Source organism: Pristiophorus japonicus, unplaced genomic scaffold (assembly GCF_044704955.1).
Source record: "Pristiophorus japonicus isolate sPriJap1 unplaced genomic scaffold, sPriJap1.hap1 HAP1_SCAFFOLD_214, whole genome shotgun sequence".
NCBI lineage: Eukaryota > Metazoa > Chordata > Chondrichthyes > Pristiophoridae > Pristiophorus > Pristiophorus japonicus.
The window spans coordinates 1,088,342-1,160,430 of NW_027251843.1; the positions used below are offsets into that span (position 1 = coordinate 1,088,342).

A 72,089-nucleotide genomic window follows, 5' to 3' on the forward strand; every position below is an offset into this window, starting at 1 on the left:
GTGGAGTGGCAGAGAGGTTTAGGGAGCAGGGAGTTAGGGCCCAGGCAGCTGAAGGCACGGCCCCCAATGGAGGGGGAAGGGAAGGGGGGATGGATAAGAAGCCTGAGCCAGATACAGCGGCCCCTGAACACAACAACAACTTGCATTAATATAGCGAGTGTTGTGACAATGACAGACAGTGAGAATATAACCCTGATAATGTAACACAGTATTTGCAGCACTTGACACTGTGGGGAAAGCTTGCAATTTTAAATCCATGAGCTGTACATAAGCGAGAGCAGGACCTGTTGTGGCCGGTGCGGAGATCACCACTTACAGAAGGTAGTTACTGCAGGGAATTCAGGGCCACAGTCACCTCCTGGACTAGTTTCCATCGCCTGGGGGGGAGCAGGGGCGGTCGGAGAGGAGTTTCCCAGATTTATTTCCCCCAAAGGGTTTTTGACCTGGTTTTTCGCCTCTCCCAGGAGATCAGGTAGTTTTGGGTGGGGTGGAGAGTCTATACTGTGATACACAAGGTATCACAATTGTGTGGGACGGGCTGGATGGACACAGGGTCTTTACCTGTCCGTCACTGTCCGCGGGTTTGGGTTTCAAAGATGTTGAGCTGAATTGGTAAGAAAGACTTGCATTTAAATAGCGCCTTTCACCACCTCAGGATGTCCCAAAGTGCTTTACAGCCAATGAAGTATTTTTGAAGTGTAGTCACTGCGGTAATGGAGGAGACACGACAGACAGTTTGTGCACAGCAAGCTCCCACATGTGACTATGACCAGATAATGGACCCAAATTGCATATTGTCCCGGATGGTGCAGTAACTTTTCCCACGCCGAAGTCCCGCCCCGGAAGCGAAATTGGGGTCACGGCCCCTGACAGGAAGTGGAGCGCAATGTGGGACACTGCACTTTCCCTGGGGGTGGGCTCGGGGGGGCGAGTGTTGGGCTGCACCATCGCAGCACTGACCCCGCCACATTGGCACAGAAAGGCCCGACCGGTAATTCGGCAAAAACAAATGGCGACGCGCACATCGCAGTAAGCTTCACCTCGCCAGCGAAGTGCGGACCGGTTCGTGACCCTCAGGACTGGCGCGGACATGGCTCACGAGACGCTCTCCGTTGCGTGTTTCTGCTAAATCCCGCACAATCTCGCGGGAGCTGGTAGCCGCCCCCACCTCCCCGGGGAAAACACTGTCACATTCCCTTGGCGGCCCCTGGAGGCACTAATGGTAGGTGCACAGCAGGGCAATTTCGTCCCCAGTCTGATTTTGTGATGTTGATTGAGGGATAAATATTGGCCAGGACTCCCCTGCTCTTCTTCAAATCGTGGCATGGGATCGTTAACACCCACCTGAGAGGGCAGGCGAGGCCTCGGTTTAATCTCTCACCTGAAAGACGGCTCCTCCAACAGTGCGTCACTACCTCAGTACTGCACTGGGACTGTCAGTCTAGATTTCTGAGCTTAGTCTCTGGAGTGGGACTTGAACCTACAACTTTTGGACTCAGAGGCGAGTGTGCTGCCCATTGAGCCACAGCTGACTGAGCTGAAAACTTAAGACCATTAATGGCCCATCGACGGTGTTTGCCCTCAGTGGGGTGAACGAATCCACAAATTATGGCCAGAATGATGGAGGCCAGGCTATTATTTGTTTTTTTAATAGTTTTAAGTTTATTTTTGCTCAATTAGTTCTCAGTCTATTAAATAGAGGCATGGCAGGGCAGTTCTGTCCCGTGGAGTGCACATCCTGTGCCATGTGGGAAGTCCTGGATGCTTCTCGTGGCCTGGACGACCACATGTGCAGGAAGTGTCACCAGCTACAGCAACTCGAGCTCCGCGTTTCGGAGATTGAGCGGCGGCTGGAGTCACTGCGGTGCGTCCGCGAGGCTGAGAACTTCGTGGATAGCACGTTTCTAGAGGTGGTCACCCCGCAGCTTAAGAGTGTGCAGGCAGAGAGGGAATGGGTGACCACCAGACAGAAGAGGAGGTCCAGGCAGGTAGTGCAGGAATCCCCTGAGTCCATCTCGCTCTCCAACCAGTATTGTGTTCTGAGTACTGGTGGGGGCGATGGTTCCTCTAGGAAGTGCAGCCAGAGCCAAGTCCACGGCACCACGGGTGGCTCAGCTGCACAGGGGGGAGGAAGAAGAGTGGAAGAGCAATAGTGGTAGGGGATTGGATAGTTAGGGGAACAGACAGGCATTTCTGCGGCCGCAGACGTGACTCCAGGATGGTATGTTGCCTGCCTGGTGCCAGGGTCAAGGATGTCACTGAGTGGCTGCAGTACATTCTGAGGGGGGAGGGTGAACAGCCAGAGGTTGTGGTCCATATCTGTACCAATGACACAGGTAGAAAGAGGGATGAGATTTTACAGGGGGAGAGTAGGGAGCAAGGAGAGAGATAAAAAAGCAAGACATCAAAAGGTAGTAATCTCCGTATTACTGCCAGTGCCACGTGCTAGTTGTTATATATGTGGACTTGTATTTACTATGGACAGCCACCAAAGGGCTCATCCCCTGGAGTCCCAAGAAATCCCATAATCCCTTGGGAGTACAGGTATTTAAGGAGGCTTCACAGGATGCGGGGGCACTCTGGAGACCTGCAAAAAAGACTAACGTCACACTTTATTTTGAACTCACAATAGTGACTACAGAAATAGGAGGGTAGAGCAGATGACTACGTGGCTAGAGAGATGTTGCAGGAGAGAGGGCTTTAGTTTCCTGAGGCATTGGGACCATTTCTGGGGCAGGTGGGACCTGTACAAGCCGGATGGGTTGCACCTCAACAGAGCCGGGACGAATATCGTTGTGGGGGGATTTGCTATTGCCTTTGGGGAGGGTTTAAACTTGCTTGCCAGGGGATGGGAACCTGAGAATGGATTCAGTGGGAAGAGAAGCAAAGCTGGAATTGGAAAGCAGAAAAATAGAAAGTGATTTTGGAAGACAGAGGAAACAAAGCCTATAAAATAGACAACAAGGCTTTTTGGCAGTGCTAAATGGTGTATACTTCAATGCATGGAGTATAGGGAATAAGGCAGATGAGCTGAGAGCACAGATAGACACTTGACAGTACGATATTATAGCTATTACTGAGACATGGCTCAAAGAAGGGCAGGTATGGCAGCTCAACATTCCTGGTTACAGGGTTTTCAGACAGGATAGAGAGGGGGATAAAAAAGGAGGGGGTCGCTGTTCTGAAACAATTGAAAGAAACAATTACAGCTGTGAGGAGGGATGATATGTCGGAAGGATCATCAAATGAGGCCATATAGGTCAAATTGAAGAACGAAAAAGGGGTAATCACACTGCTGGTACGATAGACCCCCAAACAGTCAGAGGGAGAGAGAAGATCAAATATGTGGGCCCATTTCTGACAAGTGCAAAAACTATAGGGCAGTTATAGTAGGGGATTTCAACTACCCTAATATTAACTGGGATAAAATTAGTGTGAAAGATATAGAGGGTGCGGAATTCCTAAAATGCCTTCAGGAGAACTTTTTTAGCCAGTTTGTAACAAGCCCAACAAGGGAGAGGACGGTTCTGGACTTGGTTTTGGAGGATGAAGAGGGGCAGTTGGAAGGGGTATCAATGGGAGAGCATTTTGGTGCCTGTGATCATAATTCAGTTAGATTTAGGGTAGTTATGGAAAAGGACAAAGATAGACCAGGAATAAAAGTTATCAACTGGGGAAATGCCAATTTTGCTGAGCTGAGATGAGATTTGACCAAAGTGGACTGGTAACGGCTACTTGAAGGTAAATCAGTTTCAGAGCAGTGGGAGGCATTCAAGGAGGAAATCCTGTGGTTTCAGAGTAAGTCTGTTCCCTTAAAGAAAAAGGGTGAGGCTAACAAATCTAGTGGCCCTGGATGTCAAGGGAGATACAGTATAGGATAAATTAAAAAAGGGAGGCTTATGACAGGGCTCAATACTGCAGGAACTTTAGAGGGATATAGAAAGTGCAGGGGTGCAATTAAAAAGGAAATTAGGAAATCAAAGAGAGAGCATGAAAACATTTTGGCAAGTAAAATCAAGGAAAACCCAAAGATGTTTTATAAATACATTAAGAGCAGGAGGATAATTAAAGAAAGAGTTGGGCCTATTAGAGACCATAAAGGTAATCTGTGTGCGGAGGCGTAAAACGTGGGTCTGGTTCTTAATGAACATTTTGCGTCTGTTTTCAAAAAGAGAGGGGCGATTTAGACATTGCAATCAGGGAGGAGAAGTGGGAAATGTGAGATGAAATAAACATAGTGAGAGAGGAAGTATTAAGGAGCTTAGCAGCTTTGAGAGTGGATAAATCCCCTGGCCCGGATGAAATGATCGCAGGCTATTAAGAGAATCAAAAGAGAAAATAGCAGAGGCTCTAACCATCATTTTCCAATCCTCTCTGGCTACAGGTGTGGTGCAGGAGGACTGGAGGACTGCTAACATTGTATCTTTGTTTAAAAAGGGAGAAAGGGATAGACCGAGTAATTACACGCCAGTCAGCCTAACCTCAGTGGTGGGAAAATTATTGGAAAAAACTCCTGAGAGACAGGTTAAATCTTCATTCAGATAGAGGGATTAATCAATGCAGTTAGAGCAGCCTTTCCATCCTCTGACAGCGCTCACTGAGTCTGACTCATGGCTGGACATTGATCTGGAAACACCAGCCCCATGGTGAGGGAATCAAGGCTCTGATGCGACTGATAAAAGTTAAGATGAGGTTGCGGAGAGGTATACAGCTGCTGCTGGACACAATGAACAGAAGGAGGCCATTCAGCCCCTCGAGCCTGTTCCCCCATTCAATCAGATCATTGCTCATCTGTATCAGAACTCCATCTACCCGCCTTGGTTCCGCAAGTTCCAAGGCCTATACTCTCTCGAGTTTAGAAGAATGAGAAGGGATCCCATTGAAACATATACAATTCTGACAGGGCTTGAGAGGGTAGATGCAGGCAGGATGTTTCCTCTGGCTGGGGAGTCTCAAACCAGGAGTCACAGTCTCCGAATAAGGGGTCAGCCATTTAGAACTGAGATGAGGATAAACGTCTTCACTCAGAGGGTGGTGATAATGTGTTCTTCTGTCATGTAGCTTAACAGATAAATATTGACCAGGACACCGGGGGGAACTCCCCTGCTCTTTTTCAAAATAGTGTCCTGGGATCTTTTACATCCACCTGAGAGTGCAGACGGGGCCTCGGTTTAACGTCTCATCTGAAAGACGGCACCTCCAACAGTGCAGCTCTCCCTCAGCACTGCACTGCAGTGTCAGCCTGGATTTTTGTGCTCAAGTCCCTGGAGTGGGACTTGAACCCACAAACCTTTTGACTCAGAGGCGAGAGTGCAACGCACTGAGCCACGGCTGATACTCAAAATCATATTGGATTGTTGTATAAACATCTGCAGTGCAGGGTTGGCACACATTCAGCACTGAAATGGTTAACAGTAAGAGTCGGTAAAGACTGAGTGTCCCGTTAAGACGTTGTTCACTGGCAGGAAGCTCGAACTGTAGATGGGTGGATACAGGGGAAACAGGCTCAGCAGTGAGAAAGCTCAGATCACACACAGATCGGGAGAACTTTATCCGGGAACATTGCGACACACTTGTATAAACACACTTCAGCAAGGCTTCATGTTGGGTGACGGTGTAGAAGCTTCTAGATTGTATTTAAAAGCTTGCTGCCCAGCACCGGGGTGAGGTCAAGGGTGAGGTGACAATTAGCCACAAAATACCGGGGTCAGGCAGGGTCACTGCTCCCAATGATCCCGTGACCTCCTGGAAGGTCAGAGTGCGCGGACAATGGGTGAGAGTCAGGATCAGGGCCCTCCCACTTCAATGAAAGAAAGCCTTGAATTTATATGGCGCCTTTCACAACCTCAGGACGTCCCAAGGTGCTTTACAACCAATTGCACACAGGATTTACGAGGATGTTGCCTGGACTGGAAAATTTTAGCCATGAGGAAAGATTGGATAGGCTGGGGGTGTTTTCCGTGGAACAGAGGAGGCTGAGGGGAGACCTTACTGAGGTGTATAAAATTATGAGGGGCTAAGATAGAGTGGAAAGGATGGATCTATTTCCCTTAGCAGAGGGGTCAACAACCAGGGGGCATAGATTTAAAGTAATTGGTAGGAGGTTTCGAGGGTATGTGAGGGGAAGGGAGCAGGGAGCAAGCTATGTTAGATCTGGTCCTGTGTAATGAGATAGGAATAATAAACGATCTCCAAGTAAAAGATCCTCTCGGAATGAGTGATCACAGTATGGTTGAGTTTGTAATACAGATTGAGGGTGAGGAAGTAGTGTCTCAAACGAGCATACTATGCTTCAACAAAGGGGACTACAGTGGGATGAGGGCAGAGTTGGCTAAAGTAGACTGGAAACACAGACTAAATGGTGGCACAATTGAGGAACAGTGGAGGACTTGAAGGAGCTCTTTCATAGTGCTCAACAAAAATATATTCCAGTGAAAAGAAGGACGGGACGAGAAGGGATAACCAGCCGTGGATAACCAAGGAAATAAAGGAGAGTATCAAATTAAAAACCAATGGGTATAAGGTGGCCAAGGTTAGTGGGAAACTAGAAGATTGGGAACATTTTAAACGACAGCAAAGATGACGAAGAAAGCAATAAAGAAAGGAAAGATAGATTACGAAAGTAAACTTGCGCAAAACATAAAAACAGATAGTAAAAGCTTTTACCGATATATAAAACGGAAAAGAGTGACTAAAGTAAATGTTGGTCCCTTAGAAGATGAGAAGGGGGATTTAATAATGGGAAATGTGGAATTGGCTGAGACCTTAAACAATTATTTTGCTTCGGTCTTCACAGTGGAAGACACAAAAACCATGCCAAAAATTGCTGGTCACGTGAATGTGGGAACGGAGGACCTTGAGACAATCACTATCACTAGTGGGGTAGTGCTGGACAGGCTAATGGGACTCAAGGTAGACAAGTCCCCTGGTCCTGATGAAATACATCCCAGGGTATTAAAAGAGATGGCGGAAGTTATAGCAGATGCATTCGTTATAATCTACCAAAATTCTCTGGACTCTGGGGAGGTACCAGCGGATTGGAAAGCAGCTAATGTAACGCCTCTGTTTTAAAAAGGGGGCAGACAAAAGGCAGGTAGCTATAGGTCGGTTAGTTTAACATCTGTAGTGGGAAAATGCTTGAAGCTATCATTAAGGAAGAAATAGCGGGTCATCTGGATAGGAATAGTGCAATCAAGCAGACACAGCATGGATTCATGAAGGGGAAATCATGGTTAACTAATTTACTGGAATTCTTTGAGGATATAACGAGCATGGTGGATAGAGGTGTACCGATGGATGTGGTGTATTTAGATTTCCAAAAGGCATTCAATAAGGTGCCACACAAAAGGTTACTGCAGAAGATACTGGAATACTGCGTGCAGTTTTGGTCACCTTACTTAAGGAAGGATATACTAGCTTTGGAGGGGGTACAGAGACGATTCACGAGGCTGATTCCAGAGATGAGGGGGTTACCTTATGATGATAGATTGAGTAGACTGGGTCTTTACTCATTGGAGTTCAGAAGGATGAGGGGTGATATAGTCGAAACATTTAAAATAATGAAAGGGATAGACAAGATAGAGGCAGAGAAGTTGTTTCCACTGGTCGGGGAGACGAGAACTAGGGGGCACAGCCTCAAAATATGGGGGAGCCAATTTAAAACCAAGTTGAGAAGGAATTTCTTCTCCCAGAGGGTTGTGAATCTGTGGAATTCTCTGCCCAAGGAAGTTGAGGCTAGCTCATTGAGTGTATTCAAATCACAGATAGATAGATTTTTAACCAATAAGGGAATTAAGGGTTCTGGGAAGCGGGCGGATAAGTGGAGCTGAGTCTACGGCCAGATCAGCCATGATCTTGTTGAATGGCGGAGCAGGCTCGAGGGGCTAGATGGCCTACTCCTGTTCCTAATTCTTATGTTGTTATGTTCTTATGAAATGCCTTCACCAGAGGATGGTGGGGGTCTGGAACTCACTGCCTGAAAGAGTGGTAGAGGCAGAAACAATCTCCACATTTAAGAAGTACTTGGATGTACACTTGAAGTGCCGTAACCTACAGGGCTACGGACCCAGAACTGGAAAGTGGGATTCGGCTGGATAGCCCTTTGTCGGCCAGCGCGGACAAGATGGGCCGAATGGAGTCAGCCAGTGGCTCAGTTGGTAGCACCCTAGTCTCTGAGTCAGAATTTGAGGGTTCCAATCCCACTGCGGTGTCCTGGCCAATATTTATGCTTCAATCAACATAACAAAAACAGGTTATTTGGTCATCATCACATTGCAGTTTGTGGGAGCTTGCTGTGCACAAATTGGCTCCTGCATATCCGACATTACAACAGTGAGTACACTTCAAAAATTACTTCATTGGCTGTAAAGCATTTTGGGATGTCTGGCGGTTGTGAAAGGCGCTGTATAAATGCAAGTCTTTCTTCCTTTTCTCAGAGCCGAGCGTGCTAGTGACTGAGCCACGGCTGACACCTCACGGTCGATTAGCCTGACACGCTCAGTCTCTGGGCTCAAACTGGGACAGTGAGCCCACTTGGGGAGAGGAGCTGAGCCCCAGCCAGAGTTAGTTCCTTCAGGAGTGAGATGGGGAACAGATGACGGGCAGCCTGTGGTGTAGAGGGGAGACATTTCACCGGCCGAGGGCAGGTGCTGAGCCCGTTTACCTGTAAGAATGTGGTAAGTGGATGGGGAAAGTGGGCCGGGCACTGAGGTAACGTCCTGTGTTACTGGTGGAACTCCTGCTGTCTGCTCCGTCATGTGTGACAAACACGCTGACACATCAGACGGACATCTGGGATGGGGGGATTGTCCTATGGAGAGACTGTGTAGACGAGACCTATATTCTCTCATGTTTAGAAGAATGAGAGGGGATCTCATTGAAACATACAGAATTCTGATAGGGCTTGACAGGGTAGATGCAGGGAGGATGTTTCCTCTGGCTGGGGAGTCTAGAACAGGGGGTCACAGTCTCAGAATAAGGGGTCGGCCATTTAGGACTGAGATGAGGTGAAAGTTCTTCACTCAGAGTGTAGTGAATCGTTGGAATTCTTTACCCCAGAGGGCTGTGGAGGCTCAGTCGTTGAGTATATTTAAGACGGAGATCAATAGATTTTTGGATATTAAGGGAATCGAGGGATATGGGGACAGTGCAGGAAAATGGAGTTGTAATAGATGATCAGCCATGATCTCATTGAATGGTGGAGCAGGCTCGAGGGGTCGAATGGGCTACTCCAGTTTGGGAGGGACGGAGGGAATGGGGGGGGGGAGGAGAGGCATGTGAGGTAGGGGGGCACGGAGGTGGGGAGGGAGTGCAGGGTGATGGATGGGAGGGTTGGGATTGGGGGGAGGGAGAAGGAGGGATGGGGTGTGAGGAGGGCAGGAGTGAGGGAGGGGAGAGAGCGAGGCTTGGGAGCAGCTCGGGGGGGCGGGGGAAAGGGGAGGGTAGAGACCGTCATCAGCTTCCGGTTAAGCAATGCCTCGATTTTTTAAATTCTCATCCTTGTTTTAAATCCCTCCATGGCCTCGCCCCTCCCTATCTCTGTAATCTCCTCCAGCCCCACAAGCCCCCGAGATGTCTGTGCTCCTCCAATTCTGCCCTCCTGAGCATCCCTGATTATAATCGCTCAACCATTGGTGGCCGTGCCTTCTGTTGCCGAGACCCCAAGCTCTGGACTCTCTCCCTAAACCTCTCCGCCTCTCTACCTCTCTTTCCTCCTTCAAGACACTCCTTAAAACATACCTCTTTGGTCACCTACACTAATTTCTTCTTATTAGACTCGGTGTCAAATTTTGTATCACATAATACTCCTGGGAAGTGCCTTGGGATGTTTCACTACGTTAAAGGCGCTATATAAATACAGGTTGTTGTTGTTGAATTGAAGCAAAATCTGGTATTCTGGATGTCGCCGCTCCTTTTAACGCCCTCTCCAAAGCACACACAGCAAATGTAACGCCCCTATTTAAAAAAGGAGGCAGACAGAAAGCAGGAAACTACAGACCAGTTAGCCTAACATCTGTCATTGGGAAAATGCTGGAGTCCATTATTAAGGAAGCAGTAGCAGGACATTTGGAAAAGCATTGTTCAATCAAGCAGAGTCAGCATGGTTTTATGAAAGGGAAATCATGTTTGACAAACTTGCTGGAATTCTTTGAGGATTTAACGAACAGGGTGGATAAAGGGGAACCAGTGGATGTGGTGTATTTGGATTTCCAGAAGGCATTCGATAAGGTGCTACATAAAAGGCACAAGATAAAAGTTTACGGGTTTGGAGGTAATATATTAGCATGGATAGAGGATTGGCTAACTAACAGAAAACACAGAGTCAGGATAATTGGGTCATTTTCCCTTTGGCAAACAGTAACTAGTGAGGTGCCACAGGGATCAGTGCTGGGGCCTCAATTATTTCCAATCTCTATTAATGACGAAGGGACTGAGTGTAAAGTAGCAAAATTTGCTGGGAGGACAGAGGCACCAACATTAGTGTCCTCGACCAGGTCAACATCCCCAGCATTGAAGCACTGACCACACTTGATCAGCTCCATGAGCAGGCCACATTGTCCACATGCCAGACACAAGACACCCAAACATAGAAACATAGAAACTAGGTGCAGGAGTAGGCCATTCGGCCCTTCAAGCCTGCACCACCATTCAATGAGTTCATGGCTGAACATGCAACTTCAGTACTCCATTCCTGCTTTCTCGCCATACCCCTTGATCCCCCTAGTAGTAAGGACGACATCTAACTCCTTTTTGAATACTCGCTCTACTCGGAACTCTTTCACGGCAAACTAGCCAAAGGTGGGCAGAGGAACGTTACAAGAACACCCTCAAAGCCTCCCTGATGAAGTACAAAATCCCCACTGACACCTGGGAGACCCTGGCCAAAGACTTCCCGAAGTGGAGGAAATGTATCTGGGATGGCGCTGAGCACTTCGCATCTCATCGCCGTGGTGCATGCAGAAATCAAGTGCAGGCAGCGGAAGGAACGTGCAGCAAACCTGTCCCACCCACCCTTACCCTCAATGACTGTCTGTCCCACCTGTGGCAGGGACTGTGGTTCTCGTATTGGACTGTTCAGTCACCTAACGACTCATTTTAAGATTGGAAGCAAGTCTTCCTCGATTCCGAGGGACTGCCTATGATGGTGGCTGGGAAAGCACATTGTGAGGAGGACACTAAAAATCTGCAAAGGGATATAGACAGGCTCAGTGAGTGGGCAAAACGTTGGCAGATGGAGTATAATGTGGGAAAATGTGAGGCTATCCATTTTGCAGAAAGAATAGGAAAGCAATTTATTTTTTAAAAGGAGAAAACTTGCAAACTGCTGCAGTACAGAGGGAGCTGGGGGTCCTGGTGCATGAAACACAAAAAGTTAGTATGCAGGTACAGCAAGTGTTCAGGAAAGCCAATGGAATGTTGTCCTTTATTGTCAGGGGGATGGAGTATAAAAGCAGAGAAGTCCTGCTTCATCTGTACAGGGTATTGGTGAGACTCCCTGAGAATACCCCCCCGATCGGCCTGGTCCCCACCATTCCACTCATGGTCAGCCCCCAATCATCCGCCCAGGTCACCCCTCCACTCCCCTCCTCCCCCACAGTCCCCTAATGATCTCCGACACCCCCAGGAGCTGGAGCATCACCGCGGAGCACTCCTCAGGCTGACATAACAGTGCTGGGTAACACTCACACACACACATACACACACACACACACACCTACAGACAATGCTGGGTAACAGTTACACACACACTAACACTCAGGGACATGTACACGGTAATACAGTGACTGCTCCTCTCCCTAAGCTGAGGCCTCACTCGGTACAGTTTTGTGCTGCTGCCACGAGCCACATGTTAAGGAGAGAGAATGCAACGTTGTGACTGTGGCCTCCTGTCCCCAGATTGCCCCCATCAGTCAGCACAAGCGCACAGTGCGATCCCACCATCGGGGCTGCCCCAACACCCCCAGTGTGCAGAGTGAGAGCCAATGCTCAGACTGGGAGGGTTTAATCCCAGCAGCTTTTAGTGTCTCTGTGTTTAATCTTGTGCACTCCAGGGTTTCGAGGTCAAATTGATCGTTTTAAAATGATTGATAATTGGCTTTGAAACAAATCTCCTGCTGACATGCCTTGGATTGACAGCCCACCCAGCCAATCAGGACAGACACTTACTGAAATGCAGCCAATCCAGCTGAAGGGGAGGAGGGACATTTCCAAAGCACTCGCCAGACACAGACTGAATATTCTTCACGTTTATTGCCTTTTACAGATTCACATTTAGAGAAACAAAACTTGAATAAAAGCCCAGCGAGAGCAAGCTAGAGACATTCACAGGGAGAATGCAGCTTTATTAAAAGAGTTTTGTGGATTTTCTCCACACCGTGAGAATCCTGTCCCTTTAAACGGGGACAGAACCTTGAATTGTAACAGCAGGGTGAGCAGGGAGGGGGTCTGCTTACTGAAGCGGCACTTCGCAGTTTAACATTAGTTTTACTCTGCTGACAGTCTTCAGCATCTTCGAGATTTTACTTGGCAGCACGAGTCAACACTGTCCCATCAAACCCTCCCAGGGCAGGTACAGCACGGGTTACATACAGAGTAAAGCTCCCTCTACACTGTCCCATCAAACACTCCCAGGGCAGGTACAGCACGGGTTAGATACAGAGTAAAGCTCCCTCGACACTGCCCCAATAACGTGCCTTACCCCCTGACCCTCAGATGCTTTCCCTGACCCAGTCCCGAGAAGGAAGAGAGTAGAAATGCAGTGCTGACAATGACCTTTGCCCTCCCGGCTCACCCCCTGTTCTGTTTAAAGTTGCGTCTCCCCGCGGACTGTCCCTGACACACTACGCACATTCTGCTCTCCTGACCCCCTTGCTGAGGGGAGAGGAGAGACTCTCGTGGATGAGGCTGCAGGAGAAGCTGGCGTTGGACTCCCAGTCGGAGCCAGAGAGGGTCAGCAGGCTGCTGACACTGTAGGTGTTGTCCGAAGCTCGCAGGTAGTCGCTGGTCTGGACCCCGGCCGAAATGGTCGCCCCGTCCTTCTTCCACTCCACCTCCACCGCATCGGGGTAGAAGTGATCGGCGAGGCACACCAGGGTGGCAGTGCCCTTGGTCGTGAGCTCCTCCGGGGAGGGGGGCAGCAGGGTCAGCGTGGGTTGTGTCTTCCCTCGGCCTGAAAGGGAGGAGAAGGATGTTTAATTGGTGTATATTAGTCTGTGTGTGTGTGTGTGTGTCACTGTGGGTGTTTCCGTGTGGGGATAATTCACATCTGATAACGGAGAGTTGGGTTAATGAACTCCTGGCTGGTGATTAACCATTAGAGGTGAGCAACACTAATTCTTCATCTTCTTTGCCTCGCTTGATCAGTTTAATCTAAATATAAATGCGTTTGATGTTAAGGTGATTTAAAAAAAAAAGAAAATCTTGCATTTATATTACATCTTTCACAACCACCGTACATCTCAAAGAGTTTTACAGCCAATGAAGTACTTTTGGAGTGTAGTCACTGTTGCAATGTGGGAAACACGGCAGCAAAATTGTGCACAGCAAGCTCCCACAAACAGCGATGTGATAACGACCTGATAATCTGTTCTTTTGTCATGTTGGTTGAGCGATAAATATTGACCAGGACACCGGGGAGAACTCCCCTGCTCTTCTTCAAAATAGTGGCATGGGATCTTTAACATTCACCTGAGAGGGCAAACGGGCCCTCGGTTTAACGTCTCATCCGAAAGAAGGCCTCTCCGACAGTGCGGAGCTCCCTCAGCACTGCACTGGAGTGACAGCCTAGATTTTTGTGCTCAAGTCCGTAAAGTGGGACTTGAACCCACAACCTTCTGACTCCGAGGCGAGAGTGCAACGCACTGAGCCACAGCTGATATGCAAAATCATATTGGACCGTTGTATAAACATCTACAGTGCAGGGTTGGCACACACTCAGCACAGAAATGGTTAACAGTAAGAGTCGGTAAAGACTGAGTGTCCCATTAAGACCCTGTTCACTGGCAGGAAGCTCGAACTGTAGATGGGTGGATACAGGGGAAACAGGCTCAGCAGTGAGAAAGCTCAGATCACACACAGATCGGGAGAACTTTATCCGGGAACATTGCGGCACACTTGTATAAACACACTTCAGCAAGGGTTCATGTTGGGTGTCGGTGTAGAAGTTTCTAGATTGCATTTAAAAGTTTGCTGCCCAGCACCGGGGTGAGGTCAAGGGTGAGGATACAATTAGCCTCAGTGTACCGGGGTCAGGCAGGGTCACTGCTCCCAATGATCCCGTGACCTCCTGGGAGTCAGAGCGCGCGGACAATGGCTGAGGGTCAGGATCAGGGCCCACCCACTTCAATGAAAGAAAGCCTTGAATTTATATAGCGCCTTTCACAACCTCAGGACTTCCGAAGTTGCTTTCCAACCAATTGCACACAGGAAGGTTTACGAGGATGTTGCCTGGACTGCAAAATTTTAGCTATGAGGAAAGATTGGATAGGCTGGGGTTGTTTTCTTTGGAACAGAGGAGGCTGAGGGGAGACCTTATTGAGGTGTATAAAATTATGAGGGCCCTAGATAGCATGGATAGGACGGACATATTTCCCTTAGCATCGGGATCAATAACCAGGGCATAGATTTTAAGTGATTGGTAGGAGATTTACTGGGGATTTGAGGGGAAATGTCATCACCCAGAGGGTGGTGGGGGTCTGGAACTCACTGCCTGAAAGGATGGTAGAGGCAGAAATCCTCACCACATTTAAGAAATACTTGGATGTACACTTGAAGTGCCGTAACCCACAGGACTACGGACCCAGAGCTGGAAAGTGGGATTAGGCTGGGTAGCTCTTTGTTGGCCAGCGCAGACATGATGGGCCGAAATGGCCTCCTTTCATGCTGTAAATTTATCTGATTCTATGAAGCTCCCAGACTGCAATGAGATCATGACCAGATCATCAGTTTTAACTATGTTGGTTGTGGGATAAATATTGGCCAGGACACTGGGAAGAACCCCCTTGCACTTCCAGTAGTGATTATGGGATCTTTCATGTCCACCTGTGAGGGCAGACGGGACTTCAGTTTAACGTCTTATCTGAAAGACAGCACCTCTGACAGAGGGATGATATGTTAGAAGGATCATCAAATGAGTCCATATGGGTTAAACTGATGAACATAAAAGGGGCGATCACACTGCTGGGAGTGTACTATAGACCCCTAAACAGTCAGAGGGAGATGGAAAAGAAAATGTCGGCAAATTGCTGAGAAGGTCAAAAACAATCGGGCAGCAATAGTCGGGGATTTCAACTCCCCTCACATTAACTGGGATGGAATCAGTGTCAAAGGTATAGAGGTCGCAGAATTCTTCAAATGCATTCAGGAGAACTTTTATAGCCAGTACGTAGCAAGCCCAACAAGGGAGGGGTCGTTTCTGGGCTTAGTTTTAGGGAATGAAGCTGGGCAGGTGGAAGGGGTATCAGTGGGAGAGCATTTTGGTGCCAGTGATTATAATTCAGTTAGATTTAGTGTAGTTATGAAAAAGGACAAAGATAGAGCAGGAATAAAGGTTCTCAATTGGGGAAAGGCCCATTTTACTAAGCTGAGAGGTGATTTAGCAAAAGTGGGCTGGAAACAGCTACTTGAAGGTAAATCAGTGTCAGAGCAGTGGGAGGTATTCAACGGGGAGATAGTGAGGGTTCAGAGCAAGTATGTTCCTAAAAAAGGAAAAGGGTGGCACTCCCAAATTTAGAGCCCCCTGGATGGCACATGTCATACAGGGTAGGATAAGGCAAAAAAGGGAAGCTGATGTCAGATACCCAGAGCTAAATACTGCAGAAAGCCCAGAGAAGTATAGAAAGTGCAGGGGTGAAATTAAAAAGGAAATTAGGAATGCAAAGAGAGGGCATGAAAACATATTGGCAAGTAATATCAAGGAAAACCCAAAGATGTTTTATAAATACATAAAGAGCAAGGCAAGAGTGGGGCCTATTGGAGACCAAAAAGATAACCTGTGTGTGGAGACGGAAGACGTGGGTATGGTTCTTTGTGAATAATTTGCACCTGTCTTCACAGAAGAGAGGCACGATGCAGGCATTGTAATTAAGGAGAAGTGTGAAATATGAGATGAGATAAACATAGTGAGAGAGGAAGTATTGAGGGGCTTAGCAGCTTTGAAAGTGGATAAATCACCAGGCCCAGATCAAATGTATCCCAGGTTGTTAAGAGAAGCAAGGGAGGAAATAGCAGAGGCTCTGACCATCATTTTCCAATCCTCTCTGGCTCCAGGTGTGGTGTCGGAGGACTGGAGGACTGCTAACGTGTACCTTTGTTTAAAAAGTGAGAAAGGGATAGACCGAGTAATTACAGGCCAGTCAGCCTAACCTCGGTGGTGGGAAAATTATTGGAAACAATTCTGAGGGAGAGGATAAATTGTCATATAGAAAGCGACAGATTAATCAAGGACAGTCAGCATGGATTTGTTAAGGGAAGGTCGTGCCTGACTAACTTGAGTGAATTTTTTGCGGAGATAACAAGGAGGGTCGATGAGTGTTGCACCTTTGATGTAGTCTACATGGATTTTTGCAAGGCATTTGGCAAAGTCTCACGTGGCAGAAAAGTAAAATCCCATGGGATCCAAGGGAAAGTAGCAAGTTGGATCCAAAATTGGCTTAGTGGCAGGAAGCCAAGTGTAATGGTCAACGGGTGTTTTTGTGACTGGAAGGCTGTTTCGAGTGGGGTTCCGCAGGGCTCAGTACTAAGTCCCTTACTCTTTGTAATATACACCAATGATTTAGACTTCAATGTCGGGAACATGATTAAGAAGTTTGCAGATGATAGTGAGGAAGAAAGCTGTAGACTGCAGGAAGGTATCAATGGACTGGTCAGGTGGGCAGAACAGTGGCAAATGGATTTCAATCCAGAGAACTGTGAGGTAATGCATTTGAGGAAGGCTAACAAGGCAAGGGAAGACACATAAAATGGTAGGACCCTGAGAAGTGTAGAGGACCTTGGAGTGCAGGTCCACAGATCCCTGAAGATAGCAGGCCAGGTAGATAAGGTGGCTAAGAAGGCAGATGGGATACTTGCCTTTATTAGTCGTGGCATTGAATGTAAGAGCAGAAAGGTTATGCTATAACTGTTTAAAATACTAGTTAGGCCACAGCTAGAGTACAAAGGAGATTTACGAGGATGTTACCAGGACTGGAACATTTTAGTTATGATGAAAGATTGGATAGGCTGGGTTATTTTCTTTGGAGCAGAGGAGGCTGAGGGGAGATTTAATTGAGGTGTATAAAATTATGAGGGGCCGAGATAGAGTGGTTAGGAAGGACCTATTTCCCACAACTATTTTATTTGTGCACTTTAAACGAATGCCCCCTGCAAGGTGGCGGGGGGGGGGGGCGGTCACACACCAAGATACATTTTTCCAGTGCCCGTTTTTTTTGAGGGCACCAACACACAAATTATACAAGTGTCCCCGGGCCAAAAAGGGGGGGCACTAAAACTGTCAAATTAAACAAATTAAACTTTAAACTTAAATGATTAAATTAAAATTTGGTTGCCTGGGGTGATGATGCACTCCAGTCCCTCCGGCGCCCACCTCTCGCGGAAGGCCGCGAGCGTACCGGTGGACACCGCGTGCTCCATCTCCAGGGACACCCTGGCTCGGATGTAACCGCGGAAGAGAGGCAGGCAGTCAGGATGAACGACCCCTTCGACCGCCCGCTGCCTGGACCGGCTGATGGCCCCCTTGGCCATGCCCAGGAGCAGTCCTACGGGGAGGCCTTCTGACCTGCCCGCTCCTCTCCGCACAGGGTGCCCAAAGATCAGGAGTATGGGACTGAAGTGCAACCAGAATTTGAGGAGCAGCCCCTTCAAATAACAGAAGAGGGACTGCAACCTCACACACTCCAATAAAAACAAGGAACACGGACTCTTCCAGACAGCAGAAATTGCAGGCGGCCTGGGAGCCCGTGAACCGACTTAAAAACTTATTGCATGGGACTGCTCCGTGCAACACCCTCCAGGCCAAGTCCCCAATAAATAGAGGGAGGACTCCCGCGTAGAGTGCACTCCACTGGGGACGCCCGCCTCCTCTGGACGACAAGATGGTATGCCATGGCGTGTCTGGACGGCAGACGAGGGTGGAAAGGTGGATAGTGTGCAGGAGCAGCCTGTACAGGAAACCCCTCCGCGCAGAAGTGAAAGGCACGGAGGTGATTTCCCCGAGGAGGCTCAAGATGGGAGGCGCCGGCTCCCAAAGGAGGTTTCGGGGCTTGGTGCGATGAGGAATTCTGTCTGGATGGGGGTCAGTTTGGAGGGGATCGGCCCACGTGCTTGAGCCACCTCGGCACACCTAACGGAGTCAGGGACCAGTGCTGTTTTTAGCGACTCGATGGCATTGGCCGCGCGCTGGATGTTGACGCAGTTTAGGCAACGTCCTACCACGTCTGGCACCACCCAGCCCGCTCCTCCGTCATCGAGCAGATCCCTGACCCTGGTCACCTCGCCAGCCACAGCACTCTCGTCTGCCTGCCACCTAAAACCACGGTCATGGAGGTACAGATTCCTGAGCAGCGGCTCCTGCAGGACAGCTGCCACTCCAGACGGGGGAGACCTGCGCTTGGTGGCGACTCTGTTCCAGACTCTGATGAATTCCTGGTAAAAGACAGGAAGCCCCCGTATGGGGGTCCTGATGCCTCCCAGGCTCAGAAACAGGAGCTGCGTGTCATAATTGAGGCAGTACTGCTGGCGGAAGAAATACGTCCCCAACGCACGTAGGAGGGGGCTCGACGTACAGGTATCTCTGTATGGTCTGAAGATGGAAAGTCGCATGCTGGGTACTGATGCACACCAACGCCTGACCGCCCTCCCTGAGCGGGAGACTTAAAACCGCAGCAAAGACCCAATGTTTCCTGTTGTTCCAGAAGAAGTCCACCAGCTTCTTCTGTATCTTGGCGACAAACGCAGGGGGAGGGGTCAAAGTGACCAGCCGGTACCACAGCATAGAGGCCACCAGCTGGTTTATGATGGCACTGGACCCCTGTAGGACAGCACTCAGAGCAGTCCTGTCCAGCGCCCTCGGTGAGCGGCGACTTTGGCCTCCAGCTCCTGGCAGTTCGCCGGCCAGGCTTCCTCGTCAGGGCTAAGGTAGACTCCCAGATAGAGGAGATGGGTCATGCTCTAGGCAAAAGGCCTGAGCTCCTCCGGCAGGGAGTCCACCTGCCACTGACCCACCAGGAGTGCGGAACATTTCTCAGTTGATCCTGGCGGAGGAAGCGGACAAGACCTATTTCCCTCTGCAGTAGGGTCACTAACCAGGTGTCACAGATTTAAAGTAATTGATAGAACGATTAGAGGGTAGTTGAGGAGAATCCTTTTCACCCAGAGGGTGGTGAGGGTCTGGAACTCACTACCTGAAAGGGTGGTAGAGGCAGAAACCCTCACCACATTTAAGTAGTACTTGGATGTGCACTTGAAGTGCCGTAACCTACAGAGCTACGGACCCAGAGCTGGAAAGTGGGATTAGGCTGGATAGATCTTTGTCGGCTGGCACGGACACGATGGGCCGAATGGTGTCAGCCAGTGGCTCAGTTGGAACCACCCTCGCTTCTGAGTCAGAGATTGTGGGTTCAAATCAAACTCCGGTGTCCTGGCCAATATTTATCCCACTATCAACATAACAAAAACAGGTTATTTGGTCATCAGCACATTGCTGTTTGTGGGAGCTTGCTGTGCACAAATTGGCTGTTGAGTTTCCCACATTACAACAGTGAGTACACTTCAAAAAGTACTTCATTGGCTGTAAAGCACTTTGGGATGTCTGGTGGTCGTGAAAGGCGCTATATAAATGCAAATCTTCCTTTTCTCAGAGCCGAGCATGCTAGCGACTGAGCCACGGCTGACACCTCACGGTCGATTAGCCTGACACACTCACTCTCTGGACTCACACTGGGACAATGAGGCCACTTGGGGAGCTCAGTCTCTGGGCTCACACTGGGACAATGAGGCCACTTGGGGAGCTCAGTCTCTGGGCTCACACTGGGACAGTGGGCCCACTTGGGGAGAGGAGCTGAGCCCCAGCCAGAGGAAGTGCCTTCAGGAGTGAGATAGGGAGCAGATGACGGGCAGCCTGTGGTGTAGAGGGGAGACATTTCACCGGCCGAGGGCAGGTGCTGAGCCCGTTTACCGGTAAGAATATGGTAAGTGGATGGGGAAAGTGGGCCGGGCACTGAGGTAACGTCCTGTGTTGCTGGTGGAACATCTGCTCCGTCACGTGTGACAAACACACAGACACATCAGACGGACATCTGGGATGGGGGGATTGTCCTATGGAGAGATTGAGTATACTCGGCCTATATTCTCTAGTGTTTCGAAGAATGAGAGGGGATCTCATTGAAACATACAATATTATGACAGGGCTTGACAGGGTAGATGCAGGGAGGATGTTTCCTCTGGCTGGGAAGTCTAGAACCAGGGGTCACAGTCTCAGAATAAGGGGTCGACCATTTAGGACTGAGATGAGGAGAAACCTCTTCACTCAGAGGGTGGTGAATCTCTGGAATTCTCTACCCCAGAGGGCTGTGGAGGCTCAGTCCTTGAGTATATTCCGGAGATCGATAGATTTTTGGATATTAAGGGATCGAGGGATATGGGGATAGTGCAGGAAAGTGGAGTTGAGGTAGAAGATCAGCCATGATCTCATTGAATGGTGGAGCAGGCTCGAGGGGCCAAATGGCCTCCTCTTGCTCCTAATGTTCTTATGGAACGTTAGTCCGTGATCTGGGGATTTTCTGCTGGGTCCAAGTTTAATCAGAGGGAAATTGTGCGAGTCCCAGTTAATAAAAAGAAAAGAGAAATTAAAGAAAGACCTGCATTTATATTGCACCTTTCACACCTCAGGATGTCCCAAAGTGCTTCACAGCCAATGAAGTACATTTTGAAGTGTAGTCACTGTTGTAATGTGGCCAACACGGGAACCAATTTGTGCACAGCAAGCTCCCACACACAGCACTGAGGTAAATGATCTCTTCACGGAAGAGGATACAAATAACTTCCCAGAAATGCTCGGGAAACATGGGTCCAGTGAACAAGAGGAATTAAAGGAAATGATTATTAGTAAGAAAATAGTGCTGGAGAAACTAATGGGCCTGAAGGCCGATAAATCCCCAGGGTCTGATGATCTGCATCCCAGAGTATCAAAAGAGGTAGCCATGGAAATAGTAGATGCATTGGTTGTCATCTTCCAAAATTCTATAGATTATGGAGCAGTTCCTGCAGATTGGAGGGTGGCAAATTTAATCACACTATTTAAAAAAGGAGGGAGAAAGAACGGGGAACGACAGACCGGTCATTAATAGGGAAAATGCTAGAGTCTATTATAAAGGATGTGATAACGGCGCACTTAGATAACATCAACGGGGTTAAAGACAGTCACGTGGATTTATGAAAGTAACCTACTGGAGTTTTTTGAGGATCTAACTGATAGAATAGATAATAGAGAACCAGTGGATGTAGTGTATTTGGATTTTCAGAAGGCTTTCGATAAAAATCCCACAAAAGAGGTTAGTGTGCAAAATTAAAGCACATAGGATTGTGGGTAATGTATTGGCATGATTGAAAATTGGTTAACTGACAGGAAGCAGTCGGAATAAATGGGTGTGTTTCAGGGTGGCGGGCAGTGACAAGTGGGGTACCACAGGGATCAGTGCTTGGGCCCCAGCTATTCACAATGTATAAATAAATGATTTGAATGAGGGAACCAAATGTAATATTTCCAAGTTTGCTGACAGCACAAAATTAGATGGGATTATGAGTTGTGAGGAGGATGCAATGAAACTTAGATAGGTTGAGTGAGTGAGCAAACACATGACAGATGTAACATATTGTGGATAAATGTGAAGTTACTCACTTTGGTAGGAAAAACATAAGGACAAAGTATTATTTAAATGATGATGGTTTGTGAAGTGTCGATGTACAGAGGGACCTGGGTGTCCTTGTACACCAGTCAGTGAAAGCAAACATACAGGTGCAGCAAGCAGTTAGGAAAGCAAATGGTACTTTGGCCTTCATTGCAAGAGGATTTGAGCAACGAGGTCTTACTACAGGGCCTTGGTGAGACCGCACCTGGAGTATTATGTGCAGCTTTGGTCTCCTTACCTAAGAAAGGATATCCTTGCCATAGAGGGAGTGCAGCGAAGGTTCACCAGACTGATTCCTGGGATGGCAGGACTGTCGTATAAAAAGAGATTGGGTCGACTGGGCCTGCAGTCACTAGAGTTTAGAAGAATGAGGGGATCTCAGTGAAACGTATAAAATTCTGACTGGGTTGGATAGACTGGATCTGGGGAGGATGTTTTCCCGGGCTGGGAAGTTTAGAATAAGTGGTCACAATCTCAGGATACGAGGTAGGAAATTTAGGACCGAGATGAGGAGAAATGTTTTCACTCAGAGGGTGGAGAACCTGTGGAATTCTCCACCACAGAAGGCTGTGGAGGCCAAGTCACTGAATATATTTAAGAGGCAGATTGATGGATTTCTAGAAACATAGAAACATAGAAAATAGGTGCAGGAGTAGGCCATTCGGCCCTTCTAGCCTGCACCACCATTCAATGAGTTCATGGCTGAACATGCAACTTCAGTACCCCATTCCTGCTTTCTTGCCATACCCCTTGATCCCCCTAGTAGTAAGGACTTCATCTAACTCCTTTTTGAATATATTTAGTAAATTGGCCTCAACAACTTTCTGTGGTAGAGAATTCCACAGGTTCACCACTCTCTGGGTGAAGAAGTTTCTCCTCATCTCGGTCCTAAATGGCTTACCCCATGGCTTACAAAAGGCATCAAGGGGCAAAGGGAAAAAGCTGGAATATGGTGTTGAGACAGGGGATCAAACATGATCATATTGAATGTCAGTGCAGACTCAAAGGGCCGAATGGCCTACTACTGCTCCTATTTTCTATGTTTAAGTGATGTAGGTTGCGGGATAAATATCGGCCTGAACTCGAGCCACAGAAACAGCAACTGAGAGTCTCCCCACAACCCTGGAGCACTGCAGCCGCCGGATTGCGAGCCCTGCTGCCCCTGTTTGTGATCAGAAGTTGGACAGGAGGTGAGCGGGGGCTGGACAGATCAGAGTTGGAGCTGGGGGAGGCGGGACCTCGGGAGTGTCAGTGTGCTGAGGCTGAGCTCAGTTATATCAGAGACTCTGACAGGAGCACAGACTGCCCCCAGCGAGCTCACTCACTCACACCCACACTCTGCCAGTGTCTCACACACCGTGTCTGTCACACTGAGACAGGCAGGAGGCTAGGGAGTGATTTCCGGGGATGGTGCAGGGATGGGACCGCAGTGTGCCAACGTCCAGATCTCCTCCACACGGTGGGTAACAGTTCGTTACTTATACTTTGCTGGGTGAAGGGGGAGTGTGGGTAAAGGAATACAGCCGGGCTCCCTGTCATACACAGCACTCTTCAATTAACCCTTTCATTCACTGCAGCTCCCCACCATATTATATAACCCATACACAGGCACTGGAGAGGGTGCAGAGAAGGTTTACAAGGATGGGACCAGAAATGCGAGGGTGCACATATCAGGAAAGGATGAACAGGCTGGGGCTCTTTTCTTTTGAGGCTGAGGGGTGACCTGATGGAGGTCTTTAACATTGGGAAAGGATTTGATAGAGTGGATACAGAGAGAGTGTTTCCACTTGTGGGGAAGAGCAGAACTAGAGGCCATCAATATAAGATAGTCAGCAAGAAATCCAATCGGTAATTCAGGAGAAAATTCTTTACCCAGCGAGTGGTGAGAATGTAGAACTGGCTACCACAGGGAGTGATTGAAGTGAATAGTATCGATGTATTTAAGGGGAGGCTAGACAGGGATATGAGGGAGAAGGGAATAGAGGGAGAAGGGAATAGAGGGTTATGCTGATAGATTTAGATGAGGAAAGATGGACGGATCAAATGTAATCATATGTAAACAAACACCTTCGCATATTCAGCATTTGTGTCTTAGAAAGATTCAGTATTTAAAGTGTTAATAACGGAGCATTGGGTTTACTTACTCAGTCTGAGCTTGGTTCCTTTACCGAACGTGAGCCACAGTGACAGTTTCCAGTGCAGCGGCTGTACAATATCCTCCGTCCCTGGCTCATTCAGTCTCTCTCCCCCTCTCTTTGTCTGTGTGTGTGTGTGTGTGTGTCTCCCTCTGTCTCTTTCTCAGTGTCTCACTCTATCTGTTGCTCTCTTGGTTTCTCTCTCACTCTCCTTCATATTTTCTCTCTCTCTCTCTCTCTCACCCTTTCTCCTTCACTCTCTCTCTGCATCTTCCCCTCACTCACTCCCTCTCTCACTTACTCCCTCGATCTCTCTCTCTCCCTCAGTCTCTCTTTCCCTCCCTCTCACTCTCTTTCTCTCCCTCTCACTCTCTTTCTCTCACTCCTTCACTCACACTCTCCCTCCCTCCCTCTCTCTCTGTGTCCGAGTTGCCTGTGGCAGTGCCCGGGAGAGTTGGGGATCCGACGTGTTTGGGACAAATCTCCCAGCTGCCCTTCCCGCCCCATCAGACGGTAACCCTGGGGCCACGGAATTGCTGGAGAATGAAAGTCCCCCTCACACAGGGCTCACCTCTTTGTGCCCCTTGAACAACGGGCTCTGTCTGCAAGCGAGATGTTTATGTTGCTGACACAGGCCTTTCTCGGGATCATTATAAAATAACGAGTTTCAGGGGCTTTAGAAACCTGTTTCCTCAGTCCGTGACCCGTGTGTACGTGGAGTGTGAGAGGATGCAGCCCCTCTTCCACTATTTGAAGGGGCTGCTCCTCAATTTCTGGCTCCACTTCAGTCCCACGCTCCTGGGCCTGGTCACCCGGTGCGGGGGGGGAGTGGGCAGGTCGGAGGGCCTCCCCGTGGGCCTGCTCCTGGGTCTGGCCACCCAGTGCCGGGGGAGTGGGCAGGTCGGAGGGCCTCCCCGTGGGCCTGCTCCTGGGCCTGGTCACCCGCTGCGGGGGGGGAGTGGGCAGGTCGGAGGGCCTCACCGTGGGCCTGCTCCTGGGTCTGGTCACCCGCTGCGGGTGGAGTGGGCAGGTCGGAGGTGACCATCCACAGGTCCCAGTTGGAAGGGGCCCATGGTGTGGCCGCACTGCCTGCCTGTCTCCCTTCGGGGGCTTTGTCCACGCCCGGGTGGACCTGGGGACGGAGCCCAGGGTAGGCCTGAGGCCTTCTGCGACGGGTGGGCACCGCAGGGCCTTAAGTGTGGGGTGGGCAGGGAAAGAGCACGACCATTTCACTTTCATGTTTATACTTTGGGTTTTATAAGTTGTGGCCCTCTCAATAGTGGGGGGTTTGTGAGATTATTTGGATTGAGGACACAGGGACCACCCAGTGTCTCCGTGCTGTCTGAATGTACAGAGTAGAGCTGTGAGATTCTCAGTGATGAAGACACAGCCCCAACTCCTCTCTGACCCACTCCATCCTTTCCCAATTCACTGCAGCTTCCAGCTGAATATTCCTGCCGTCACTCCCATCCAGCTGTGTGTCAGTCATGTATAAAACCGTACAGGAGGTGGGGCTGTGTGTCCATTATTATATATTATATATAACTGTGGGGTGAGTCAGTACAGGAGGTGGCGCTGTGTATATTGAGGTTTTTGTACGGCTGTGTATCACAGTGTCCAGCGGAGCTATACCCATACTGACAGTAATAGTCTGCGACATCCTCGCTCTGCACGTTGCTGATGCTCAGGGTGAACGTGTTGGACTGGTAACTGCCGGTGAAGCGATTGGAGGTTCCAGTGAAACGAGATACTGCATTATAGATCAGCAGAGTGGGTTTCTGCCCGGCTTTCTGCTGGTACCAAGCAACATAACTGCTGCTAACGGATGCACTGGCGGTACAAGTGATGGTTGCAGTCTGTCCCTCACTCACTGACAGCACCGGGGGAGACTGGGTCATGATGATGTCCCCACTGATACCTGAGGGGGAAATGGGGAAAGAAAGTGAAGTAAGCACTGTCACAGAAAGACGCTGTAAAATGAGAGATTGCTCGAGACACTGAGCTCTCCTCTAGTGTCAGCATTTGCCCTTCAATCACTGGTCAGTAGAGTTGGACAGAAATCGACAGCAGGGAGATATTAAACGTGGAAGGAGAGAGATTGGTACCTGCGATGCAGAATGCCAGAGGCCAGATCAGCTGGATGGGTGAAATCATGGTGTCTGCTCCTGTCCCTGTGCCTGCTTACTGATAAACTGCCCTTCACTGGGCCCTGCTTTATAAACCTGCAGCCTGTGAGAGTCTCACTGCCCATCACTCAGTATGTAAATGTCTTCACACAGAGAAAGCCACGTCAGCACATTTCACTTCCTCTTCTGCTCTCCCTCCATCTCCTTCCCGGTTCCACTCCCTCTCCCACCCTCTCTCTCTCTCTCTCTCTCTCTCTCTCTGTCTCAGCCTTCATTGCCCTATGTCTCACAGCTTTCCTCTACACCTCTCTGTCTCTGATTCATAGCCTCTCTCTCCCCGTTTCACTCTCTGTGTCACTCTCCCTTCCCCACAGACTCCCCGGTGCAGCACACTGAAATGCAGAGTAAACCTCCCTGTGCCCTGCCCCATCAATGGATGTTAACCGTTGACCCCAGAAAATGCATTCTCCTGGAGTAAGGCCCCATTCCCCACAGTGGCCATCCCTTGGCCTCGCTCAGTACACTGGCTGTTTATTGCCCAATTAAGGGCCTTTTCTCAGTGGGGACCAGTTTGGACAGAAAGCTGATTTCATGAAGGCCCAGCAGAGGGAGGAGATCCTCACCCCATCAGTGTGAGCTGGAGTGACAGGACAGGGTCTGACCCACTGCCCCATCCTGTCCACTCAGAACACCTACGAATCCTTTCCCCTTCCATGGGCCCACTCCAGGTCAGAGGTTTTTGCTGGGATCAGGTGCCAATGATCCAACATTTACAACAGGAAGGATGCACACTCCACATCCCACTGCTTCTCCAATAGGGCCACAAAACATAGCCCCTTCCTATAGGTCCTCCAATAGGGGCCAGGAAACATGGCTCCTTCCTTTTGATCCCCCAATAGGGACCAGGAAACATCGATCCTTCCTATTGGTCCCCCAATAGGGACCAGGAACCATGGTTCCTTCCTATTGGTCCTCGAATAGGGCCCAGGAAACATGGCTCCTTCCTATTGGTCCTCGAATAGGTCGCGTGAAACATGATACCTTCCTATTGGTCCCCCAATACGAACCAGGAAACATGGCCCCTTCCTGTTGATCCCCAAATAGGGACCAAGAAACATGGCTCTTTCCTATTGGTCCTTCAATAGGGACCTGGAAACATGGCTCCTTCCTATTGGTTCTCCAATAGTGTGAGGTGGAGCATTGTCGTCAGGAAGATCGAGAATAGGGTTTGTGCGTTGATGCAGCCCTGCTTGACTCCAGTCTGAATGTGGATTGCGTCTATGATGGACCGTTGGTTGGGACCATGGCTTGCATGTCGTCGTGGTGCAGGCTGAGAATGGGGACAAACTTTTGGGGGCAGCCGAAATGGAGGAGGATGGTCCACAGACCCTCGCGGTTAACAGTGTCAAAGGCCATTGTAAGGTCAAAGGCGGCCATGGACAAGGGTTGGTGCTGTTCCCTGCTTTTCTCTTGCAGTTGTCGCGCCGTAAATATCATGTCCGTTGTACCCCGTAGTGGACGGAATCCGCATTGTGACTCCGGCAGGAGCTCCTCAGCCACAGGGAGAAGACGGTTGAGGAGGATTCTAGCGATGACTTTCCCAATGGCTGATAACAGGGAGATTCCTCTGCTGTTGCCGCAGTCGAACTTGTCCCCTTTTTTAAAGATGGATCACGATTACTGCATCTCTGCGATCTCCCGGCATGCTCTCCGCCCTCCTGATGAGAGAGATGAGGTCATGCATTCATGTCAATAGTGACGCTCTGCCATAAATTAATGCCTCAGCAGGGATTCCATCTGTCCCCGATGCCTTGTTGTTCTTGAGCTGACAGATGGCCTTTTCAACCTCGTGCAGGGCTGGGGTTTTACTGAGAAGGTGATGGGTAGCATGCTGCGGGATGGAGTCGAGGACACTCAGATCTAAGGCAGATTCTCGATTAAGGAGATCTTCAAAGTGTTCCTTCCAGCAGGTTGTGACTGCCTCAGTGTCCTTGATGGGTGTCTCCTCGTTCTTGGCCAGCAGTGGGGTGGGGCCTTGGGTGCTTGGGCCGTAGGTGGATTGACTGCGGTGTAAGTATTTTACCTACCCCTAAATCCCTAAAATCCCGAACGCAAGGTCCCACTACCCATCGCCCATCCTCGGCCTACCTTCCAGGTCGACCTGCCTGCTGCCATGTCCCTCCAGCTGGACCCTCGCTGCTCACTCCCCATTGGCCGACTCAGCTGCTCCAACCTATCCCGGCGAACTCAACGGCTGTGAGCCTCCGACCCGCCCCATCCACAGGTTTGGGCCCGACCTTCACTCCTCACCCTAACGTACGGGCCTCCCTCCCCCCCTCCCCCCCCCGGCGATGCTCGTGCCTCCCTCCCTCCCTCCCCCCGCCCCCCCCCCCCCAGCGATGCTCGGGCCTCCCTCCCCCCCCCCCCGCCCCCCCCCCCCGGTGACACTCGTGCCTCCCTCGCCCCCGGCGACGCTCGGGCCTCCTTCCGGCCGCTGACCCCACTCAGCGGCGGAGTCCATGGTGAGCACAATGTCTGTGGTCTCTCTGACCTTTCCTCCTTCCACAAAATGGACCTCTGACCGTCACAATACCTGCCCTCAGACAGGCCTTGGTTTTCTCACTGAAGGGTGCCGCTCCTCCACTAGAGACCAGGAAACATGGCTCCTTCCTATTGGTTCTCCAAAGACTGAGCTTCGAACGCCACATCCTCTTATTTCCATCTCCAACGTTGCCCATCTCCGCCCTACATCAGCCCCTTGATGGAAGAAACCCATGGCTCTGCTTGGCTCTGTTGTGTATCTGTAAAGCATGCACTCCCATGTTCTGCCACCAGGGAGTACATCCCCTGAAGTCCCAAGGGATCCCAGCATCCCTTGGGAGCACTGTATATAAGCCAGCCCCTAAGGCCTGTTCCTCACTCTGGAGTGTCTTGATAAAGACTGAGGTCACTATTACTTTAACCTCCCTGTGTGCAGTCTCATCTCTAAACTCGATTATTTCGTTGTCCCCTCCTGGCTTCCTTCATCCGCTCTCCATAAACCCCAACTTTCCAAAATGCAGTGTCCGTACCCTGCCTCACTCCAATATGAACCCTGACCTCACTGACCTACTGCCCCTGACCTCACTGACCTACTGCCCCTGACCTCACTGACCTCACTGACCCAGTGCGCTTACATATTGCAGTGTGGGCTGGCCCGTGCTGCCCCTGGGCCCTCGGCTCTTTTGGGCCGCGATCCCTCATTTGCCGCACCTCCACCACGATCCCTCACCGCTCCTCCGCCACCAACATTCGCCGCACCTCCGCCATGATCTCTCGCCGCACCTCTGCGCCAAACAGTCGCCTGACCTCCACCACGATCTCCCGCCGCACCTCCGCACCAAACATTTGCCGGACTTCCGCCACGATCACCAACCGAATCTCAGCCACAATCCCTCATCGCTCCTCCACCTCGATCACTCACCACACCTCCCCGCGACCTTCCCACTCCTCTGCTTTACCTGGGTCCGCCGATGTTCCTGCCCACGCTCCAAATGCCGACCTGGGTCCTGATGACATCACCCAATCACCCACCTCGAAGCCATCGCTCACTTGGAGCTGCTCGCGCTGGAAGTTCTCATGGTATGATTGTAGTGGGTGATTTTAACCTGCACATTGATTTGACAAATCAAATTGGTCAGGGTAGCCTTGAAGAAGAGTTGATAGAGTGCATAAGGGACGGGTTCCTTGTACAGTATGTAAAGAAACTAACCGGGGGCAGGCTATCTTAGATCTGGTCTTGTGCAATGAGACAGGATTAATAAACAATCTCCCAGTAAACGATCCCCTTGGAATGAGTGACCATATCATGGTTGAATTTCAAATTTAGATCGAGGGCGAGAAAGTTGAATCTCAAACTAGTATACTAAGATTAAATAAAGGAGACTACAAAAGTATGAGGGCAGAGTTGGTTAAAGTGGACTGGGAAAATAGATTAAAATGTAGGACGGTTAATGAACAGTGACGTACATTTGAGGAGATATTTAATCACTCTCAAGAAAAATATATTCCAGTGAGGAGGAAAGGATGTAAAAGAAAAGATAGCCATCCGTGGCTAACTAAAGAAATAAAAGACGGTATCCAATTTAAAAACAAGGGCATACAAGGGCCAAAATTAGTGGGAGGACAGAAGACTGGGAAGCTTTTAAAATCCAGCAAAGAATGACTAAAAAAATGATTAAGAAATGGAAGATGAAAGTAAACTAGCACAAAATATAAAAACAGATAGCAAGAGTTTCTACAGGTATATAAAAAGGAAAAGAGCGGATAAAATAAATGTTGGTCCCTTAGAGGACGAGACCGGGGAATTAGACATGGGGAACATGGAGATGGCAGAAACACTGAGCAAATATTTTGTAGCAATCTTTACAGTAGAGGACACTAAAAATATCCCAACAGTGCATAGTCAGGGGTCTATGCGGGGGGGGGGGGGGGGAGGAGAGGAACTTCACACAATCACAATCACTAAGGAGGTGGTTCTCAGTAAGATAATGGGACTAAAGGCGGATAAATCCACTGGACCTGATGGCTTACATCCTGGGGTCTTAAGAGAAGTAACGACAGGGATAGTGGATGCATTGGTTGTAATTTACCGAAATTCCCTGGATTCTGGGGAGATCCCAGCAGATTGGAAAAATGCAAATGTAATGCCCATATTAAAAAAAGGATGCAGACAAAAAACAGGAAACTATAGAACAGTTGGGAAAATATTAAAGAAATAGTCGCAGGACATTTGGAAAATCATAATTCAGTCAGGCAGAGACAGAATGGATTTATGAAGGGGAAGTCATGTTTGACAAATTTGCTGGAATTCTTTGAGGATGTAATGAGCAGGGTGGATAAAGGGGAACCAGTGGATGTGGTGTATTTGGATTTCCAGAAGGCATTCAATAAGGTGCCACATTAAAGGCACAGGATAAAAGTTCACGGAGTTGGTGGTAATATATAAACATGGATAGAGGATTGGCTAACTAACAGAAAACAGAGTCGTGATAAATGGTTCATTCTCGGGTTGGCAATCAGTCACTAGTGGGATGCTGCAGGAATCAGTGCTGGGACCCCAATTATTTACAATCTCTATATCAACGACTTGGAAGAAGGGACCGAGTGTAATGTAGCCAAGTTTGCTGACAATATAAAGAAAGGAGTAAACACAAGGTATGAGGAGGAAACAAATAACCTGCAAAAGGACATAGACAGGCTAAGTGAATGGGCAAAAATTTGGGAGATGGAATATAATGTTGGAAAGTGTGAGGTTATACACTTTGTCAGAAAAAAAATCAAAGAGCAAGTTATTATTTAAATGGAGAAAAATAACAAAGTGTTGCAGTGCAGCGGGAACTGGGGGTCCTGGTGCATGAAACACAAAAGGTTATTACGCAGGTTCAGCAAGTGATCAGGAAGGCCAATGCAATCTTGGCCTTTATTGCAAAGGGGATAGAGTATAAATGCAAGGAAGTGTTTGCTACAGTTATACCGGGTATTGGTGAAGCCACAACTGGAATACTGCGTGCAGTTTTGGTTTCCATATTTAAGAAAGGATACACTTGCTTTGGAGGCATTCAGAGAAGGTTCACTAGGTTGATTCCGTAGATGAGGGCAATGACTTATGAGGAAAGGTTGAGTAGGTTTGGCCTACACTGAATGGAAATCAGAAGAATGAAAGGTGATCTTATCGAAACATGTAAAATTATGAGGGTGCTTGACAAGGTGGATGCAGAGGCTGTTTCCACTGATAGGGGAGACAAGAACTAGGAGGCATAATCTTAGAATAAGGGGCCGCCCATTTAAAACTGAAATGTGGAGGAATTTCTTCTCTGAGGGTTGTAAATCTGTGGAATTCGCTGCCTCAGAGAGTTGTGGAAGATGGGTCATTGAATAAATTTAAGACAGAAATAGACAGTTTCTTAACCGATAAGGGAATAAGGAGTTATGGAGAGCAAGCAGGGAAGTGGACCTGAGTCCATGATCGGATCAGCCATGATCATATTAAAAGGCGGAGCAGGCTCGAGGGGCCGCAGGCCTACTCCTGCTATTTCTTATTTTCTAATCCCTCCTCCTCTCCAGCTCTCTCTCCTCCATCTAACGCCATTCTTTCACCCAGGCCTTCAATCACCCTTCCTAAAGCCCCCCGAACCCCCGCTCCCCACGTTCTTACAGCAGCGATGTGAAGTGTCTTGTGACCTTTGGCACATTAAAGGCCCCAGATCAATGCAGACTGTGTGTGGATTTCGGGTGAGGACAGTGCTGGACACAGTGGTGAGGCCTCCTGCAGTCAGATATCCTGGTGATAGGGTCCAGGCTTACACACGTGGAATGAGGAAGTAGGTAAGGTCGGAATGTGCTGTCGGGGCCCATGGAACTGGACCCCAGCATGAAGCCTTCCTCAGGAGAGGAGAGGGAATGTTCAGAGCCCTGGACTCCATTTCCCACACCAGGCATGTCCTGACCCAGTGAATGAATGAGATGCCAATGTGGTGCCCAGGTTAGGGGCAGTCTAATGCTGTGGGCCCAGGTCTGCAAGAGGGAATTGGATATATACTTGAAAAGGAACAATTTGCTGGATTACGGGGAAATAGAGGCGGGGTGGGACTAATTGGGTAATTCTTTCAAAGAGCCGGCACAGGCACGATGGGCCGAATGGCCTCCTTCTGTGCTGTAAGATTCTCGGCTGTGAGCGCGGTTCACAGTTTTCTCCCGTGTCATTAACAGACGTACAGCTGTGACAACCTCCCTCTTTCACTTCCTCTGTGGGTGAAGTTTCATTCTTCCGATCTGACAGTCTCTTCAGTTATTTTTTGCACGGGGGATTTCTGCTGTGGTCTGAGTCTCTAATAATAACCGTCCAATCAGGCAGAATAACAGCAGCTAGGACCGCCTAGGACAGTGGACCCAGGCTCAGTGCTGACCTTGCAACGTCCTCCTCACCAACATCTGGGGACTTGTGTCAAAAGTGGGACAGCTGCCCCACAGACTAGTCAAGCACCAGCCTGACAAAGTCCTACTCACAGAATCATACCTTTCAGCCAATGTCCCAGACTCCTCCATCACCCGAGGTGGCAGCTCAGTGGTATACAGTCGGGAGGGAGTGGCCCTGGGAGTCCTCAACATTGACTCCGGACCCCATGAAGTCTCATGGCATCAGGTCAAACACGGGCAATGAAACCTCCTGCTGATTACCACCTCCCGCCCACCCTCAGCTGATGAATCAGTACTCCTCCATGTTGAACACCACTTGGAAGAAGCACTGAGAGTAGCAAGGGCACAGAATGTACTCTGGGTGGGGGACTTCACTGTCCATCACCAAGAGTGTCTCGGTAGCACCACTACTGACCGAGCTGGCCGAGAGGGGCGATGCTGACATTGCAATCCCAGGTACCGGAGGACTGGAGGACTGCAAACGTGGTACCTTTGTTTAAAAAGGGAGAAAGGGATAGATCGAGTCACTACAGGTCAGTCAGCCTAACCTCGGGGGTGGGATAGGAGGAATCTTCATTTAACAAAACACGGATTAATCAAGGACAGTCAGCATGGATTTGTTAAGGGAAGGTCGTGTCTGAATGACTTGATTGAATTTTTTGAGGAGATAACCAGGAGGGTCGATGAGGGCAGTGCATATGATGCAGTGTATTTGGATTTTAACAAGGCTTTTGAGAAGGTCCCACACAGCAGACTGGTCACAAAAGTAAAAGCCCAGGGATCCAGGACAAAGTGACAAGTTGGATCCAAAATTGGCTCAGAGGCAGGAAGCAGAGGGTAATGGTTGATGGGTGTTTTTGTGACTGGCAGGCTGTTTCCAGTGGGGCTCGGCAGGGATCAGTGCTGGGTCCCTGGCTTTTTGTGGTATATATCAATGATTTAGACTTGAATGTAGAGAGTATGATTACAGATGATACTAAGTTTGCAGATGATACTAAACTCGGCTATGGTTGATAATGAAGAAGAAAGCTGTAGACTGCAGGAAGATATCAATGAACTGTACCACAGCATTTTGTAATCTCTCCCCATTTAAATAATAATTTTTATTTTTCCTACCAAAGTGGATAACTTTACATTTTCCAACATTATACTCCATCTGCCATATCTTTGTCCACTCACTCAGCCTGTCTATATCCATTTGCAGAATCTTTGTGTCTTTCTCACAACTTGCTTTCTCACCTATCTTTGTACATCAGCAAATTTGGTTACATTACACTCGGTCCCTTCATTCAAGTCATTAATTTCGGTTGTAAATAGTTGAGGCCCCAGCACTGATCCCTGCGGCACCCCACTAATTACAATTTGCCGACCTGAAAATGACCCATTGATCCCGACTCTCTGTTTGCTGTTAGTTAGCCAATCCTCTATCCATGCTAATATATTACCCACAACCCCGTGAGCTCTTATCTTGGGCAGTAACCTTTTATGTGGCAAGGACGGCAGGTTTCCTTCCCTAAAGTATGTCACTGAACCAATTGGGCTTTTCTGACAATTTGACAGCTTTGTGGTCACTTTTACTGAGACCAGCTTTTTATTTCCAGCATTTAAAAAAGAGCTGAATTGAAATAGTCAAAGGGCCATGGTGAGATTGTGGGGATTATTAGTGCAGGCCTGTGGAGTGCTCTGCAGCAACATACCACGATATGACTGTACCCACAAGAGGTGTGTGTGCTGCTGGTGCCCGTGATCACAGGGCAATCATCGGCAAAGCAGCCCTGATAACATTCAGCTTTGGCTTTACATTGATCATTGTCCTGGATTGGTGCTGGGCACATCTCCTTGGGTTCTGTCCTCGGGTCTGGTGCTCACATTGTGCATACTATGGGGAGGTTGTGAGTGCATGATGTCACAATCAATGTTGACAATGTTCCTGTCTTGATACATTGAGTATTCCCACCACTTCAAAGTTCTTGCCTTCAGTGTTTAATTAACAGTACGATTTCTTCGGACGAGACTTTAAACCGAGGGTACAGAGGATATATGAGGATGTTGCCTGGACTGGAGAATTTTAACTATGAGGAACGATGGGATAGGCTGGGTTTGTTTTCTTTGGACAGAGGAGGCTGATGGGAGACCTGATTGAGGTGTATAAAATTATGAGAGGCCTGGAAAGAGTTGGTAGGATGGACCTATTTCTGTTAGCCAGACACAAAAATATTACCTGAAATTGCTCTCTCCTACAATAAAATAAGTTTTATTCCCATGTACAAAATCTTCAACAGAGCATGTAACTTTAATTATGCTTCAATTCATACTCAAGGAAGCAATGGTCTGTGCTTTGAACTCAGGGTTGGAGTTTCTGAATTTCCTCCTCCAGCTCAACAATCAGGGGGCATAGATTTAAAGTGATTAGAGGAGACTTGAGGGGAAATTTCTTCACCCAGAGGGTCGTGGGGGTGTGGCCAGGGGCCCAGGGGTAGCACGGGCCAGCCCACACTGCGATATGTGTGCACACTCGGTCCGTACAGCAGAGCAGGTCTCCAGTCGTCTTGGTTAACCCTTGCCACTGGACCAAGACCTAGCTCTGTCGAGCCCGTGTGAAGGCTGGTGTGCAACGGTCACCACATGTTAAAAAAAATCCACGCACAAGCATCCTCCACCCTTCAGGATGTAGGTCAGGACCTGGAATATTAGGTCCTTCATTAGTAGAGGCAGAAACCCTCACCACATTTAAAAAGTACTTGGATGTTCACTTGAAGTTCCGTAACCTGCAGGGCTATGGACCCAGAGCTGGAAAGAGGGATTAGGCTGGATAGCTCTTTGTTGGGTGGCGCGGATATGATGGTCTGAAACGGCCTCCTTCTGTGCTGTAAACCCCTGTGATTCTATGATTCTATGACATATCTGCCAGACTGGGCCCAGAGCAGGTGGGGAGAGAACCAACACGAGGGAAAAACCTACTTGACCTCGTCCTCAACAATCTGCCTGTTGTAGATGCATCTGTCCATGATAGAATCATAGAAATTCACAGCACGGAGGGAATCCGTTTCGGCCTCTGCCAGCCAACCAAGAGCTATCCAGCCTCATCCCACTTTCCAGCTCTCTGTCCGTAGCCCTGTAACCTCTGCATCCTCTGCACCCTTTCCAGTGCAATCACATCTTTCTTGTAATGTAATGTGGTGACCAGAACTGCACGCAGTACTCCTGCTGTGGCCTAACCAGTGTTTTATACAGTTCAAGCATAATGTCCTTGCTCTTGTATTCATGCCTCGTCTAATAAAGGCAAATATTCCACATGCCTTCTTAACCATCTTACCTTCCTGACCTGCTACCATCAGGAATCTGTGGACCTGTACTCCAAGGTCCCTTTGTTTCTCTGCACTTTTCAGTGTCGTACCAGTTAATGTGTATTCCCTTGCCTTGTTAGCCCTCCCCAAATGCATTACCTCACACTACTCCGGATTGAATTCCATTTGCCACTGTTCTGCCCACCTGACCATTTCATTGATATCTTCCTGCAGTCTACAGCTTTCTTCTTCATTATCAACCACACGGCCAATTTTAGTTTCAATTGCAAAATTCTTGATCATGCCCCTTACATTCAAGTCCAAGTCATTGATATATACCACAAAAAGCAAGGGACCTAGTACTGAGCCCTGCGGAACCCCACTGGAAACAGCCTTCCAGTCACAAAAACACCCGTTAACTATTACCCTTTGCTTCCTGCCTTTGAACCAATTTTGGATCCAACTTGCCACTTTGCCCTGAAACCCATGGGCTTTTACTTTCATGAGCAGTCTTCCATGTGGGACCTTATCAAAAGCCTTGTTAAAATCCATACACACTACATCATATGCACTGCCCTCATCAATCCTCCTGGTTACCTCCTCAAAAAATTCATTTTATTCAGACACGATCTTCCCTTAACAAATCCATGCTGACTGTCCTTGATTAATCCGTGTCTTGTTAAATGAAGATTTATCCTGTCCCTCAGGATTTTTTCCAATAATTTCCCCACCACTGAGGTTAGGCTGACTGGCCTGTAATTACTCGGTCTATCCCTTTCTCCCTTTTTAAACAAAGGTACAACATTAGCAGTCCTCCAGTCCTCCGGCACCACACCTGTAGCCAGAGAGGCTCTGCATGCTTTCGGGTTTGGGACACATTTCGTCGCCCGGATCTGACTTTTGCACGTCGCCATGGATTGTCTGATTACGGTTAACGGGTCTTTGACGGCGTCCCTTTGCTTTGGGAAAGGGGTGTGCCAGGGATGCCCAATGCCTGGCCAGTTATATGCCATCTGCGTGGAGCCTTTCCTGCGCCTCTTGCGGAAGAGGTTGACGGGACTGGCTCTGTAATGGCCGGGCATGGAGGTTGTCCTCTCGGCTTACACTGATGATGTGCTCCTCATGGTCAAGGATTCCATTGACCTACTGAGGATGCATGAGTGCCAGGAGATTTACTCGGCCGCATCCTCCGCCAGGATCAATTGGGAGAAATGTTCCGGACTCCTGGTCGGTCACTGGCAGATGAACTCCCTGCCAGAGGAGTTCAGGTCTTTTGCCTGGAGCATGACCCATCTCCTCTAAGCCTGGCCGGTGAACTGGCAGGAGCTGGAGGACAAAGTTGCCGCTCGCCGAGGGCGCTGGACAGGACTGTTCCAAGTGCTGTCCTACAGGGGTCGAGCGCTAGTCATAAACCAGCTAGTGGCCGCTATGCTGTGGTACTGGCTGGTCACTTTGCCCCCCCCCCCCCGGCCCTGCTTTTGTCGCCAAGATACAGAAGAAGCTGGTGGACTTCTTCTGGATAACAGGAAGCACTGGGTCTCTGCTGTGGTTCTGAGTCTCCTACTTAGGGAGGGCGGTCAGGCGTTGGTGTGCGTCAGTACCCAGCATGCGACTTTCCGTCTTCAGATCCTGCAGAGATACCTGTACGTCGAGCCCCTTCCTAGATGGTGTGCGCTGATGACATATTTCTTCCGCCAGCAGTACTGCCTCAATTATGGCACGCAGCTCCTGTTTGTGAGCCTGGGGGCATCAGGAGCACCATGCGTGGCTGCATGTCTTTTACCAGGAACTCATCAGGGTCTGAAACAGTGTTGCCACCAAGCGAGGAGGTGCAGAGGGGGTAGAGATGTTCTCTATCCAAGGGAGCGAGGAGGCTGCACCAGACAAACGTTTCAAAGGCAGTGAGACCAGGACCTGAGGACCTGGATGCAGTGCCACCAAATGTTCAATGACCTAACGGAGTGGTCAAGGTCAGAGAATTCATCTTCAAAGTCCGTGTCCCACCAACAGCACCACTAGCCTCACACGCTGCTCAATGCACCACGCCCCCATCACCCACCTGCCAACAAACTCTAGCAATCAGGACTCATACACAAGAATATAAGGAAAAGGAACAGGAGTGGGCCGTACGGCCTCTCGAGCTGGTCCACCATTCAATAAGGTAATGGCTGATCTGATCTTGGCCTCAACTCCACTTCCCCACCTGTTCCCCACAACCCGTGACTCCCCGTAGTTCAAGAATCTGTCTATCTCCATCTTAAATATATTCAATGACCCAGCCTCCACAGCTCTCTGGAATAGAGATTTCCGAAGATTCACGATTTTATTTCAGCACTGTGGCCAAGAGGACGCTGTGATGGTCAGTAACAGAGAGACGGTAAGGAATGGGACTAAAGTTGAAAAGGGATTGGAGATGTGGTCACTGGGACCACAGGCGGATGATTCGATCCCGGATATCCCGGCCAGAAAGTGGCTGTCTGGGTTGCCTCCTTCCTTCCACTTCCTCTCCTCCCTTTGCGAGCAGAAGCTGGAAATCTGAAATAAAGACAGTAAATGCTGGAAATACTCAGCAGGTCAGACAGCAGCTTGAGCTGAAACGTTAATTCTGTCTCTCTCCATGGATGCTGCCTGACCTGCTGAGTATTTACAGCATTCTCAGTCTTTCCAGGGACCTTTCTTTACCACCCAAGGCCTTTAACACGTCCAGCAGCACCCCTTGCATTCCCTGCACACTGAGAAAATATTTAACATTTATTGCACCAAGCTACTACTTCCATAAAATATATTGTTTAAAACAGACCAGAGCTTAAATGCCAACATACCTGAAAGATGTGTGCCCCGTTAAGAAGCACCAACAGCATCTGTGCAGGGCTGCTTCACGCCTGCTTTTCTGTGTGTGCTTAGGGCAGGGCTATATGGTGAGCGCCAACGCCCCAATTAACAGTCATGGCTCGAGCCAGGCATTGGTGTCACCATCTGACAATCCACACTGTGAGGCGAGTGCTGCCAACGACAGCGGTACGGCCCTTACCAAAATGGTGGATGACGTGTCCCGGGCCGCAAGCAAGGCGGCTGCGATTATTTGAACAAAACCCTCTTATTGGCTGGTGCTAGACCAGGGAAATTCTCGGCCAAAGAATCATAAGAACATAAGAAATAGGAGCAGGACTAGGCCATTTGGCCCCTCGAGCCTGCTCCGCCATTCAATAAGATCATGGCTGATCTGATAATGGGCTCAGCTCCACTTCCCTGCCTGCTACCCAGAACCCTTTACTGCCTTATCGTTCAAAAATCCATCTACCGCCACCTTCAATATATTCAATGACCCAGCCTCCACAGCTCTCTGGGGCAGAGAATTGCACAGATTTACAACCCTCTGAGAGAAGAAATTCCTCCTCATCTCAGTTCCAAATGACCGACCCCTTATACTTAAACTCTGCCCGCTCGTTCTAGGTTCCCGTATGAGTGGAAACATCCTCACTGCATCCATCTTGTCGAGTCCCCTCAGAATCTTATATGTTTCAATAAGTTCATCTCTCATACTCTTTGGAGTTTACAAGAATATGTGGAGCAGGCGTGGAAGTTGAGCTGAGTGCATGATCAGATCAGCCATGACCTTATTGAATGGCGGAGGGGCCGTATGTCTTACACCTGTTCCTATTTCTTATGTTCTGATTAACCTGCTCAACCTTTCTTTATAAGTCAGCCCCTTCATCTCAGGAATCAACCTTGTGAACCTTCTCTGAACTGCCTCCAGTGCAAATATATCCCTCCTTACATAAGGAGACCAAAACTGTACACAATACTCTCGGTGTGGTCTCACCAATACCCTGTACAGATGTAGCAGGACTTCTCTGCTTTTATACTCCATCCCCCTTGCAATTAAGGCCAACATTCCATTTGCTTCCTGATTACTTGCTGTATCTGCATACTAACTTTTTGTGTTTCATACACAAGGGCCCCCAGGTCCTTCTGTACTACAGCATTTTGTAATCTTTCTCCATTTAAATAATAATTTGCTCTTTGACTTTTTACACTCCATCCGTTCATCCAAGTTATTAATATAGATTGTAAATAGGTGAGGCCCCAACACCGATCCCTGTGAAACCCCACTAATTACTGGTTGCCGACCAGAAAATGACCCATTTATCTTGACTCTCTGTTTTCTGTTAGTTAGCCAATCCTCGAACCATGCTAATGTATTAGCACCAACCCCGTGTTCTCTTATCGTGTGCGGTATTCTTTTATGTGGTACCTTATTGAATCCCTTCTGGAAATCCAAATACACCGCATCCACTTGTTCCCCCATATCCACCCTGCACATTACTTCCTCAAAGAACTCCAGCAAATGTGTCAAACATGATTTCCCTTTCATAAGTCCATGCTGACTCTGCTTGACTGAATTATGCTTTTCCAAATGTCCTATTACTGCTTTCTTAATAATGGACACCAGCATTTTCCCAACGACAGATGTTAGGTTAACTGGTCTATAGTTTATTGTTTTCTATCTCCTTCCTTTTGTAAATAGGGTCGTTATATTTGCGGTTTTCCAATCTGCTGGGACATCTCCAGAATCCAGGGAACTTTGGTAGATTTACATAGAAACATCGGAAATAAGTGCAGGAGTAGGCCATTCGGCCCTTCGAGCCTGCACCACCATTCAATAAGATCATGGCTGATCATTCCCTCAGTACCCCTTTCCTGCTCTCTCTCCATATCCCTTGATCCCCTTAGCAGTAAGGGCCATATCTAACTCCCTCTTGAATATACCTAATGAACTGGCATCAACAAACCTCTGCGGCAGAGAATTCCACAGGTTAACAACTCTCTGAGTGAAGAAGTTTCTCCTCATCGCAGTCCTAAATGGCCTACCCCTTATCCTAAGACTGTGTCCCCTGGTTCTGGACTTCCCCAACATCGGGAACATTCTACCCACATCTAACCTGTCCAGTCTCGTCAGAATTTTATCTGTTTCTATGAGATCCCATCTCATCCTTCTAAACTCCAGTGAATACAGGCCGAGTTGATCCAGTCTCTCCTCATATGTCAGTCCAGCCATCCCGGGAATCAGTCTGATGAACCTTCGCTGCACTCCCTCAATAGCAAGAACGTCCTTCCTCAGATTAGGAGACCAAAACTGAACACAATATTCCAGGTGAGGCCTCACTAAGGCCCTGCACAACTGCAGTAAGGCCTCCCTGCTCCTGTACTCCAATCGCCTAGCAATGAAGGCCAACATACCAAATGCCTTCCTCACCGCCTGCTGTACCTGTATGCCAACTTTCAATGACTGATGAACCATGACACCCAGGTCTCGTTGCACCTCCCCTTTTCCGAATCTGCCACCATTCAGATAATATTCTGTCTTCGCATTTTTACCCCCAAAGTGGATAACCTCACATTTATCCACATTATACTGCATCTGCCATGCATTTGCCCACTCACCTAACCTGTCCAATTCACCCTGCAGCCTCCTAGCATCCCTCTCACAGCTCACACTGCCACCCAGTTTAGTGTCATCTGCAAACTTGGAGATATTACACTCAATTCCTTCATCCAAATCATTGATGTATATTGTAAAGAGCTGGTGTCCCAGCACTGAGCCCTGTGGCACTCCACTAGTCACTGCCTGCCATTCTGAAAAGGACCAATTTATCCCGACTCTCTGCTTCCTGTCTGCCAACCAGTTCTCTATCCGCGTCAGTATATTACCCCCAATACCAAGTGCTTTGATTTTGCACACCAATCTCCTGTGTGGGATCTAGTCAAAAGCCTTTTGAAAGTCCAAATACACCACATCCACTGGTTCTCCCTTGTCTACTCTCCCAGTTACATCCTCAAAAAATTCCAGAAGATTTGTCAAGCATGATTTCCCCTTTATAAATCCATGCTGACTTGGACCAATCCTGTCACTGCTTTCCAATTGCGCTGCTATTTCATCCTTAATAATTGATTCCAACATTTTCCCCACTACTGATGTCAGGCTAACCGGTCCATAATTACCCACTTTCTCTCTCCCTCCCTTTTTAAAAAGTGGTGTTACATTAGCTACCCTCCAGTCCAAAGGAACTGATCCAGAGTCAGTAGACTGTTGGAAAATTATCACAAATGCATCCGCTATTTCTAGGGCCACATCCTTAAGTACTCTGGGATGCAGACTATCAGGCCCCGGGGATTTATCGGCCTTCAATCCCATCAATTTCACTTACACAATTTCCTGCCGAACAAGGATGTCCTTCATTTCCTCCTCCTCACTAGACCCTCTGATGCATTTCAACCAATGCATCCACTATCTCTGCAGCCACTTCATTGAAGAGCGTAGGATGCAGGCCATCAGGTCCAGGGGACTTGTCCACCTTTAGTTCCATTATTTTACCGAGTAACTTTTTCTCTCGTGATAGTGATTGTTTTCTCAGCACAGACTCTTTCACACCCAGAACTTCAATACAAACTGTTCTTCAAACGGGTTCCTGCTTAAGGATTCACGGATTTCGGGGGCAGGAAGGTCAGTGGTGGGGGTGCAGTAGGACATTGGCTGAAAGGTCTGATTCTGTGAGTAGGACTATGTCAAACTGGTGCTTGACTAGTCTGTGGGGCAGCTCTCCCACTTTTGGCACAAGTCCCCAGATGTTGGTGAGGAGGACGTTGCAGGGTCAGCACTGAGCCTGGGTCCGCTGTCCTAGCCGGTCCGAGCTGCTGTTATTCTGCCTTATTGGACAGTTATTATTAGAGACTCAGACCACAGCAGAAATCCCCCGTGCAAAAAATAACTGAAGAGACTGTCAGATCGGAAGAATGAAACTTCACCCACAGAGGAAGTGAAAGAGGGAGGTTGTCACAGCTGTACGTTTGTTAATGACGCGGGAGAAAACTGTGAACCGCGCTCACAGCCTAGAATCTTACAGCACAGAAGGAGGCCATTCGGCCCATCGTGCCTGTGCCGGCTCTTTGAAAGATTTACCCAATTAGTCCCACTCCTCCTCATTTTATGAACATACGAAATAGGAGCAGGAGTAGGCCACACAGCCCCTCGAGCCTGCTCCACCATTTAATACGATCATGGCCAATCCGATCATGGACTCAGGTCAACTTCCCTGCCCGCTCCCCATAACCCCTTATTCCCTTATTGGTTATGAAACTGTCTATCTCTGTCTTAAATATATTCAATGACCCAGCCTCCACAGCTCTCTGAGGCAGCAAATTCCACAGATTTACAACCCTCTGAGAGAAGAAATTCCTCCTCATCTCTGTGTCCTCTACCGTAAAGACTGATACAAAATCATTGTTCAGAGTTTCTGCCATCTCCATGTTCCTCATCACTAATTCCCTGGTTTTGTCCTCTCAGGGACCATCATTTACTTTAGCCACTCTTTTCCTTTTTATATACCGATAGAAACTCTTGCTATCTGTTTTTATATTTTGTGCTCGTTTACTTTCATCGTCTATCTTCCCTTTCTTAATCATTTTTTTAGTCATTCTTTGTTGGCTTTTAAAAGCTTCCCAATCTTCTGTCCTTCCATTAGTTTTGGCCACTTTGTATGCCCTTGTTTTTAATTGGATACCGTTCTTTATTTCTTTAGTTAGCCGCGGATGGCTATCTTTTCTTTTGCACCCTTTCCTCCTCACTAGAATATATTTTTCTTGAGAGTTGTGAAATATCTCCTTCATATGTACGCCACTGTTCATCAGCCGTCCTACACTTTAATCTATTTTCCCAGTCCATTTTAGCCAACTCTGCACTTATACCTTTGTAGTCTCCTTTATTTAAGCTTAGTACGCTGGTTAGAGATCCATCTTTCTCACCCTCCATCTGAATTTGAAATTGAACCATGTTATCATCACTCAGTCCAAGGGGATCCTTTACTGGGAGATTGTTTATTAATCCTGTCTCATTACACAGGACCAGATCTAAGATAGCCTGCCCCCTGGTTGGTTCCATTACAGACTGCTCAAGGAACCCGTCCCTTATGTACTCTATGAACTCTTCCTCAAGACTACCCTGACCAATTTGATTTATCCAATCAATGTGGAGGTTAAAATCACCCATAATTATTGCTGTTCCATTTTTACAAGCCCCCACTATTTCTTGGTTTATACTCCGACCAACAGAGTTGCTACTGTTAGGGGACCTATAGACTATGCCCACCAGTGACTTTTTCCCCTTATTATTCCTTATCTCCTCCCAAACAGTTTCAACATCCTGATCATTTGAGCCAATATAATTTCTCACTATTGCAGTAATTCCATCCTTTGTCAACAGAGCTACCCCACCTACTTTACCTTTCTGTCTGTCCTTTCCGGATTGTCAAGGACTCCTGAGTATTTAGTTCTCAGTCCTGGTCACCTTGCAACCACGTCTCTGTAATGGCTATCAGATCATATTCATTTGTATCTATTTGTGCCATCAACTCAGCTATTTTGTTATTTAGGCAAAGAGCCTTTAAATTTGTTTTTTTACCGTTTTTATCTGCTTGTTTCCTCTCTCCTTCAAACTCACTTTCCTTATTTTTGCTTTCTAATTCCAGCTTTACTCCCCTCCCTACTGAATCTATTCTCCAGTTCCCATCCCCCTGCCAAGCTATTTTAATCCCTCCCCAACAGCACGAGCAAATGCTCCCCTCGAGGATATTGGTCCCGGCTCTGTTGAGGAGCAACCCGGTCGGCTTGTACAGGTCCCACCTCCCCCAGAAGAGGTCCCAATGCCTCAGGAACCTAAAGCATCTCGCCTGCACCATCTCTCCCGTCACGCATTCATCTGCTCTATCCTCCTATTTCTGTATTCACCAGCTCGTGGCACCGGGAGTAATCCGGAGATTAGAGAATACTTAGAGATTAAAGATTCTGAGAGAAGAAATTCCTCCTCATCTCAGTTTTAAATGGGCGGCCACTTATTCTAAAATTAAGGCCCCTAGTTCTAGTCTCCCTTATCAGTGGAAACATCCTCTCTGCATCCACCTTGCATGGCCCCTCATAATCTTACATGTTTTGATAAGATCACCTCTCATTCTTCTGAATTCCAATGAGTCGAGGCCCAACCTACTCAACTTTTCTTCAAAAGACAACTCCCCTCATCTCTGGAATTAACCTAATGAACCTTCTCTGAACTGCCTCCAAAGCAAGTCTATCCTTTCTTAAATATTGAAGCCAAAACTGCACGCAATATTCCAGCTATGGCCTCACCAATATCTTGTATAACTGTAGCTAGACTTCCCTGCTTTTGTACTCCATCCCCATTGCATTAATGGCCAAGATTCCATTGGCCTTCCTGATCACTTGCTGTACCTGCATACTATCCTTTTGTGTTTCATGCACAAGTACCCCCAGGTCCCGCTGTACTACAGCACTTTGCAATTTTTCTCCATTGGAATAATAACTTGCTCTTTGATTTTTTTCTGCCAATGTGCATAACCTCACACTTTCCAACATTATACTCGATCTGCCAAATTTTTGCCCACTCACTTTGCCTGTCTATGTCTTTTTGCAGGTTTTTTGTATCCTCATCACACATTGCTTTTCCTCCCACCTTTGTATTATCAGCAAACCTGGCTTGAAACCCCACATGAAACAGCCTTCCAGTCACAAAAACACCCGTTGATCATTACACTTTGCTTCCTGCCACTGAGCCAATTTTGGATCCAACTTGCCACTTTCCCTTGGATCCCTGGGCTTTTTACTTTTCTGCCATGTGAGACCTCACCAAAAACCTTGCAAAAGTCCATGTGTACGACATCAAAGATGCAAAACTCATCGACTCTCCTTGTTATCTCCGCAATAAATTAAATCAAGTTCGTCAGGCACGACCTTCCCTGAATAAATCCATGCTGACTGTCCTTGATTAATATGTCCCTTTCTATATGACAATTATTGTTTTCAATAATTTTCCCTCCACCAAGGTTCGGCTGACTGGCCTGTAATTACTCGGTCTATCCTTTTCTCACTTTTCAAACAAAGGTACACGTTAGCAGTCCTCCAGTCCTCTGGCACCACACTTGTAGCCAGAGTAGATTGGAAAATGATGGTCAGAGCCTCTGCTATATCCCCACTTGCTTCTCTTAAAAGCCTGGGATACATTTCATCCGGGCCTGGTGATTTTTCTACGATCAAAGATGCTATGCTCCTTAATACTTCTTCTCTCACTATGTTTATCTCATCAAATATTTCACACTTGTCCTCCTTAATTACAATGTCTGCATCATCCCTCTCTTCTGTGAAGACAGATGCAAAATATTCATTAAGAACCATTCCCCCGTCTTCCGCCTCCACACACAGGGTACCTTTTTGGTCTCCAATAGGCCCAAATCTTTCTTTCTTTATCCTCTTGCTCATTATGTATTTATAAAACATCTTTGAGTATTCCTTGATTTTACTTGCCAGTATTTTTTCATGCCCTCTCTTTGCATTTCGAATTTCCTTTTTAATTTCACCCCTGCACTTTCTATGCACCTCTGGGCTTTCTGCAATATTTAGCTCTGGGTATCTGACATAAGCTTCCCTTTTTTGCCATAACCTATCCTGAATGCCCTTTGCCATCCAGGGGGCTCTAGATTTGGGAGTGCCACCCTTTTCCTTTGTGGGAACATACTTGCTCTGAACCCTCACTATCTCCCCCTTGATTGCCTCCCACTGCTCTGACACTGATTTACCTTCAAGTAGCTGTTTCCAGCCCACTTTTGCTAAATCACCTCTCAGCTTAGTAAAATTGGCCTTTCCCCAATTGAGAACCTTTATTCCTGCTCTACCTTTGTCCTTTTCCATAACTACACTAAATCTAACTGAATTATGATCACGAGCACCACAATGCTCTCTCACTGATCTCCCTTCCACCTGCCCAGCTTCATTCCCAAAAACTAAGCCCAGAACCGCGCCTCCCTTGCTGGGCTTGCTACGTACTGGCTGTAAAAGTTCTCCCGAATGCATTTGAAGAATTCTGCACCCTCTATACCTTTGACATGATTCCATCCCAGTTAATGTGAGGGGAGTTGAAATCCCTGACTATTGCTGCCCGATTGTTTTTGCACTTCTCAGCAATTTGCCGACATATTTTCTCTTCTATCTCCCTCTGACTGTTTAGGGGTCTATAGTACACTCCCAGCAGTGTGATCGTCCCTTTTCTGTTCATCAGTTTAAACCATATGGCCTCATTTGATGATCCTTCAAACATATCCTCCCTCTGTCAGAGGTGCCGTCTTTCAGATGAGACGTTAAACCGAAGTCCCATCTGCCCTCTTAAGTGAACATGAAAGATCTCATAATCATTATTGGAAGGGCATGGGGGTTCTTCCCAGTGTCCTGGCCAATATTTATCCCACAACTAACATAGTTAAAGCCGATGATCTGGTCATGATCTCATTGCAGTCTGGGAGCTTCATAGAATCAGAGAAATTTACAGCATGAAAGGAGGCCGTTCGACCCATCGTGTCTGCACTGGCCGGCAAAGATCTATCCAGCCTAATCATACTTTTCAGCTCTTGGTCCGTAGCCCTGTCGGTTACAGCACTTCAAGTGTACATCCAAGTAATTTTTAAAAGTGATGAGAGTTTCTGCCTCTACCACCCTTTCAGTCAGTGACTTCCAGATCCCCACCCCCTCTGGGTGAAGATATTTCCCCTCAAATCCCCTCTAAACCTCCTAGCAATTACTTTAAAATCTATGCCCTGGTTGTTGGCCAATCTGCTGAAGGAAATAGGTCCATCCTATCCACTCTATCTCGGCCCCTCATAATATTATACAACTCAATAAGGTCTCCCCTCAGACTCCTATTCCAAAGAAAACAACCCCAGCCTATCCAATCTTTTTTCAGAGCTAAAATTTTCCAGTCCAGGCAACATCCTCGTAAATCTTCCTGTGTACAATTGGTTGTAAAGCACCTTGGGACATCCTGAGGTTGTGAAAGGCGCTATATAAATTCAAGGCTTTCTTTCATTGAAGTGGGAGGGCCCTGATCCTGACCCTCGGCCATTGTCCACGCACTCTGACCTTCCAGGAGATCACGGGATCATTGGGAGCAGTGACCCTGCCTGACCCTGGTACACTGAGGCTAATTGTAGCCTCACCCTTGACCTCACCCCAGTATGATTTTGAGCATCAGCCGTGGCTCAGTGCGTTGCACTCTCGCCTCTGATTCAGAATGTTGTGGGTTCAAGTCCCATACCAGGCACTTGAGCACAAAAATCTAGGCTGACACTGCAGGGCAGTGCTGAGGGAGTGCAACACTGTTGGAGGTGTCGTCTTTCAGATGAAATTTTAAACTGAGGCCTCGTCTGCCCTCTCAGGTAGATGTAAAAGATCCAATGACCCTATTTTGAAGAAGAGCAGGGGTGTTCTCCCCGGTGCCCTGGTCAATATTTATCCCTCAACCAACATGACAAAAGAACAGATTATCAATCATTATCACATCCCTGTTTGTGGGAGCTTGCTGTGCGCAGATTGACTGCCGTGTTTCCCACATTACAACAGTGACGACACTCCAAAAGTACTTCATTGGCTGAAAAGTGCTTTGAGATGTCCGGTGGTTGTGAAAGGCATAATATAAATGAAAGATTTTTTTTTTTAAAAACCTTAACTTCAAACGCATTTATATTTATATTAAACTTATCAAGCGAGGCAAAGAAGATTAAGAGTTAGTGTTGCTCACCTCTAATGGTTAATCGCCAGCCATGAGTTCATTAACCCAACTCTCCGTTATCAGATGTGAATTATCCCCACACGGAAACACCCACAGTGACACACACACACATACACACACATGAATATACACCTATTAAACATCCTTCTCCTCCCTTTCAGGCCGAGGGAAGACACCACCCACACTGACCCTGCTGCCCCCCTCCCCGGAGGAGCTCACGACCAAGGGCACTGCCACCCTGGTGTGCCTCGCCGATCACTTCTACCCCGATGCGGTGGAGATGGAGTGGAAGAAGGACGGGGCGACCATTTCGGCCGGGGTCCAGACCAGCGACTACCTGCGAGCTTCGGACAACACCTACAGTGTCAGCAGCCTGCTGACCCTCTCTGGCTCCGACTGGGAGTCCAACGCCAGCTTCTCCTGCAGCCTCACCCACGAGAGCCTCTCCTCTCCCCTCAGCAAGGGAGTCAGGAGAGCAGAATGTGCGTAGTGTGTCAGGGACAGTCCGCGGGGGAGACGCAACTTTAAATAGAACAGGGGGTGAGCCGGGAGGGCAAAGGTCATTGTCAGCACTGCATTTCTACTCTCTTCCTTCTCGGGACTGGGTCAGGGAAAGCATCTGAGTGTCAGGGGGTAAGGCACATTATTGGGGCAGTGTCGAGGGAGCTTTACTCTGTATCTAACCCGTGCTGTACCTGCCCTGGGAGGGTTTGATGGGACAGTGTTGACTCGTGCTGCCAAGTAAAACCTCTCGAAAATGCTGAAGACTGTCAGCAGAGTAAAATTAATGTTAAACTACGAAGTGCTGCTTCAGTGAGCAGACCCCCTCCCTGCTCACCCTGCTGTTACAATTCAAGGTTTAGTCCCCGTTTAAAGGGACAGGAAAATCCCCACAACTGTTTTAATAAAGCTGCATTCTCCCTGTGAATGTCTCCAGCTCGCTCTCGCTGGGCTGTTTATTCAAGTCTTGTTTCTGTAAATGTGAATCTGTAAAAGGCAATAAACGTGAATAATATTCAGTCTGTGTCTGGCGAGTGCTTTGGAAATGTCCCACCTCCCCCTCAGCTGGATTGGCTGCATTTCAGTAAGTGTCTGTCCTGATTGGCTGAGTGGGCTGTCAATCAATGGCATGTCGGCAGGAGATTTGATTCAAAGCCAATTATCAATCATTTTAAAACGATCAATTTGACCTCGAACCCCTGGAGTGCACAAGATGAAACACAGAGACACTAAAAGCTGCTGGGATTAAACCATCCCAGTCTCATCATATCATCGGCAGTCCCTCGGAATCGAGGAAGACTTGCTTCCATCCTGAAGTGAGTTCATTTGTGGCTGAACAGTCCAATACGAGAACCACGGACTCTGTCACAGGTGAGACAGACAGTCATTGAGGGAAGGGGTGGGTGGGGACAGATTCGCCGCACGCTCTTTCCGCTGCCTGCGCTTGGTTTCTGCATGCTCTTGGCGACGAGACTCGAGGTGCTCAGCGCCCTGGCGGATGCACTTCCTCCACTTAGGGTGGTCTTGGGCCAGGGACTCCCAGGTGTCAGTGGGGATTTGCACTTTATCAGAGGCTTTGAGGGTGTCCTTGTAGCGTTTCCGCTGCCCACCTTTGGCTCGTTTGCCATGAAGGAGCTCCAAGTAGAGCACTTGCTTTGGGAGTCTCGTGTCTAGCATGCGGACTATGTGGCCTGCCCAGCGGAGCTATCGAGTGTGGGCAGTGCTTCAATGCTGGGGATGTTAGCCTGACTGAGGACGCTGATGTTGGTGTGCCTGTCCTCCCAGGGGATTTGTAGGATCTAGCAGAGACATCGTTGGTGATATTTGTCCAGCAACTTGAGGTGTCTGCTGTACATGGTCCATGTCTCTGAGCCATATTGGAGGGCAGGTATTACTACAGCCCTGTAGACCATGAGCTTGGTGGCAGTTTGGAGGGCCTGGTCTTCAAACACTCTTTTCCTCAGGCGACCGAAGGCTGCACTGGCGCATGGAGGCAGTGTTGGATTTCGTCGTCGATGCCTGCTCTTGTTGATTGGTGGCTCCCGAGATATGGGAAGTGGTCCACGGTGTCCAGGGTAGCGCCATGGATCTTGATGACTGGGGGCAGTGCTGTGTGATGAGGGCAGGCTGGTGGAGGACCTTTGTCTTACAGATGTTTAGCGTAAGGCCCATGCTTTCGTACGCCTCAGTAAATACGTCGACTATGTCCTGGAGTGCGGCCTCTGTATGTGCGCAGATGCAGACATCGTCCACATACTGTAGCTCGACGACAGAGGTTGGAGTGGCCTTGGATCTGGCCTGGAGACTGCGCAGGTTGAACAGGTTCCCACTGGTTCTGTAGTTTAGTTCCACTCCAGCGGGGAGCTTGTTGGCTCTCACTCTGCACACTGGGGTTGTTGGGGTTGCCCCCGATGGTGGGATCGCACTGTGCACTGTGTGCTGACTGCTGGGGGCAATCTGGGGGCAGGAGGCCACAGTCACAATGTTGCATTCTCTCTCCTTAACGGGTGGCTCATGGCAGCAGCACAAAACTGTACCAAGTGAGGCCTCAGCTTCGGGAGAGGAGCAGTCAGTGTATCACCGTGTACATGTCGCTGAGTGTTAGTGTGACTTACCCAGCACCGCCTGTAGGTGTGTGTGTGTGTGACTGTTACCCAGCACTGTCTGTAGGTGTGTGTATGTGTGTGCAAGACTGTTACCCAGGAGAGGGGAGACCGGGCCGGGGGAGGGTGGGCTTTATCGGGGGCTGACTGTGCGTGGAACAGGGGGGACCGGCGTGATCGGGGGTTGGGGGGGATCATGGGGGTCACGGGGAGGTCAGGGGCTCTGGGGGGGACTGGGTGCTGGGTATCGAGGGGGGGGATCCTGTTGGGACTGTGGGGTCGGGGAGGGGTCTCGGGGACCAGGGGACCAGCCAGTCACCACTCTGCACACACTTTGCTCCCTCTGTGTCTCAGTCCAGTGTTGCAGTGGACAGTTCAGGATCTGAGGCTCAGGCTGGTTCTCCGGCACCATCAGCACCCTGTTGGGTAAGGGTATTACGGATTAAGAACATAAGAAATAGGAGCAGGAGTCCATTTGGCCCCTCGAGCCTGCTCCACCTTTCAATGAGATCTTGGCTGATCTGATCGTGGACTCAGCTCCACTTCCCTGCCTGCTCACCATAACCCTTTATCCACTAATTGTTCAAAAATCTGTCTATCTCTGCCTTAAATATATTCAATGACCTAGCCTCCACAGCTCTCTGCGGCATGAGAATTCCACAGATTTACAACCCTCTGAGAGAAGAAATTCCTCCTCATCTCAGTACTAAATAGGCGACCCCTTATTCTGAAACTATGCCCTCTAGTTTTAGTTTCCTCTATGAGTGGAAATATCCTCTTTGCATCCACCTTGTCAAGCCCTCTCATTATTTTATATGTTTCGAGAAGATCAACTCTCATTTTTCTGAACTCCAATGAGTATAGGCCCAACCTATTCAACAAGTCTTCATAAGTCAACCCCCTCAGCTCCGGAATCAACCTAGTGGGCCTCCTCTGAACTGCCTTCAATGAAAGGATATGCTTTCTTAAATTTGGAGAACAAAACTGCACACAGTACTCCAGGTCTCCAAATACCCTGTACAATTGTAGCAGGACTTCCCTGATTTTATACTCCACCCGCCTTGCAATAACGGCCAACATTCCATTTGCTTTCCTGATTACCTGCTACATTCTAAATGTTTGTGTTTCATGCACAGGACCCCCAAATCCCTCTGTACTGCAGCAGTTTGAAATTATTCTCCATTTAAAAAATAATTTGCTTTTCTATTCTTTCTGTCAAAGTGGATAACCTCACATCTACCTGACCTGCTGCCTTCAGGTATCTGTGGATATGTCCCTTTGTTCTTCTACACTACTCTGTATCCTACAATTTAATGTGTATTCCCTTGCCTTGGTAGCCCTCCCCAAATGCATTACCTCACACTTCTCTGGATTAAATTCTATTTGCCACTGTTCTGCCCACCTGACCATTTCATTGATATCTTCCTGCAGTCTGCAGCTTTCTTCTTCATTATCAGCCACACGGCCGATTTTAGTATCATCTGCAAACTTCTTTATCATGCCCCCTACATTCAAGTCTAAATCATTGATATATACCACAAAAAGCAATGACCTTGTACTGAGCCCTGCGGAACCCCACTGGAAACAGCCTTCCAGTCATTAAATCACCAACCATTACACTTTGCTTCCAGCCTCTGAGCCAATTTTGGATCCAACTTGCCACTTTGCCCTGGATCCCAAGGGGTTTCACTTTCATGACCAGTCTGCCATATAGGACCTTACCAAAAGTCTTGCAAAAATCTATCTACACTACATCATACGCACTGCCCTCATCAACCCTCCTTATTACTTCCTTGATGAATTCAATTCAGTTAGTCAGACACGACCTTCCCTTTACAAATCCATGCTGACTGTCCTGGATTAATCCATGTCTTTCTAAATGAAGATTTATCCTGTCTCTCAGAATTTTTTCCAATAACTTTCCCACCATGAGGTTAGGCTGACTGGCCTGCAATTACTCGGTCTATCCCTTTCTCCCTTTTTAAACAAAGGTACAACATTAGCAGTCCTCCAGACCTCTGGCACCAAACGTGTAGTCAGAGAGGATTGGATAATGTTGGTCAGAGCCTGTGCTATTTTCTCTTTTGCTTCACTTAACAGCTTGGGATACATTTTATCAGGGCCAGGGGATTTATCCACTTTCAAAGCTGCTGAGCCCCTTAATACTTCCTCTCTCACGATGTTTATTTCATCTAATATTTCACACTCCTCCTCCCTGATTGCAATGTCTGCATTGCCTCTCTCTTTTGTGAGAACAGACAGAAAGTATTCATTCAGAAACATACCCACGTCTTACGCCTCCACACACAGATTACCTTTATGGTATCGAATAGGCTCTACACTTTCTTTAATTATCCTCCTGCTCTGAATGTATTTATAAAACATCTTTGGGTTTTCCTTGATTTTACTTGCCAAAATGTTTTCATGCTCTCTCTTTGCTTTCCTAATTTCCTTTTCAATTGCACCCTGCACTTTCTATACTCCTCTAAAGTTCCTGCAGTATTGAGCCCTCGGTATCTGTCATAAGCCTCCCTTTTTTACTTTATCCTACACTGTATATCCCTTGACATCCAGGGACCCGAGGATTTTTAGTCCCACCATTTTTCTTTAAGGGAACAGACTTACTCTGAAACCACAGTATTTCTTCCTTGAATGCCTCTCATTGCTCTGACACTGATTTACCATCAAGTAGCTGTTTCCAGTCCGCTTTGGCCAAATCTCATCTCAGCTCAGCAAAATTGGCTTTTCCCCAATTGAGAACTTTTATTCCTGGTCTATCTTTGTCCTTTTCCATAACTGCACTAAATCTAACTGAATTATGATCACTGGCGCCAAAATGCTCTCCCACTGATACCCCTTCCACCTGCCCCTCTTCATTCCCCAAAACCAAGTCCAGATCCGTCCCCTCCCTTGTTTGGACTTGTTACATACTCACTGATAAAATTCTTCTGAATGCATTTAAGAACGATCCAGTCCAGAGGGTTCCCACGCAGAAGATGCAGTCATGTGTGGCTGCTCAGCCAATCAGGTTGGTAGTTCACAGGTTCCCATTAATAGCACTGAGACTCGCGTATCTACCAGTTCTCAGTGCTATCAATGGTGACAAAACCAAACACACAAAATAATAAAAACTAAAAAACAGACCACAGATATTTAAAATTATTTGAAATTAAAGTTATTGTGTCTTATAGAAATAAAATATGTTCCCGATTGCTAAAAAAGTTTTTTTAATTATGGTAATAAACTTACTGTAGTGGGGAGGTTTTTGAACAATAAACTATATGTCTATAATTTTATTTTACAATTGTTTCTGTATGTTTTAAAGCACTTACGCCTGTAAAAGTAGGCTATGATTTTTGAGGACATTTGCTGGGCAAGATATGGATAAATAGTCCCATCTTGCCCATACAAATGTCCTCGCTCATGATCTGGCTACGATCTCTCCAGCTCCAGCTTGACAGATCGGAAAAGCAGGTTTTCAGTGCATGTGCATTGCACGCTGAAAACCGGCTTTTCTGATGCCTTCCCGGGTCCGTAGAAACTACGTACGGGCCCGGACACGTCAGAATTTCCATCCCAATATCGTTCTCTCAATTGTCTATCTGTGCTCTCAGCTCATCTGCAATATTCACTATACTCCTTGCATTGAAGTATATACCATTGAGCAATGCCAACCATCTTTGCTGTCTATTTTCTGGGCTTTGTTTCCTCTGTCTTCCAAATTTACTTACTACTTTTCTGCTTTCCAATTCCAGATTTGCTTCTCTCCCCACTGAATCTATTCTCCGGTTCCCATCACCCTGCCAAGCTAGTTTAAACCCTCCCCAACAGCACTAGCAAACCCCCCCACGAGGATATTGGTCCCGGCTCTGTTGACGTGTAACCCGTCCGACTTGGACAGGTCCCACCTCCCCGAGAAATGGTCCCAATGCCTCAGGAAACTAAAGCCCTCCATCCTGCACCATCTCTCCAGCCACACATTCATCTGCTCTATCCTCCTATTTCGGTACTCACTAGCACGTGGCACCGGGAGTAATCCGGAGATTACTACCATTGCTGTGTTGCTTTTTAATCTAGCTCCCTAAACTCTGCCTGTAGGACCACATACTTCTTTCTACCAATGTCATTGGTATCGATATGGACCACAATCTCTGGCTGTTCACCCTCCCCCCTCAGAATGTACTGCAGCCAATCAGTGCCATCCTTGACTTTGGCACCAGGCAGGCAACATACCATCCTGGAGTCACGTCTGCGGCCACAGAAATGCCTGTCTGTTCCCCTAACTATCGAATCCCCTACCACTATTGCTCTTCCACTCTTCTTCCTCCCCGCTGTGCAGCTGAGCCACCCGTGGTGCCGTGGACTTGGCTCTGGCTGCACTTCCTAGAGGCACCATCGCCCCCACCAGTACTCAGAACACAATACTGGTTGGAGAGTGAGATGGACTCAGGGGACTCCTGCACTACCTGCCTGGACCTCCTCTTCTGTCTGGTGGTCACCCATTCCCTCTCATGCCTGCACACTCTTAAGCTGAGTGGTGGCCACCTCTAGAAACGTGCTATCCACGAAGTTCTCAGCCTCGCGGATGCACCGCAGTGACTCCAGCCGCCGCTCAATCTTCGAAACGCGGAGCTCGAGTTGCTGTAACTGGTGACACTTCCTGCACATGTGGTCGTCCAGGCCACGAGAAGCGTCCAGGACTTCCCACATGGCACAGGATGTGCATTCCACGGGACAGAACTGCCCTGCCATGCCTCTATTTAATAGACTGAGAACTAACTTAGCAGAAATAATATTAAAACTAAAAAAAAGCAAATAATGGCCTAGCCTACATCATCCTGGCCATAATTTCTGGATTTGTTCACCCCACTGAGGGCGAACACCGTCGATGGGCCATTAATGAGCCTTAAGTTTCCAGCTCAGTCAGCTGTGGCTCAATGAGCAGCACACTCACCTCTGAGTCCGAAGGTCCACTCCAGAATAGGAGGATAGAGCAGATGAATGCGTGGCTGGAGAGATGGTCCACTCCAGAGACTCTCAGAAATCCACACTGACAGTCCCAGTGCAGAACAGAGGTAGTGACGCACTGTCGGAGGGGCCGTCTTTCAGGCGAGAGGTTAAACCAAGGCCCCATCTGCTCTCTCAGGTTGGCGTTAACGATCCCATGCCAATGTTTTGAAGAAGAGCAGGGGAGTTCTCCCCAGTGTCCTGGTCAATATTTATCCCTCAATCAACATCACAAAAACAGACTGAGGATGAAATTCCCCCGCTGTGTGCCTGCCATTAGTGCCTCCGGAGGGCGCTTACGGGCTGTGACTGTGTTTTCCCCGAGGGTATGGAGTGGGGGCGGGGGGGAGACACGAAACGGAGAGTGCCCCGTGAGCCGTGTCCGCACCAGGCCTGTGGGTCACGAACCGGGCCGCATTTCACTCACGGGGTGAAAGTTACAGGCAGTGCGCGCCTCTGCGCCCCGACATTTGTTTTGGACAACTAACCGGTCAGGCCTTTCTATGCCGATTTGACGGGGTCAGTGCCGCAATGGTGCAGCCTGACACTGGCCCCTGAGCCCGCCCCCAGGGGAAATGCTGTACACCACATTGCACTCCACTTCCTGTCAGGGGCTGTGACCCCAATTTTGTTTCCGGGGCGGTAGTTCGGCATGGAAAAGTTATAATTTGGGCCCAAAGTAACTTGTGGGAGCTTGCTGTGCACACACTGTCTGTCGTGTCTCCTCCATTACCACAGCGACTACACTTCAAAAGTACTTCATTGGCTGTAAAGCTCTTTGGGACGTCCTGAGGTAGTGAAAGGCGCTATATAAATGCAAGTCTTTCTTTCCAATTCAGCTCTACATCTTTGAAACACAAACCCGCGGACAGTGACGGACAGGTAAAAACCCTGTGGTCAATCCAGCCCGTCCCACACATTTGTGATACCTTGTGTATCACAGTATAGACTCTCCACCCCACCCAAAACTACCTGATCTCCTGGGAGAGGCAAAAAACCAGGGAAAAAACCCATTGGGGGAAATAAATCTGGGAAACTCCTCTCCGACCCCCGCCCCCGCCACCAGGCGATGGAAACTAGTCCAGGAGGTGACTGTGGCCCTGAATTCCCTGCAGTAACGACCTTCTGTAAGTGGTGATCTCCGCACCGGCCACAAACAGGTCCTGCTCTCGCTTAGGTACAGCTCATGGATTTAAAATTACAAGCTTTCCCCAGAGTGTCAAGTGCTGCAAATACTGTGTTACATTATCAGGGTTATATTCTCGCTGTCTGTCATTGTCACAACACTCGCTATATAAATGCAAGTTGTTGTTGTGTTCAGGGGCCGCTGTATCTGGCTCAGGCTTCTTATCCATTCCCCCCTTCCCTTCCCCCTCCATTGGGGCCGTGCCTTCAGCTGCCTGGGTCCTAACTCCCTGCTCCCTAAACCTCTCTGACACTCCACCCCTCTCCTCTTTTAAGACCTCCCTTCAAACCCAATCTGTGACTGAGCGTTTTGATCACCCTCCCAGCCCCTCCCGCTTTGGCTCAGCACCACTTTGACCAGATTACGCCTCTATCAGCTGCCTTGGGATGTTGTTCTAATGTTCCAGTTGCTATAGCAATGCAGGTTGTTGCTGCTGTACCTGGCGGCAGAGCGGCTCTGTGTGGTTATACCCTGTGTACAGAGCTCTGCGGTGAGGCCTTCCACAGTGGAATGGCCTGCCGATGCTCGCTGCAGTGCGGAGTGGCTGCTGACCCACCAATCGGTCTGAGACACCGTCTCACGAGCGGACGAGTAGATACACGCTGAGATCCACCATCAAATGACACGTGGGGAACTGGAAATGATTCTGCAAACCTGACTGGAGGTTTGGTACAAACGGGTTTTACAAACCAATCAATTGAGTGACACACAAATTGTCAAAAAATGTGGTCTTTTCAGAACCAACATCGCCCCCTTTTGGTATGAAGGCAGCACTGACAATTTCCCTCACAATTTGACTGAACTGCAATTTTCAATGTCTCCTTACGTGGCTCGCTGTCAATCTTTATTCTATAACGCTCCTGTGAAGCGCTCGGGGAGTTTTACTGTGTTAAAGGTGCTGTATAAAAGTTGCTGTTGTTGTTTGTTCTAAGTTAGCTGTTCCAACTGAGGTCGGGATATGACTCACAGTCAGACTGTGCGGCATCCAGTGATGCAATGTTGTATCGTGGGTTCAAGCCACACTCCAGGGACCTGAGTGTAAAATAAAGACATACATTACTGTGCAGTCCTGAGGGAGTGCTGCACTGTCAGAGGGGCAGTACTGAGGGAGTGCTGCACTGTCAGAGGGGCAGTACTGAGGGAGTGCTGCACTGTCAGGGGGGCAGTACTGAGGGAGTGCCGCACTGTTGGAGCGTCAGTACTGAGGGAGTGCCGCAATGTTGGTGGGGCAGTACTGAGGGAGTGCCGCACTTTCGGAGCGTCAGTACTGAGGGAGTGCCGCAATGTTGGTGGGGCAATACTGAGGGAGTGCCACACTGTCAGAGTGACAGTACTGAGGGAGTGCCGCACTGTCAGATTGGCAGTACTGAGGGGCTGCCGCACTGCCGGAGGGGCAGTTTTGAGGGAGTACCGCACTATCGGAGAGGCAGTACTGAGGGGGTGCCTGTAGGTGGTTTTCTCGGGCGTAACACAAATGCACCTCCTACTACAAGTTCTGGACGATAGGATTATATGGACAGATCAGACTCGGACACATTTTTTTCAGGCTCAACTGTATTATGTTTAATAAGATTAACAACACTCATAAACAGTGCAAAACAGTACAACCCTGGCTTGTCCAATAAGCCCTGCCGTGCTAAGTTACCACGGCTTAATAAAAGAACCCTCCCGTGAAATAAACTAACACAGGACCCCCCCAGCACTAAACCCCTTGGGTTTGGTTGGGACTTACAATCACCCCCTCACACAGCTAAGTGGTCTTGCAGATGTGTAGGCGCAGGCAATATGCTCACACTGATTGCCCGATGTCTTGCTTGCAGCTTCTTCCTGAACGTCTCACTCCTGGGTTTTTTCTGAGCTTTTTCCTGGGCTTTTACCTGAGCTTTTTCCGTAGCGTTCTTCCTCCTGAGCTGGAGCTTTTTGCAAAGCGGCTCCTTATATCCCCAAAACCCATCACCATTCCTCCCGCCAATAATGACCGATGGATTGACTCCGGTGATCTGTTTGGACCCCCCACCTCCCCGTGTCCTGGAGCAGCTCGTAGCCTTTGAAATCTTTGTGAAAAATTGTGTTTTGTTTTCCCGCTCCCAGGCCTTGCATCTGGAGAGACAATGGGTGCTGATTACTGGATGTCTGTCGTTTCCTGAGTTGATGGCCCCCATTAGCAGGTAATGGGTTTCGATCACAAACTGATCTTGCTTAACCGGCTTATCTTCTGGAAGACAATGGCCCGGCCATTTCCTGTCCTGCACCAGTTTGGGTTGGGACTGAGTGGTGACTGTGCTTTAATAATGCGAAGGCACAGTGTCTCTGAGTTACCTCTCGGGGTATTGTTCCCAGGAATCACTTTAGATGGTGATGACATCAATGGGCCTGGGTTCCCTGCCACCCAGCCTGTCAGTGTGAAATGTCCGGTTGTATATGAATGCACCTCAGTGCCACCCCCACAAGCTCGCCAAACAGGACAGTTCTTTCTTGGGGATTTGGATTTAAGGATTTAAAGTATTGTTGATAGAAATGGCCAGAAAGCTGGAGCTACAATTCTTCACCTCTCCACTCACCCCCCCGCCCCCCAGGACAATAACGTATGTTCTTCAACGCTCCCCTCCCTCTCTCTCCTCTTCACCACCCCCACCCCTGTGGACAATAATGGTATGTTCCGCATCTCTCCCTCTCCTCTCGCCCCCCCGCCCCCTCCCCCGGGGACAATAATGGTATGTTCCTCACCTCTCCCCATTCGCTCCCTCCCCCAGGGAAAATAATGGTATGTACTCACCTCTTCTCCCCCCACGATGAAAACAATTGTATGTTCCTCACCTCTCCTTCTCCTCTCGCCCCCGGGGAAAATAGTGGTATGTTCCTCACCTTTCCCTCTCCTCTTGCCCCCCTCGGGGACAATAATGGTATGTTCCTGTTGGTTCCCCTGGATCATTCTCAGTTACTGAGGAAGTCCATGTAGCCCCTGTTGGGTTCCCCTGGATCATTCTCAGTTCCTGAGGAAGTCCATGTAGCCCCTGTTGGGTTCCCCTGGATCATTCTCAGTTCCTGAGGAAGTCCATGTAGCCCCTGTTGGGTTCCCCTGGATCATTCTCAGTTCCTGAGGAAGTCCATGTAGTCCCTGTGGGGTTCCCCTGGATCATTCTCAGTTACTGAGGAAGTCCATGTAGCCCCTGTTGGGTTCCCCTGGATCATTCTCAGTTACTGAGGAAGTCCATGTAGCCCCTGTGGGGTTCCCCTGGATCATTCCCAGTTACTGAGGAAGCCTCGGCAGATCCAATACGTGGGAATACCGAGTGCAGTGTTGAACAACAGGACCTGGTGACCTGCTCACTGTTTCCATCCAGGTGCAGCAACACCATGACCCTCCGATTCCCCCCATGGCCAAGTTCCCCAGCACACTGAGCGCTTCAGCCCACACTTTATCACACGGCATCGCAGAGCGGTTGGATCCTTGCGTGGGTTTTGTCTACAAACAGTTGGATGGTGTCTGCTCTCAACTGGATTATGTTCTTACAGAGGCTCGACAGCGCCTCCTTCTGGTTCTGTTTTTCCCAACAACAACTTGTATTTATATAGCGCCTTTAACGTAGTGAAACATCCCATGGTGCTTCACAGGAGTATTATGCGATATAAATTTGAAACTGAGCCGCATAAGTAGAAATTAGCGCAGGGAGATAGAGTTTAAGGAGCATCTTGAAGGAGGAAAGAGAGGTAGAGAGGTGGAGAGGTTTAGGGAGGGAGTTCCAGAGCTTGGGACCCAGGCAACAGAAGGCATGGCCACCAATGGTTAAGCGATTATAATCAGGGGGGCACAATTAGAGGAGCTCAGACATCTCGAGGGGGTTGTGGGGCTGGAGGAGATTACAGAGATAGGGAGGGGCGAGGTCATGGAGCGATTCAAAAATAAGGATGTGAAATTTGAAATTGAGGCATTACTTAACCAGGAGCCAATGTAGGTCAGTGAGCACAGGGGTGATGGGTGAGCGGGACTTGGTGCAAGTTAGGACACGGGCAGCAGGGTTTTGGATCACCGCTAGTTTACGTAGAATAGAATCTGGGAGACCAGCCAGGAGAGCTTTGGAATAGTCGAGTCTAGAGGTAACAAAGGCATGGATGAGGGTTTCAACAGCGGATGAGCTGAGGCAGGGGTGGTGACGGGCGATGTTACGGAGATGGAAATAGATGGTCTTAGTTATGCTGCGGATGTGTGGTCGAAAGCTCAGACTAATCAATGTGCCCGTCACTTTATGAGAACAGTAATGGGCTCCAATTGTAAAGTTGCCCAGGCCCGTGACACACAGCAACTGGACAAGTGTAGAGCAAACACCCCAACAATCTGCTCACCAGCGTGTCTGTGAGCTGCAGCTGTGAAACCCGTGGAGATTTGAACAACTCTCCGCAGGAGGAAGCCACGGTGATTGGCTGACAGTCTGGGACGGTAAGGATCGGAGCTGCCTGCCCTTCCACAATGCCAGGCAGGCTGAGGCCAGCGTATTTCACCATTGCTCTGGCCGGCAGGACAGCCTCCTTGCCGGACTTGCCCAGGTCCATCATCTGATCCCATCCCCCACTTTTCACCGTGTCCTTACTGACTGTTTTATTATTGGTCGGAGCCAGTGGGTCCTTTAGTGCCCCCACACAGTCCATGCCCATCTCTGCTTCTCCATGTTTCACACCCAGCTGAGCAATCTCTCTGCTTGGATTTGCCGTGGGGAGCAGTACCATTGAGCAGAGAAACATTAACACAGGGGTTGAGATGAATGAGCAGGGGGCAGAATAACAGCGGGAATAATGTAGTCACCACCACTGCCAACTCGGGCTTAGTGTTCAGACGGCAGCCAGGGATCGAAGGTTTAAATAGATTGAAGCTCTCTCCTCATTGCTCTCTCTGGCACAAATGCACAGTCTGTAGCACTTTGCTGTGATTGGTCCACCCCTGCGGTTTCTGTGTTGCCATGGTTTCCATTGTGAGGCCAGGGGACATGAGCCCTCAGTGGTGATGTGTCCCGCGGGGGGTCATGTGCCCATATAAGTCCTGCCTGCTGTGTGTGTCAGTTTAAGGTGGGTGTTGGAGGTGGGAGAGGGGCGGTGTTGGGGGATGGAGAGGAGTTGTGTTGGGGGCGGGAGTTGGGGGCGGTGTTGGGGTTGGGCGAGGGGCGGTTTTGGGGGTGGGAGAGGTGAGGTGTTGTGTGTAAGGTTACCAACCTTCAGAAAAGCACAGAAGGAGACCATGAAGTAAAAATTGCTTAATACAAGCTTTTGGAATTTAATACCAGCTTTTGGAATGAAGCTGGACAATTAATGACATTCTGTGGTCAGGGACCAAAACTGACTCCATGCATAACAAGAATGGAGTTGTTACGTGAGGCCCTGAACTTGATTGACCAGGGTGGGGAACACAAGCTCACTGGAGACACCAAGGGCTAAAACCTCCACTTTTGAGCTTAGCACCCAAAAATCGGCGTGATTTCCGGCGTGTGTGGTAAAAAAGGATTTTCAGATCGCCGGCTTCTCGCCCATTCTCAAAACATTTAGTTTACATCTTTGAAAATGGCCGTTATCGCGAACGAGTTCAAATGGGCAGCAGCGTAAAATTTTTCTGACCTTCTGTTGTAAAGTGTGGTCGTCCTTAGCAACAGCATGGGAATGGTCCATTCCCTCGATTCTGGAGGTCAAGGGTAACCATGACATACGCAGAAGAGGAGACAGAGAGAGAGGGAGCTCAGAGGCACTGAAAGCGTGTGTGGCTGTGGTGTGTGCTTGTCTGGCTGTTGTGGGAGGCACGAGGGAGATTCACCAGCAGCAAAAAGCGCACTAAGCACCAAGAACATAGTTGGCATCGAGTTTTAGTCCCACAAATAACATATAAAATGTAAGGGATGGAGGAGGCCCTGGAGCTGGTAGCCAGGAACACTGGTGGCAGAGGGCTCCCAGTGATCCCGGAGCGCCGCACTACACCCCAAGGTGAAGCAACCCCATTGCCAACCACACATGAGAGCCAGGAGCAACATCTCGCTTCTGGCTCGAAGCACGTTCCCACCTTGGGACCATCTTCTCCCATATCCGTCCAAGCAGTGCTTTGTCCATCACCACCCACCTCCCAATGAAGCATCGCCTGAGAACCTCCGCGGTCAGGCGGCTTGGAGTCAGAGGGGGAAGGGGAAGGGGTAGAGTTGGGGAGGAGAAGCGGGGTGGGTGGGGGGAAGGGTTGGTTTGTACAGAAATACTGATGATTTCAGACTAATGTTTGGTTTAAATGTTTTTTATTGAACCAAACCTTGCAGCACATTGGCTCAGATAGCTGTACCGTTACACGCTGGTGATTTGTTAACATCAAAGGATATAATCACACTCAACTTCAATCAAAGTAAACTTTAACAGTCACCAAGGTGATGCCCATGATTAATTTATGACCTGCACACCCAGCAGTGTGTCAGCTGTGGAAATAACACCAACGTTCTTTCAGGCAAAGCGATCATTGATGAGCTCCTGGCGTAAGGCGCTTGCAGCTATCATGCCACCATGGGCCCTTTCATGTGATCTACAGAAGGGTGGGGGCGTGGCTTCAGCGTCAGCCTGATTGTCTGACCCGATGTCGGCGTCCGCCTCCTCGTCCTCCTCTTCCTCTCTCTGGTGAGGTGGACTGTCAAGCTCATCAGACAATTCTTGTCCCCTCCTGATAGCCAAGTTGTGCAGCATGGAGCACATCACCACGAATTGAGCTACCTGCTCAGGGTGGTATTGGAGCTCACCACCTGAGTGGTCCAGGCATTGCTTCTCGGCCTTTTGTCTAAGATCATGCGTAACTGACCTGACAGGGGAGTAACCATGACCACAACGTGGTTCTCCCTGGATCAGGAAGGTGGTTCTCCTATGCTTTTTGGAAATAGGAGGTGGGTGGGGTGGCTTGACCCATCCACCTCCATGGCACGAACCTGGTATTGCAGTACTTCCAGGAACGGTGCAGTGGCTCTAGGCCTTTTGGCTAAGAGCATTGGCGCAGAGTGATCCTTGATGTGTGCAAGGTGACATCTGGCGTTTGTGATTTGACAAAGAATTGGAAAGATTGGCAACGAATAAATTTTAAAAAATAAATTAAAAAATCTATAGCGCTGCTTCAGCACGCCAATGGTTTTCTCCACAATATTGCGAGTTGCTCTGTGGCTCTCGTTGTATCACCTCTTGGCCTCAGTGTGGGTGTCACACAGGGGATCATCAGCCAGGTGGCAAGGCCATATCCTTTGGCCCCAAGTTTCCAGCATTGACCTTGTGGCTCAATGTTAAACAAGTCAGATACAATGCTCTCACGCAGGATGTGTGCAGCATGGATGCTGCCCGGAAATTGAGCATTCACTGCCAGTATAATTTGCTGGTGGTCGACAACCAGCTGGACATTCAGGGAGTGGAATCCCTTGCGGCATCCTGAAAAGGTGCCCACATCGCGATGTGCGTACAGTCTATTGCTCCCTGCATCTTGGAGAAGTTTGCAATTCTGGAGAAACCTCGAACCCTCTCACTCTGTGCCTCCCTGGTCATAGGGAAGCTGATCAAGTCTCTCCTGCGTGCGTACAGGGCTTCAGTGACCTGTCTAATGCAGCGATGTGTGGCATGCTGAGAAAGTCTGCAAATGTCGCCAGCTGTGGCCTGAAAAGAACCCGAAGCATAGAACGATAGTGGCGTGGTGACTTCGACCTCGACGGACAGTGCAGTTCTGATGGTGCTGGTAGGCTGTAGGCCTGCCCTTATCAGCTGGCATACCTCAGTGATAACCTCTTTGTGGAAGCGCAGTCTCCGAAGGCAGGTGGTGTCGGGCAAGTCGAGGTAAGAATGCTTCTCCTTGTACTTGCGGGGGGTGTAACGTCTGGTGCTCCTCATCTGTCTGTTATTTCGTACATTGGGCACATAATGCAATGTCGCGTTCCTTCAGCGATGTTGAGTCTGCTGCATATATTTGGTCACCAAGAGAGGGTGAGAAAGGACAGGCCCCATTGCAGTAGCTCTCTGTCTGTCACCGATTGCACACAAGCAAAGAATGTCCCGACGAGCACACCTCTTCAATTCCAATCGGTCACAGTGTGGTCAAGATGTTTTCAGAGATGTTCACATCAACTCCAACGACCTGCAGAGTACATCTGAACTCCGCCGAGGTGAAAGGACGCGACATGTGATCTACATCACGGCGTCCATAACGCTGTGATTCGTTCTGGTTAGTTCCACTTTTTGTGGGCGGTTTTTTGAGCGAGCGATATTGTGGGCGATATGTGTACGAGGTGGTGAAATTGACGGTGGGTGATCTCCATGGCCGTTACTTTGGGTAAATATGCTCTTCATGACAAAAAACAGTCGCCGGGTGTTAATGTTGAATCTCGGCATTAATTCCATGAGGAAAGTAACGCTGGGTGATAATATGGGCGTTGAATTTGCCCATTCTGCTGATTCCACCCCAAAAAAGTAGGTGGGCGATAATATTTATTCTCTGCGTTAAGCCCATTGGGAAAGTAACACTCGGCGACAAGTCTCCTAAAAAAGCCCGTCAGTTTCCATTTTGTACCAAAATGGGTGATATCTGGGCATTATATGTCATTTCAGTGGTAAAATGGGTGTTAAGTGGGCATTAAACAGGCAATAAAAGAGGAGGTTCTAGCCCCAAGTCTGTAAAAGGACCTGACAACAAAGGAACCACAACAGTTGCACATTTTTTAGGATGAGGTGTTAAGATGAGAAATCAACTTGAGCCTTGCAGACTCAGTGTGCAAATGGGAAAACAGACGAGTTCATTATTGTAATCAATCAACCAAGGGGACCACAAAACAATGTATTGATGCAAACACTTTATCAGAAAGCGCAGTGGCGGGAGATCAGTCATAACCTGGATATAAATATGTGAGCTAGAAGCAGCTCAGCAGGAGATGGAACAAGGACAGGAATAGACGGAAGAAGAAGCACACAGAAGAAGTAGAAGGACACATGTACAGATGGACACAGGTCGAAAGCACGAACAGACGAATGGACGGAGGAACATGTTGTACGGAACGTACACAGAAGTAACAGCACTGCAGAGAACGGCCAGAAGAAGAACCAACCGGTCACGGAACCAATGACCACGAACCTACAATAGCTACAGCCAGGAAGGGCAATTGTATGATTTCAGTTGATTTCTCTCAGAAGTCTAGTCCTGTAGTTTTGAACGGTTTTTGTGCACAATAAAACTGACACTGGGTGAAGCCTAAATGTTGTGCCACATGTTGTCCTTTCCCACTACAAGTTCCCAGGTCTAAGAATCAGAGTAGAGTGAAAAATAAACTACCTACAGAAATTGGTGACCGCGGCAGGACCTCGGCTTTGGGAATAGTATCATGGACACATACCAGGGCAAAAACCCCGAGGGAGGCTTGGTTATGTCTAAGGTCAGCTAAGGTGGTCGAAAAGGATCTTCTCAAGGGCGGCTAGGGTGACCAGGAGAGTAACAGGGTCTGATAGGCTTGAGTCGTCTCCGTCGATTAGGGTAGCCACTGAGAAAAGAAGTCTCAGGTAGTTGTTCAGTGGTCTGAGGGAGACTATTGTACTCTCAAGGGCAGCTAGGGCAGCCAGCAAAGGAAGGAACAGTCTTGGGTAGGCTGGAGTAATCCCGGGTTGACGAGTGTAGCCACCGAGAAAGCCGCAGGTAGTCTGCGAAGGGGTCTCAGGGAGACCAAGGGAATCTCAAGGGGGACCAGGATTAGCCGAAGAGCTCCGGCTGACTAGGGCAGCCACCGGGTGAAGTAATCGCAGGTAGTCTGCGCAGGGGTGTCAGGGACGCCAGGGATAATCTCACGGGCGGCCAGGGCAGCCTGAGGAGAGAAACAGTCTCGGATAGGCTGGAATAATCTCGGTTGACTGGGGTAGTCACAGAGAAAAGCCAATATTGTCACGGGGTCGTCTCAGGAAGGCCAAAGGTGATCTCAAGGGCGACTAGGGGACCAGGAGAGAAAGTCTCTGACAGGCCGGAGTAGTCGCGGGTTGACTAGGGTAGCCACAGAGAGAAGCCAGAGTAACAGGAACCGCAGGTCACTGCGAGGTGGTCTCAGGGGACACCAAGGTAGTCAGGGAGAATTTCTCAGCCAGAGGCACTGGAAATGGACTCACCGCAGCAAAACGCGGTAGAGCCCGCGGCTAACAGTCGTCATAGGAAGTCCATGGAGGCTAAGGTAGCTGGATATATAGGCAACAAATTGAACATTTCAGGGCCATGGGCACGGGAAATGCTGCACTCTGGGGATCCGCAGGAAAAAACAGCAGAGTGGATAGTCAGTAGTAACCACAAAGGGTCAAAAAAGAAGGTGGTTTGGCTCATGTGCCTGCAGAAGCAGACACAACTGTTCAGAGAAAGGATAGGAAAGCTGGAGAAGGAGAATAAAGGGTTAAAGGGCGAGGTAGGCAGTTTGGAGAAGGAAAGGCAGGACCAGGGTAGGAAGGAAGAAACGGCACGGAATCACCTTGAGTATTTACAATGCCAGGTGACTGAGTGCAAAAAGCAGCAGCAGACCCACATTGAACAAAGTGAAAGGCATTTAGAAAGAGCCAAAGAGGCAGAGGACCAGGTCAGGAGAGTCGATAGCCTATCAGGTAGCTCAGAAACAGGGTTACGCGAGAGCAGATCACGGACCTTGTAAGGAAAAGATCCACCAATTAACGGCAGAGTTAGACAGGACCAAAGGGATGGTTTGTCTCAGGGCACACGGAACAGGCGAGGAAGATTGGGATCCAGAGGGGAAAGAGTCAGATGATGGGCCCGAGTATAGCGAGCATCGGCCGGCTCCCGAGGCACCGGGACCCCTGAAACCGATGTGTCCTTTGAGACAGCAGAAATTCGGCCCACCCCCACCAAATGGTGGTCCGGCACCATTACAGAGCGACTATATGATCCCATACACACCGCTTCAGCTGCAAGAGATGCTGACGGGTGTGGTACAGTTAAAGCAAGGAGGAGATGCCTCTGTTCATTTTACTAATATAGAGCAGATAGCGGGTATCAATAACTGCAGCGAGGAGGAGAAAGTGAAGCTAACACTGCTCTCGCTGGAGGGGAAGCTTTATCAGAGCTTGTCGACAGCCACCAAGTTAGGTGCAGGAACCCCACAGGGCTTAAAGGAGCAAATGATGGCAGTGCTCGGGTACAGTCAGGGTAGTCCGTTCTGGCAGGTAGAACAGACTAGGCAGCAAGTAAACGAATCACCCGATACGTTTGCAGACAGACTGTGGGTGATTTATTTAAGGGCCGCTGGAGGAAATCTGGTACGGGCAGATTTAATAGAGGAACCCAGGAACCATTGGCTGAGAACCGTAATGGTAACAGTTTGCCACAGCTCAGAGCAAAGGTTGAAGCATGGTTTGACCCAGACCATCTCCAGAATACAGAGGCAGGGGTGCTGAGAAGATTAACTCTAGCTTTAAGTCCAGGCAAGGGGAGGAGGAGAAACTAAACGGGAAGGTACACGAAGTAAAAGGAGAGGTTAGGCCATAGAAAGAATGGAGACAAGAGGGAGGTAATGCGGGTCGATCTAAAGGTGAGTGTTTTAACTGTGGGAAGTTGGGACACTGGAGCAAGGATTGTAGGCTCTCTAAAGGAGGGAAGCCAGGGTACGAGGTGCTGAGGCAGGAAAAGGCCAGAAGAAGGTAGCCGACGACCCAGTGCAGGTTTTAGTGGCCGCATTACAGCAGGTTATGGGCACGGGTGGAGGAAAGCTGTACGCAGCAGTGGGAGAAAAGGGACCCAATGTGTCGGCACCCCCTCTGTGACGGTGTGCCCAGCCAGAATACCTGTGTCTGCTCATATATGATGGGTGGGGCAGGTCATGTGTGGATGTGAAGGTGGAAACAGTTAGGGGAAGGGATCTAGTAGATACAGGAGCCTCTAGCACGGTTGTCCACTCACCGAATCCGACCACTTCCCCGTGGTTGAGCGGAGTACCATTTACACTGGTGGGTTTTACGGGTAATGAGCAGGCTGGGGCAGTGTGGAAACCCTTAACCATAGAGTTAGGACCGAACATAATGAAATGGGAGGGCATTTTAATGAAGTGGGAACAGCCCGGTTCGGGAGTTCTCGGGACCGACTACATGTTGGCACACCACACCACAGTGGATATGGAAAACAATTGTCTATGGGGGGCAGTTGATGCAGATAAGATGGGAGAGATCGTAGTGATTCCCAGGAACAGTACAGACAAAGGCAGCATCTGCACGATGAAGCCGAAAGAGAGTTATGACTGAGAACGATTAGTCGATAACATTCCGGCCCGGTATCAAGGTATGTACGGTAGAATATGGATGCGTTTGCAATGCACAAGCACGATTGCGGGATAGTATCTAGGGTAGAGGTGAAGATAGATGGGGATTCGATGACACGACCCCAGAAACAGTATAATTTTCCCCGGGAAGCAGAAAGGGATTTGGAAACTGCTATAAATTCCCTGGTGGATCAAGGTGTGTTGAGGACCACAGCTACACATGTAAACTCACCCCTATGGCCAGTAAAGAAGCCCGATAACTCATGGAGGGCCACGGTAGATGACCGAATCCTGAATAAAAATATTCCAGCCTGTGCGCCCATGGTAGCAGTGGTAGCGGGAGTATCCCTGCGGCCACAACAACTTTCACAGTGCTGGACATTTCAAACGGGTTTTTGTCCATTCCCCTGAGACGGGAGGACCAGTATAAATCTACCTTTACCTTTAAAGGTCAGCAGTATACGTGGACATGTCTTCCACAAGGGTTTCACAACAGTCCCTCGAACTTTCACCAAAGTATGGCCGAGACATTAAACGGTTTTAGTCAGCCAGATCGGTTGGTACAATACGTGGACGACCTGTTGTTATTCTCCGAAAGTGCGGAGGACCGCAGGCCATTATTCAGTGAGTTACTGCATTTGTTGAAAGAAGCAGGTTTTAAAGTAAATCCCCAGAAAGCTCAAATAGGCAAAGAGTAGGTGCAGTTTCTAGGTTTGACCATTAGGGCAGGAGAAAGGGCCATAGATAGAGCTAAGAGAAAGACAGTCCAGGAACTACCTGTTCCCAAGGACGTGTCTGGAGTAAGGTCTTTCCTGGCAATAACGGGTTACTGCAGGGAATTCATAGAGGGATATATAACTATGGCAGCTCCTTTGTTGAGGCTTCTTAGGAAAGGAGTAGAGTGGGAATGGAGTGAGACTTGTCAGGAAACTTTCATTTGGTTAAAAGAGGTGTTACAGACAGCACCAGCGTCGGGAGCAGTAAATGGGGACCAGGACTTCAGTCTGGAGGTAGCAATGACTGGGGACAGTTTGAGTGCAGTGTTACTCCAGGAGCGACACAGCAAGCTGAGACCGGTGGCCTCCGTCTCCCGAGTTCTCACCGAAGTAGAAAAGAGCTTTTCGAATTGCGAACGACATCTGTTAGCAACATTTTGGGCAGTGAAGCATTTTCGGTCGCTCACAGGGTTAGCTACAGTCACTTTACTGACCTGTCACACCACAACACAAATGTTACTGGACGGTAGAATGAAAGATGGGACAGTGAGCAGCAACAGGATTGCCCGCTGGACATTGTTGCTTACTCAGTTAGACCTGAAGGTCGAGAGGCCAGGAGAACCAAAGCTCGCCCCGAGCCTGGTTTATCCGGGGGCAGCTCATGTGTGTTCAGTGGAAGGAGTGTGGGATGTAGATGTGGGATTCTGAGCTGGAGATCACCCGGCAGGCAGGGACATCTATGTAGATGGGTCCAGTTCAGTAATAAACAGAGAGAGAAAGACAGGCTGTGGGATTTACGATCCTGAGGCAGTGATAGAGAAAGCCATAAAATCCCCAACACTTTGAGTATGCAGCAGGCCGACCTAGCAGCAGCAGCGTATGTAGTCACACACCCGAACGAATTCCCAACTCCCTGTACAATATGTTCAGACTCCATGTTCATTTCTAACTCCTGTACAGAGTATTTAGCCATATTGGCGAGGCGAGGGTTTAAGTCCTCAGATGGAAAATGGTTGGTGATGGTTCCATTGTTAAAAGTTATTTTGGACGTCAAGGGTACGGAGCAGAAGGGTGACTACATCCAAAAGGTCAAAGCACACTCTAAGACAGAGCCCAAGTGGGAAGGGAATGAGAAAGCAGACACACTGGCTAAAACAGGGGCAGGAGAAGGGACACCTTGGGACCCATGTCACTGTGGACAGATCACGGCTGTAACAGGCAGAGAGGGGCCCAAAGAAGTCCCATTGCCGCCTGATTTAAAACAGGCTCAGCTACG

General features: G+C 48.8%; 1 pseudogene and 1 gene segment (V, D, J or C); one reads left to right on the plus strand and one right to left on the minus strand.

Moving 5' to 3' along the window:
• Window positions 1-12,255: 12,255 nt before the first annotated feature.
• On the minus strand, window positions 12,256-26,202 carry LOC139245194 (Ig kappa chain V region Mem5-like). The segment is given in 4 exon segments: window positions 12,256-13,168; window positions 24,047-24,081; window positions 25,652-25,955; window positions 26,143-26,202. Coding segments are annotated over 4 exon segments (717 nt in total).
• Window positions 26,203-64,598: 38,396 nt separating this feature from the next.
• LOC139245195 (U2 spliceosomal RNA) lies at window positions 64,599-64,800 on the plus strand (annotated as a pseudogene).
• Window positions 64,801-72,089: the final 7,289 nt, after the last annotated feature.